The 72,089-nt window shown below is 37.3% G+C and overlaps 1 protein-coding gene across 1 annotated transcript; it reads right to left on the minus strand.

The window, feature by feature from the left end:
* Positions 1–22,786: 22,786 nt before the first annotated feature.
* LOC145682394 (uncharacterized) lies at positions 22,787–54,713 on the minus strand. Its single transcript, XM_081753998.1, has 2 exons — positions 54,145–54,713; positions 22,787–30,930 (listed from the first exon to the last, which is right to left on the minus strand). Exons 1-2 carry the CDS (start codon positions 54,634–54,636, stop codon positions 23,782–23,784), a joined length of 7,641 nt encoding a protein of 2,546 aa, XP_081610124.1. The 5' UTR covers positions 54,637–54,713; the 3' UTR covers positions 22,787–23,781.
* Positions 54,714–72,089: the final 17,376 nt, after the last annotated feature.

Raw genomic sequence — 72,089 nt, forward strand, 5'->3', positions numbered from 1 at the left:
CCCACCTGGTACCTATCAGCAGCTGGTGGAAAGCCTTCCTCGGAGGATACATGCTATGAGCCAGGCCAAAAGAGGCCCTACTGATATTAGGTACGTCATGATTTGCTTCATTCCAAAGCTATGGGGTGACCGGTGACTTTTTGGTACATGGTGTATATTAATCAATATAGAGCAAAAACGGTAACAGATAACAAGAGGAGGTTTTCTACAATCGATTGAGCCTTCCTTCACTAAAGTTCATCTTCACCCTTAACTTATAACACTCCAAAATTCCAATTCTTACCAAAGCAGTAAAATGTACGCCTATTTTGGTGATGTTTTCATTTGTCTCCAGATCTGGTACTATTGCTAAGGATGACTTGTAATTTGGACTACTGGTGCCGCCTGGCGCGTCTATAGGAAAACGAAAACCACAAAATTTTGTGAATGTGTGAGTAAATTGGAGTGGCGAAAAAAGCCCAAGCCTTCTGGTGCATGTATTGTATATTATAGTAATAGAAGAAAATTGCCAGTTTTTGTGTTGATGAAAATAAAAAGATAAGTATATTTGGGTTACATTTCCTAAAAACATGAGGCATATATTTTTTAAAGCGCTACCCTTAAAAAATATGTATTTTCGTCACAATGAAGCGAGTGAGGTTCGAAGTTGGACCACCCGAATGTGATGTAATGTCACTTGGTATTATTATAGCGGTAAAGGTGGGGAAAAATGAGTCCTGCGGGGCTTCTAACCCCCTTCACTAGCTCAGCTATGTTTCGCAAGGTAAGTAAATCACTTTTTATGCATTATATATTAAGTATAAGGCCAAATGAGTATTATATTTGTCTTATTTTAATGATAAAAGGTTGTGAAAATTGAAAAAAAATAAAATAAAACTTTTCTTAGGTTGGGTTTGAACCCACGCTAAAAGTGATTTTCATTACGAGCCCGTTCGCTAACGTGCTCGGTCACGACGACCGACAGCAACAGACGTTTGATTTGTGCTAGTATATGTATGCTACATGAGTAGAAACGGTCAACTTCAACCAATCAGAACCGCGTATTTAGCTCCCATGGCTAGGTTGGAGAGTGATTAAAAAGTATGTACGCAGATAAAATGTAAAATTGTAAAATATCTCAAGTAAATAGAAAAAAAATGAAATGAAATCTTTGAATTTTACGCCCCACGGTTATGCCGGTTAGGCTAAAGGAGACTGATTATGAGAAATGAATGAAATGGTGGAATGAAGAAAGTAGGAGGAAACGGGAGAACCCCGAGAAAAGCCACGAGCACAGTGTTTGTCCACCACAAAGTCCACACGGTGCGAGCTGGGATCGAACCAGGGTCCCCAACTCAAGTAAATAGAGATGTAGTTATAGTTAAAGAGATGATATACTGAAAAATTGTCTGAAATAAAAATAATAAATTACCTCATTTGGTGAATGTTTTACCAGAAGCGTCTATCTTTGACAACATGGTACCTCATAAACAGTGTAGGAAATGTATTTAATGCGTTCTCTTTAACTGTTAATGGATCTTGTCGCTTGTTGGCTGCTTCAAATGTAACATTTTTGTGTACTGGGCACGGCAGAGTAGTTAACAGTAGTACATAGTGCTTTCTAGCATTTCGTAATCTAGTTTTAATGTAGTCAATCAAAAGAAAACTAAGAGAAGTAATGGAAAATACGTTGATAAGAATCTAGCACAAACGACAAACAGCCATTAACAACTATACAGATAGAGAAATGAACAAATTAAGATCAGCATCAACATAAAAATAATGTCGAAGTAAAGCCTCCCATTTGTACTACGAAGAACAGGGCACTGGCGACTCTTAAAGGAGGTTACATCCGCACTTTTTTTGCTTCCCGTTAAAGAATAAAGCTTGTTACAGCTTTAGAAAGTTGTTCACAAAAAATAGGAATGCTTTATTTCCTTTAATTATATTACCGATATGACCTCCTTCAAGAACTGCCACTGGATCAAAGGAAAAAAACAGTTTTCAGCAATAATATTGTTAAAACCTTGATATCTCTTATATACGATTTTTTTAAATTTTTAATTAAAACAAGATGAGAACAATTTTTACTTCTTTCCTTGAAAGAGATGATTCCTTCCATTTTTTTTTTTAAGATAAGGAAGAACAGAAGAACAAAGTCCAATAACTGATTAATGAAAGGACGATTACCTAGAAATTATATTTTCTCAAGCTATATTTTATGGTTTTAAAGGAAATTATTTATTGATTTATTTCTACTAACAGAACTCCCATGAATCAGGGAGGACGTTTCCAAAAGTAACTTGCAGCAATCATGGCAAAGGAACGACAAGTAGGCCCTACACTGCATTTCCGACTGGTTACGGTAGCCAGACTTAAGTGAAAGGGTTATTAAACTGTTTTTATTAGAAGGAATCAGTTTCAACTTATATATAATTTATTATAACAAATAATTCAACGAACAACATATATATATAACAAGCTAACAAACCGATTCCTTTGTGAAATTGCTCCATAATCACAGTTTAATGTCGGAAGGCGAAATTAACATTTAGATAACAACTAATCACTGATTCAATAATTCTGATCAAATTTGGAGGTTAAATTCTCTCATTAAATTACTTCGAAATATATTATAAAATCTAACACTACAAATTACATTCTCTTTAAATTTAATAGGAATCAGGGCCATTCCCAAGTAAGCGACCAATACTCACCGTAACGTTATCCAAAAATACCAAAAGAAAAGAAAGGGGGGTTTAAATTTAGAAATTAGTGAATATTAATCACTCACTCAAAATACTCCCGGTTCCTTATACAAACCACTTATTTACACTTGTTAACGTTTCATCTTCAGGACACAATTTCGAAACAATTTCACCATCAAACAATAATTGATGTTAACTAGGCAAATTACCTTGTCTTACTACAAGGTTCAATAGGTCAAATTATCACACGAAAGTTCGTAGGTGGCAGCACGATAAACTATAGCAGCAATGTTCATCAGTTTCCATCCCTGAACGGAATAACAATATCTTTCTTTTTTATTATTATTATTATGTTTCAAACTCCAAATCCACTGTTTAAGAAGCTCTATCACGGCGAAATTAAAATACCGCTAATTTTACAGTAATTACGTGATATCTTCAAATAGATAAAAGATAATTGAAAAGTGGAACAAGACCTCCCAAGACAATGTTATTTTGCATGAGTTACCATTATCACGAATCACCTAGTAGCTTTTCGTTTGTAGTTATTTAGAAACGCGAAAATAAATACCGATTTTCTAAATGGTTAGAAATCGAAAGCAGATAAGTGACTCGTGATAACGGTAGCTCACGTAAAATAATATTGTCTAGGAAGGTCTTGTTCCACTTTTCGATTATCTTTAATCTATTGGAAGATATCACACAATTGCTGTAAAATTAGCTGTATTTTAATTTCGCAGTGATAGGGCCTCTTAACACAAAGGGAACATTCCAGGTACTAGAATCTCTACTATCGCGAAGAGCGGTTCGCACTGGCCTAGAGGCTAGAGCAGTGGTTCTCAACCTTTTTTGACTGGCGGCACACTTTCTGGAATGTCCTGGACATCGCGACACATTTCTTTGATATTATTATTATTAGTAGTAGTATTATTATTAATATTAATATCTATTATGATAATGAAATCAATTATTTTTTTAATGACTGTATATAGCACTGAGCATTATTGCTACCGCTGGAGGTGTTGACTGGTACAGTCTGTCTCGATTTTAACTAATTATTATTATATTCTTCATGATTTTTACTTCCTAAATTTTCGCGACACACTTTAGGGGACTACGTGACACAGTGTGTCGCAACACATCGGTTGAGAATCACTAGGCTAGAGTATGCGTATTTGGTGTACCGTAGGTCAATTTACGGTAAAACTGTATGAAAACGTTTAAAGATGGTTCTACATATTTTACTTTAAACGTTGGGTCCACGTTTTATATAGCATTGGAGCTTCAAAGGGCACTCAACTTCCTTACAACTTGAAAGAGATATATATATATATGCTTTGAGAAGGTATTGACACTTCCCAGTAGATGGCATTGCTTGTTGAACGAGAAGAACATCTGAATAGTTGAAGTTAAGAAAAAAAATTAGAAATTTTTACCAAGTCAAACGTCTAATGTAAAATCAATTTGGATCATAGCTATTATTCTGTTATCTTGGCACAGACTATAGATTTTTATGTAATAGATAATAGTAATAAATTATTTACTGGTTTTAGAATATCTATTATTACTATTTTGTGCTTTTAAGCGCTTTTATTTTGTGTTTTTGAAAGTTTTAATTATTTTTTTTTGTTTGTTTTTAAGTGTTTTATTATTTTGTTTTTAAGTGCTTTTATTGTTGTGTGCTTTTAGATGATTTTATGATTTTGTGCTTTGAAGCGCTTTTATTAGTTTGTACTTTTAAATTCGTTTATTATTTTGTGCTTTTGAGCGCTTTTATTATTTTGTGCTTTTAAATGCTTTTATTATTATATTCTGCTTTTAAGCGCTTTTATTATTTTGTGCTTTCAAAAGCTTTTGTTATTTTGTGCTTTAAAACGCTTTTATTATTTTGTGCTTTTAAGAGCTTTTGTTATTTTGTGCTTCTGAACGCTTTTGTTGAAGCCGGTAAATATTATTTTAAAAGTTTTATTTTCCATTTTCTAGTGCTTTTTTTTAAGTTGTTTTTTTTTTTCGTTTTGTTTATACCATTCTCCTGTATAATAGAGCAAATTTTCCCCCTTTCTCCTTTAGAAGTGGAATTTTCAAAACATGCTGAAATCAGTGTTCCCTCATTTTTGGCTCAGAGTTTAAATACCGAATTTAGCATTTGCAACTGAAATGAATTCAAACATCCTACATTTTCTGAATTAAGATTCGAATCTTTCATAGTTTAGAAACTGCACCTTTTGTCCGTTTAGAAGGAATGTTTTCTAACGCCTTGAAGCACATATTTCCGCTTTTTTTAAGTTAAGAATTAAAATACTGAGCTTTGGTTTTGGTTCTTACTGTTAGAACTATTTCCGACAGGAGTTTAATTTTCCGTTTAAACCATAGAGGTCTATCTTCGCGTGTTCCTTGATCGAAACTTCTAGCAGAAGCCTCCATTCATCTATGACAAAAAAGAGCTTGTCAGAAACACTGTGTCTTAACAGATGAGGTTTCCCACCAAATGACAAGCTTCACCTTGGACTCATTACCACGGTGGATGGGAAACTCCTTCAAATCGGAAATTGAGGGATCAGCGTTGCATGCACGTTCGTACCGGGTAATAACAGGCTGTTAAATGCAATGAGATTGTTTAATTGTCTGTGGTTTGGTACTTTCCTACGTTAGCTTTCCTCTTGCCTGGTTTCACATAAAAATTTACATTAACTGAAACAAATATTTTTTAATGGTGAATTTATGCTTCAACAATATTTAAGTAAAAAGGAAGCAGTAAATGAAATCTTTCAGTTTTACGTCCCACGCTAATGCCATGTAAGCTAAAGAAGAGGGTAATCATGATAATGAATGAAATGATGAACACAGTGGAAGTATTGGGAGAACTCTGACAGAACCCGCACACACGGTGTTTGTCTGCCACCAAGTCGATTTTTTTCTACCATTGATCTTGATACTAAATACAACGCAGAAGGTAACTCAGTGGTCGAATACTTACCTCTTGTGTGTGGTGTCCCTGGTTCGAATCCCAGCTAAGTAAGTTTGTGGTGGACAACATCGTGTTCGTGGGGACCCTCGAGATACTACCGTTTCCTTCCACTAATTATTCCACCATCTTCACAAGCCTTAATCGTCGTCTCCCTTAGAGGGCATAGTCGCGGGGTGTTAAACCAAGAGATTTCATTTCAATACTAAATAGTACTGTTAAATTAAAATACCAAGGCATTAAGAGATCTATCTACACCGCTACTTAAGTTCTGCACTACTCAACTAATTGTGAAATCTACTATTCCATCTAATAGTCTAAAATAAGGAATAACTATAGCAGGGCGCAAAATTTCCGGTCGCCAGGTCGCCATTGGCAACTAGAAATTAAGAACTGGAGACCAGTATTCAGTAGGAATGGTTTCTGCCTCAAACGCAGAGGGCTACGCAGTTTCTGTTTCGCACGAGAATAATTGAGGTCCGTTAACTTGGAGTTCGTCAGAAACCGATTCAAACAAAACTTATACCAAAATTTTGTGCACATTTTGTACAGTTTTGTGCACCACATCTCGAGTTTTGTGCACCTTAAGAAACCTAAAATTTTTCATATTTAAATTGTTCAACGGTATGCCAGGCCTGAGTTCGTCCAACCGGAAAATCAGAAAAACATATATAAATTAATAGACCGAGTTTTGTGCAGTTTTGTGCACCACTTCCCGAGTTTTGTGCACGTCAAATAACAAAGATATAGCCCCTTGAAAATATTGAGTATGCCAGGAACTGGAGTTCGCCTAACACTGATTTCGGCAAAAGTTACATCAATCGTTAGCATTTATTTTGTGCAATTTTGTGCACCATCTCCCGAGTTTTGTGCACCTCAAATAACAGAGATATATCTCCTTAAAAATAGTGCGTATGCCAGGCCTGGAGCTCGTCTAACACCGATTCCGGCAAAACGTACATCAATCGTTAGCATTTATTTTGTGCAATTTTGTGCACCACGTCCCGAGTTTTGTGCACCTCACATAAGCGAGATATAGCCTCTTAAAAATAGTGCGTATGCCAGGTGTGGAGTTCGTCTAACACCGATTTCGGCAAAAGTTAAATCAATCGTTAGCACTTATTTTGTGCAATTTTGTGCACCACGTCCCGAGTTTTGTGCACCTCACATAACATAGATATAGTCTTAAAAATAGTGTGTATGCCAGGTGTGGAGTTCGTCTAACACCAATACCGGCAAAAGTTACATCATTCGTTAGCATTTATCTTGTGCAATTTTGTTCACCACTTCCCGAGTTTTGTGCATTTCAAATAACAGATATATCAACACTTGAAAACAGTGCGTATGCCAGGCACTGGAATTTGCATACCACCGACACTAGTCAAAGTCATATAATTCGTTACCATTTAGTACTTGCAATTTTTTGAAGGATCAACGGAGTTTAATACACATTAGGTAACTGGGATATAATCACTTGAAAATAGTGCGTATACCAATAGTCCCAGTCTGTACAGTGCCAACCAAACCTTTTACTATGTCAAATGTTAGTACTCCATTTGTAGAGTTTTGTGCACCATGTCCCGAGTTTTGTGCACCTCAGATACCCGAAATATAAGCACATGAAAATTGTGCGTATACCAATATCTCAAGTGCGTACAACGCCGACCAAATCTCTTAGTATGTCATATTTTAGTACTCCTTCTGTAGAGTTATGTGCACCATGTCCCGTGTTTTGTGCAACTGAGATACCCGAAGTATAACCATTTGAAAATAGTGCGTATATCAATATCTCAAGTGCGTACAGCGCCGACCAAATCTCTTAGTATGTCATATTTTAGTACTCCTTCTGTAGAGTTTTGTGCGCCATGAACCGAGTTTTGTGCAACTCAGATACCCGAAATATAACCACTTGAAAATAGTGCGTATACCAATATGTGAAGTGCGTATTTCCTGTGAAAATTTTACAGGATGAACACTACAATTTGATGTACCACTAGCTCTGGTCACCATTGTACGCACTTGGGCTATTGTTATACTCACTATTTTCAAGTGTTTATATTTCATGCATCCGAGTTGCACAAAATTCGGGATATAGTGCACAAAACTCACCGTAAGTAGTACTATCATTGGACATACTAAGAGATTTAGTTGGCGCTCTACGCACTTGTTCTATTTGTACACGCACTATTATCAGTCATATTTCAGATATCTCACATGCACAAAACTTGGGACATGGTGCACAAAACTCTACAGAAAAAGAACTAACATTTGACATATTAAAATATTTGGTCCGCGTTGTACGCACTTGGGATATTGGTATACGCACTATTTTCAAGAGATTATCTCTCGGGTATTTGATTCCACAAAATTCGGGAAATGGTGCACAAAACTCTACAGAACGAGTAATAAAACATAACATAGTAAGAGATTTGGTCAGCGTTATACGCATTTGGGATATTAGAATACGTACTATTTTCAAGTGGTTATATTCCGGGGATTAGAGGTGCACAAAACTCGGGACATGCTGCACAAAACTCTACAGAAGGAGTACTAACATTTGATATACTAAAAGATTTGGTCGGCGCTGTACGCACTTGTTCTATTTACATACGCACTATTTTCAAGTAGTTATATTTCCGGTATCTGAATTGCAAAAAACTCGGGAAATGATGCACAAAACTCTACAGAAGGAGTACTAACATTTGACTTACAAATAGATTTGGCCGGCGCTGTACGCACTTTCGTTATTGGTATACGCACTATTTTCAAGTGGTTATATTTCGGGTATCTGAGTTGCACAAAACTCGGGACATGGTGCACAAAACTCTACAGAAGGAGTACTAAAATATGACATACTAAGAGATTTGGTCGGCGCTCTACGCACATGAGATATTGGTATATGAACTATTTTCAAGTGTTTATACTTCTGGTATCTGAGTCGCACATATCACGGAACATGGTGCACAAAACTCTAGAGAAGGACTACTAACATTTGATTTAATAAGAGATTTGGTCGGTGCTGTACGCACTTCCGATATTGGTATACGCACTATTTTCCAGTGGTTATCTTTCCGGTATTTAAGGTGCACAAAACTCGAGACATGGTGCAGAAAACTCTACAGCAAAAGTACTAACATTTAACATACTAAGATATTTGGTCGGCGCTGTACGCACTGGAGATATTGGTATAAGCACTATTTTCAAGTGGAAACATTTCGGGTATCTGAGGTGCACAAAACTCGGGACATGGTGCACAAAACTCTACTCAAGTAATACTGACATTTGACACACAAAGAGATTTTGTTGGAGCTGTTTGCACCTGGGCTATTGGTATACGCACTATTTTCAAGTAGTTATATATCTCTTATCTCAGGTGCACAAAACTCGGGACATGGTGCATAAAATTGCACAAAATAAATGCTAACGATTAATGTAATTTTTTTCGGAATCAGTGTTATCCGAACTTCACACCTGGCATACGCACTATTTTTAAGGAGCTATATCTCTGTTATTTGAGGTGCACAAAACTCTGGAGATGCTGCACAAAATTGCACAAAATAAATGATAACGACTGATGTAACTTTCGTCGGAATCGGTGTTAGACGAGCTCCTCACCTGGTATACGCACTATTTTCAAGAGGCTATATCTATGTTATTTGAGGTGAACTAAACTCGGGAAGTGGTGCACAAAATTGCACAAAATAAATGCTAACGATTGACATAACTTTTTCCGGAATCGGTGTTATCCGAACTCCACCCCTGGCATACGCACTATTTTAGAGAGGCAATATCTATGTTATGTGAGGTGCACAAAACTCGGGAAGTGGTGCACAAAATTGCACAAAATAAATGCTAACGATTGACATAACTTTTGCCGGAATCGCTATTATCCGAACTCCATACCTGGCATACGCACTATTTTAGAGAGGCAATATCTATGTTATGAGAGATGCACAAAACTCGGGAAGTGGTGCACAAAATTGCACAAAATAAATGCTAACGATTAATGGAAGTTTTGCCGGAATCGGTGTTATCGGAACTCCAAAGCTGGCATACGCACTAATTTTATGGAGCTATATCTCTGTTATTTGAGGTGCACAAAACTCGGGAGATGGTGCACAAAATTGCACAAAATAAATGCTAACGATTGACGTAACTTTTGCCGGAATCAGTGTTAGACGAACTCCACACCTGGTATACGCACTATTTTCAACAAGCTATATCTCTGTTATTTGAGGTTCACGACACTCGGGAAGTGGTGCACAAAATTGCACAAAATAAATGCTAACGATTGACGTAACCTTTGCCGGAATCGGTGTTATCCGAACTCCACCTCTGGCATACGCACTATTTTTAAGGAGTTATATCTCTGTTGTTTGAGGTGCACAAAACTCGGGAAGTGGTGCACAAAATTGCACAAAATAAATGCTAACGATTGATGTAACTTTTACCGAAATCGGTGTTAGACGAACTCCATACCTGGCATACGCACTATTTTAAAGAGGATATATCTATGTTATGTCAGGTGCATAAAACTCGAGAAGTGGTGCACAAAATTGCACAAAATAAATGCTAACGATTGATGTAACTATTGCCGGAATCGGTGTTATCGGAACTTCACACCTGGTATACGCACTATTTTTGAGGAGCTATGTCTTGGTTATGTGAGGTGCACAAAACTCGGGAAGTGGTACATAAAATTTTACAAAATAAATGCTAACGATTTATGCAACTTTTGCCGGAATCGGTGTTAGATGAACTCCACACCTGGCATACGCACTATTTTCAAGAGGCTATATCTACGTTATGTGAGGTTCACAAAACTCGAGAAGTGGTGCACAAAATTGCACAAAATAAATGCTAACGATTGATGTAACTATTGCCGGAATCGGTGTTATCGGAACTTCACACCTGGTATACGCACTATTTTTGAGGAGCTATATCTCCTTTATGTGAGGTGCACAAAACTCGGGGAGTGGTGCACGAAATTGCACAAAGTAAATGCTAACGATTGATGTAAGATTTGCCGGAATCGGTACTAGACGAACTCCAGGCCTGGCATACGCACTGTTTTTAAGGAGCTATATCTCTGTTATTTGAGGTGCACAAAACTCGGGAGATGGTGCACAAAACGCACAAAATGAATGCTAACGATTGATGTAACTTTTGCCGGAGTCGGTGTTATCGGAACTCCACACCTGGCATACGCACTATTTTTAAGAGGCTATATCTCCTTTATGTGAGGTGCACAAAACTCGGGACGTGGTGCACAAAATTGCACAAAATAAGTGCTAACGATTGATTTAACTTTTGCCGAAATCGGTGTTAGACGAACTCCACACCTGGCATACGCACTATTTTTAAGAGGCTATATCTCGCTTATGTGAGGTGCACAAAACTCGGGGAGTGGTGCACAAAATTGCACAAAATAAATGCTAACGATTGATGTAACTTTTGCCGAAATTGGTGTTAGGCGAACTCCAGTTCCTGGCATACTCAATATTTTCAAGGGGCTATATCTTTGTTATTTGAGGTGCACAAAACTCGGGAAGTCGTGCACAAAACTGCACAAAACTCGGTCTATTAATTTATATATGTTTTTCTGATTTTCCGGTTGGACGAACTCAGGCCTGGCATACCGTTGAAAAATTTAAATATGAAAAATTTTAGGTATCTTAAGGTGCACAAAACTCGAGATGTGGTGCACAAAACTGCACAAAATGTGCACAAAATTTTGGTATAAGTTTTGTTTGAATCGGTTTCTGACGAACTCCAAGTTAACGGACCTGAATAATTGTCACTGAGTGAGAGAAAACACGGAATGTGAAGTCTTCACAACTTACATGGAAAATTAAGTCTTGACAACGTTGTAAGTCGCCCCTCCTGGTCCGGTTTTAAAATTTTGTGTCCTGATGAAATCTCTGTGTCAAACCAAAGGCTATGGGTGAGGTGGGGGGCTCTCATAATTTGTACGTGAGAGATACTATTTTTTATAGCGACCATCAATTTTGGATTGGCGAGTGCGTCTAAGTTCGAAATTTTGCGTCCTGACTATAGTTACCTAGAACACTACCAGCAAGACGTCCAATGGGTTGGTATCATTAAAACATCGTGTTCCTGAAAATTATTTTTCCAAAAGAAATTATTGCCATTAGAACAACAGGGGGTAATCTTCATTCAATCGTAAATACAGTTGATGTGAATCTGAATATAGTGGAAACCAGACCCTGCGAAGAAGCCAGGCACCCACCGCAATACTATCTCGAAATGGAAGAGGTAAGCTCCAACTCCGAAAGTGAGAATGACGAAAGACCACGAAAGAGCATTAATGCTCATTAACAGCGGTATGACACACACACTACTCACACAAAATCTAACAATTTAAGATACTCTAAAACATTTTAAATTTAGTGAAAAAAATATATATATGACTAAATTTTGTGGACGAACTGATGATATCCCAGCAAGCACATTTCTCGAAAAATTTGAAGAGTGTGATTTGATAGGTGTAAATAGGTCTAGTATTCTTAAAGTTTTACGTCACGTTTTGTTACTGTCTTACTCGGTATGGTTCAAAGCCAATAGAAATAACTTGCATCGTTATACCGATTTCAAAGATGCATTAATAGCCAATTTTGAGAATGAATTCGTGCTTGCCAATCGAGCTTCGAAATAAGCGTTATGATCCTAAAATAGATAAAGAATATCAGATTTTGTGATTTCGATCTTTAATGATTTCAAATTGTTAAATCCTTGCCAGCAAAAATTCCGGATTATTGCTTCAATACGTATGCTTTTACCTTTTCGACTCCAGCAGATCTTTATATCTACACAAGGTATAAATTTTAATCATCAATTAAATAGTTCAACATTTCGAGTCAAATGATACTACATAATAATGCAAACAGAAATCAACCTAATCACCTACCTGTGAGAAATATTAATATGAAGGAAGATAATAAGCGTAATCCCAGAGAGGTTTCCTTGTAACAATAATACTACGACTGAGTCTAACTTTAACAGAAATAATAGTGATACATTTTTTTTAGAAATAGGCCTAATAGGTTGAATTCCACGCGTAATTTTAAGTTCGGCAACAATTTCAGATGTGGCAGAAATAACAAGAATAACGTACACAGAAATAATGATTTGCACATTAGGCAAAGTTTTATGCAAGAATGTGCTGTCTTTGCTTCAATCACGAAGTAACAATACCAGTGACGACGCCAGCTTTAAGTTCTTAGGGGGGCAAAGGAGGGGCAGATACATTTTCGGGGGGCGGCTATTTGCAATACCAAATATGACATATTTACAACGTTTGACTTTATTTTACATTACATTGTGTATTTCGTTGCTGTTTTTATATTAGACCTATATGATTATAAATTAAAGTTATTTCAAGTAAAATTTGTTACTAACAAATAAGTAACGTCTGCACATGAAATATTTTTCAATAAAACTTCTGAAGCATAAACATAAATTGAATTCGCGTATGCTACAAGTAACATATTCGTCTATTAACTATATGCTACGTCTCTCTCTCTCTCTCTCTCTCTCTCTCTAGAGAGAGAGAGAGAGAGAGAGAGAGATTGAGACAGAGAGAGAGAATTTACGAGGAGCTGCTGAAAATGTCGTAGTCCAATCCAGAAGGAATGTAGGTACTAGCAAGAAAAATGAAACCGTAGTTTAGAAAAACATATCTCTTTATGTGCAAATAAAAATTTTATATTAATAATGAAATTCTTATTGTTTCTCAGGCCTCTGAAGTGATTATGTGTGCCCAAACAGATAATTTCACGAACATCCAGATCCCAACTGTTATAACATTTTTGTTCCACCAAGGAAAGTCACCGAAGTAAATAATTAGGAAATCAGTAAAACATCACGGGACTCTCCTCCGTTATATACAGTGGTGAAGAAGTGGCTTAGTATAAACGTGGCGATTTGTCAACAAATTATGCTTTACATCCAGGATGATTAAAAGCAATGGGTCTTCCCGAAGTCATGGATGAAATTTGTGACATTATTTTGGAAAATTACAGCATTTCAGCCAGTGGTGGATATAGCCCGGTTCTGGAGGGCCTAGGCCACCCCAGTTTTTGAGTGATAAAAATAATTTAAGCTATTATTTATATAGGTTTTAAAGTGTATAGTAAACTCACGATATACTTATTATAGTCTGAGGTCTGGCTGCAGCCCGCTTTCTCAGTTCAGTGCATTTCTTTGGAACTCGTCGGTAGCATAATTCAGAATGGCTTGGGTATGCGCAAAGTTTACGGCATAATAGGTTCCCAAATTATCTATCAGGAAAATAAAAGAGTAACGGCATTAAGAGAAGTCTTCTTCCAATTTGACCCTAATGCTGATCAATTTCGCTCACGAACAGTAACCATAGACGAAGTATGGTTGCGCCACCATGATCCTGAAACGAAACAACAGTCAATGGAGTAGTAGCACTCATTTCTCCACCGCCCCAAGAAGTTCAAGACACAGAAGTAGGTTGAGAAACTGTTTGCAACATTCTTCTGGGATAAGTATGGAGTCGTACTCATAGACTACCTCCGCAACGGTCAGATATTTAATCCAGATTGTCTACATTACTTACAAAACTGAAAGAAAAATTCAGAGTTCAACGCCGCGGAAAATTAGAAGAAAGGAATTATGCTCCTTCAGGAGAATACACCTGTCCATCAAGCCCCTGCGAACACAACTGGCATTGCATTATCTAGTTTCAATGTCTAGATCATAATTCTTATTCGGCAGATTTAGCTCCGTCTACCTATTACGTGTACTTATTCCCCAAACTTAAATAGCACTTGAAAGGACTCCATTTTAGATCTGATAGAGGTAGTGCTAGGGAAATCTTCAGATTTTTTAACTTTTCTGCAAAAACTGGAGCACTGTACAAGGTAGTATATTGACTCTCGGGGGAAGTTTAGAAGAAGTAAAACTTCACCATTCCACATGCATTCCTTCTGGGTGAAAGTACGAACTTTTCAGCAGTTCCTAGTCAATACTGTAGACGTCACGTCAGTACTTCGAAACAAAATAAGTAAGGGAGCACTAGTATACACCAATTACTAACGAAAGATCAGCACTCTGACAATACGTTTTATTGGGAATCAATTTAATTCCATAAATTTATTATTATCATTTGCAGAAAGGGAAAAGACAACTCTTTCTATCCCCTTCAATAAAATAAGCCCTGGTAGTTGCAAACTAAGCTGTTATAAGCACATCCTTTGAATATTGAAAGCCGAGAATAATGTTTCAGAAAAAAGAAGTTTTAAATAAAACAAAATATGAAACTGAAAACTTCAAACCTGGATAAATACAAACAAAAAATGAAATCTTTGAGTTTTACGTCTCACGGTTATACAGGTTAGGCTAAATGAGACGGTGATGATGAGTAATGAAAGAAATGGTGGGATGAAGAAAGTGGGAGGAAACGGGAGAACCCCAAGGAAACCCAAGGTGTTTGTCCACCACAAAGTTTACTTGGCGGGGGTTGGGATCCAACCCGAGACCCCAAGCACCAAATAAAAACAAGTTACGTAACTGGTTTTACCTTTCTTTTGTTTCCAATCGAAGTTGATCCAATGAGAAGAAAACAAGTCGACCAAATCTACTATTGTTCGCTAGGCACAATAATTAAAAATCATAAGAAAGAAGTATAACTAAAATTTACCGGAAAAGGCGCTAAATTAGAAAACAGAAATATGCGTGCATACCCAGACGCTCAAAGAAGAGAGACTGAGGACTAATCTGCCACATAGTAAATGCATGGACAGTAGACTACAATTTGACAATGAGATTGGTTATGATACTCATATAAAATACTATATGTAGAATGTTTAAAGATTGTAGGAGTCTGGGGGGGCAGTCTAGGTGGCAGCCAGGGGGGCAGAAGAAGCTACTAGGGGGGTGCTCACCCCCTTGCCCCCTCTGGCGTCGTCACTGACCAATACATAAAACTAGATGTGGCTGACGTGGAGAGGGTTAAAACTGTGTCAGCAACCTTTCTTCATTGCTATAAGAATAATTTGTATTTACTCTTGTAATAATACTTTAAATTCTTTAGTTGATTTTTCTGGAAATGAAACTATTAAGGTTTTAGATTGTGTAGATACATATCAATACTTTCTGATTCGTAATTGTTATTAGATGTTTTGGAGTATGTTTAATACAAGGGGTCCAGAAGCACGTAAAAAAACACAAAATTTACAGGAGAAATGAATGATGCAAATACTTAGACGTAACATAACGTAACCAAATCTAACCTAACATAAACTAATCTAACCTAACCTGAACTAACCTAAACTAACCTTATATTGGTAGAAATAAGCGAAATACTATCATTTTTTGGAAAATTATGCGGGGCCCCTACACTAATATAACATAAACTAAACTAACCTAACCTAACCTAAACTAACCTGGCCTACCCTAAACTAACCGAATGTGAACAGAAATTACCAAAATTCATTTTTTTTTTTTTTTTGAGAAAATAGCTGGACCCCTTCTGCTAAACATAGGCCATTCTTTTGCCTGATGACATTTTAATTATGGGTAAAACGCCTGAAGATTATCTGAAGAATCACAATACTGTTTTAATTATACAACATTAAAACTGGAAAACTTCTGCGTTCACGCAATATTGATGACTTGAAGAAATAGTGTCTTGCTCAACATACCAAATCAAAATGTTTACGAATTGTTAAAAAATATTTTTTAGTATCTCAGAATGTCTTATCTAAGCTTAATCTTGATAATATTACTTTTAGTACATCTAGTTAATTTTGATTAAAAGAATTTTCTACCAAACGATTTTTCAATAGTGAGGAACGATTAGGCATCTTCCACATCTTGACGCATGTGCGTGCGGCAAAACGCAAACTGATTTATTTTACTGTTACTAATTACTAATTGCAATGTTAATTTTAATGACAATATTTTAATTTTTACATTAATTTATGTTCATGATTAGTTTTCATTTGTTTGCAAAAAAAATCTCTTATATATCTTTAGCGTCCAAACAGGAATCCGAACCAATATAAATGTTATATTTTTTGAATCGCATATTAATTTGAACTGGCTCATACATAGAATCGTTGTAATTCTTGGTATACTTAGCAATGTGATAATAGACCAATACTTTATTATAATTTATAATTGTTATACAATGATATGCCTTCATTTTAATGAATTCTTGAAAAATATTTTTTAAATATGAGTATAAGAAGTACAGTAGAGCGTCGATTATCCGAACGTCGGTCAACAGAACGACCGCTTAACCGAACTGTGTACTCGCTCGCACCTGTTACTCTCCCACCCTACCGTCCATCATCCCCCTCACTCCCAAACCAAGTTTCCCACAGTAGTCGCAGCACTGAGCCACCGCTGGCGGAACATTGCTTTGTAATACTTAAAGAGATGCCTGTTTTTATGAATAAATTTACTGTACAGTACTTCTTTTTGGCAAATAAATATGTACAGTTCGATTATCCGAACAAACCAGTTTTCCGAACACCCATGTCCCCCAATTACTTCGAATAATCGACGCTCTACTGTATATAAAATAAAAAATGATTTTAATATAAAATTGATAAAACGAAATTTGAATGTATTTGTAATTATTTGATTGCTATTCATCAAGTGAGCAAATGTATACGATATAATAAGTTTATCATGTTACGGTCTAGACTTATTTTGTTAATTTGTATATGACAACAAGTTCCGTCTTTCAGGAGCCATTTTATGCTACGATAACATTTATGTATCATTGTGTGTTGTAATCTTTAGGACAAAAAGTGCTTCTAAATGTTGCACTAACAATGTATTAATTAATATTGATTTGTTTGTTGATTATTTCAAGTTTTTAAGTTGATTTCTGTAATTTACTTGTCGTTATGGCAATGAATCGATGTTGACTTCAGTTGCTAGGTAATAGTGTGGTATATATGTTTTTAATTATTAATATAATGAAGATATAACAGATTAGAATATCTGCATATATAACAGATTATGCAAGTTTGGTGTTATGTATACCTACGTCAGATAGCTATAATATGTTGGATATTAAGCCTAACACATTTAAGGAGTCCTTATTTATGTTATGAATAGTGTATAGTAGTACGAATAATAAGTATTCCAGGATAAAAGTACATAAACTGTGGCAATATATGTAACTTTGTTAGACAATATGCTTTAATGATCGACGGAGCCTGAAACTGAGGGTTTACTTCGATCACTGTTCCCCTTCGCCGATGTAGTTTTGTTGGCTATCACCTTGGATACTGTCCCACACGACACACACAACATACCTACTCTTTTCGTCACATTCGCAGCACATAACCGAGCATCAACATTTTACCCTTTGGAAATCAGAAAAGCCATCCATTTTACACTATCGCCATCTGTTCAGTTCATTGAGAACTGTCGTTCCATTGCTTCTGAGATAATATGGAGTTTGCTATAGCACACCACTACCAAACAACCCAGCACTCCGGTCGCCGCATGTCCGTTGCGGAGCAGAACATTCATGTGTTTCCAATTTCATACTTTTATAATATTTATATAATTGAGGTCGTGGTGGCTCAGTGGTAGACCTTTCACCTCTGGTGGATGGGGTCCTTCGTTCAATTTCAGCTCGATCCAAGTGAGCTTTATGGTGGACAAACATCGTGCGCGTGCGTTTTCTCGGCGTTCTCTCGTTTCCTCCCAAATTCTTCATTCCACCATTTCATTCATTTCTCATCATCACCTTTTCCTTTAGCCTAGTCGGCATAGCTGTGGGACGTAAAACTGAAATATTTCGTTTCATTTTGATGTGTTTCCAATTTCATATGTCTATATTTTCAAGATACAACGTATTATTCTTTATTACAGAAATGTTTTTATCACAACAAGCAATTTAAAATTCCTGTCTCTCAGAATTTAAGGAGCAATAATTTCAAATTGGATTCTCTGTGACGTCACAGTTTTGTGCTCGTATTCGCAATAAACGTTACAGAGAGAACAAACTAGCGTTTTTAGCAGTTAGTGGTTTCAAGTAAACAACGGTAGCAAACCGTGTAGATAATTCTGCAAATACATTACTCGTTGACTCATAACTAATCGTACACTGGCAACACTTGCTTTATTCCATTCGATTCGTTCTCTACCCTTTCTTTGCTCAAACTTTTCTCTTTGTCCTGGCTCTGATCGTAAAAGCGGATATGTAACGGCTTCTTCGCCATACATGGGCCATTGAGACTACGATTAAGAATTATACTTCTGAGCTTCCGACATTTATGGCTATTTTAGTCCGTTACATATGAAGGGTGATGTCCCTCGGCGAACACACTATCTGGTGAAGTGGAGAAGGAAATATGGAAAGTGGAAGAAAAGAAGTGGCGTGGGACCTTCATGTTAGCATAAAAGGACTTCCAGCAGCCTGTTAGCTTAAAGGACTAGGACCGTACAGATATTTTCGGATAGAATTTACAATCTTCGTAGAACTTAACATTTATCTAACTTGTTAGCAGCCATGCTATATAAACAAGGACTAATGTGTAAAATAAGGTCTGAACCACTGATTCTTTCTCATTGGGAGTGAAACTCAGGTCCTCGTATACTAAACGTATACGTAGGGGAGAGGGCTTTATTATTATTTTCATTTTTTTTCTTTAGAAAATGAGTATACGATTGATTGGTTAATTGATTAGAGTTTAATACCCTTTTCAAAATTAGGCCGCGGTGACTCAGTGGTAGAGCGTTCACCTCTGGTGCATGGGATTTCGGGTTCAAACCCTGCTCTCACCAAGTGAACTTTGTGGTGGACAAACACCGTGTGCATGGGTTTCCTCGGGGTTCTCCCACTTTCTTGATTTCACTCATTACTCATCATCACCGTCTCCTTTAGCCTAACCGGCATAACCGTGGGACGTAAAACTCAAAGATTTCATTTCATTTCTTTTCAAAATTACAACGATATGATGACTGTTATTTTAAAAGCCCGTTACGTCCACTATAACAAATTTTACGAGGGATGATCGAAAAAAAATTACAAGGCATAAAACTTTCATGTCATCCACTGTAACGTAACGAAACTGTATTTGCAAATTAATAATATGTCTGCCTTGGTGCAGGTTTGAAGACCTCGGATTCTGGTCATGTATACCTGGGTTCGATTCCCGGCGGGAGCTCATGTGGTTCGGATTCCACTTTAATTAGTAGGTCCACGTCTCATATAGCCTCGCTGCTGAAAGGGACGCTAAACTAAAATCAACTCAACTCTGATCATGCATACCCGAGAACCGGAAATTAAAAATGATGTCATCTGGAAAATTGGTTAAGAGTTAGAAGTGAGGTCAGTGGTGTAGTTCCGATGGGCCAACAATACTACACCTGCTAACATTCATAGGCAAACTGTACAAGTTGTTGCGGAGAGCTAAATTTCAAAGCAACATGTAGGGAAGTGGTATCGTGCTTTCAAACAAAGACGGATCAATGTTATTAATGGCAACCCTGGACATATCAGTAGACCCGGTACTTCAACCATTGACCTTACGCTTGGAATGACTAGGGCACCACTTCTAGAATCCTGACCTAGCCCCAGCGACTTTCACCTTTTGTCCTAATCTAAAGCAAAAAGTGGCTGTCCACCATTATCTGGCATGTGATTATGTTAAAACCGATGCCTCATGGTGGCTACGAGAACTTGACGCGGATTACTGTGGAAATGGTATAGAAAACATTATCTACCCTTGTGATAAGCGGTCGAATAAAACCTGTGATTACATCACAGACTAGCGTTGAGTGCCCTCTATCATTAGATATGTTTATCTTTCAGTTATGTCTCATATGTAAACCATAATAGGCTTTGTAGCCTTTCTTTAGCATTCCTCGTACAGAACAAAAAAAAAAAAAAAAAATCAAAACTGCTCAGAGACAAAATAATATTTTTACACAATGATAGGCCTAATACGGATAAATCAGTTGTAGGAAGACGTATTAAACGCCATTTTGCATGCTGTTGGTAGTTAAGTAGGCCTAAACATTGACCTAATATGTTGGAATTAGCGGGTTTTAACATAACAATAACTGAAAACTAATTTTAAAATCCGTAAAAAAAAAAAAAAAAAAAAAACTTCTCTCATCTTGTTTTCTTTGTTTCCGTTGTAGTTCTTAAAATTAAATTTGGTTGGTTTATAAACATTTTGAGTTCTATTATCAGAATATACAGAATATCAATGTATTTTCTATAAGGTATTCATTATCAAAATGTTGATACTACAGAGGTACTTAGTCTAGAAGCAGATTCATTAAAAATGACTGCCTTGTATAATTGGTCGGAAGTCCATGTATAAAGATAACCAAGAAACTTCTGTCTCTTTTTGTGGAGGTCTCTGTTCCATTGGCCCTCACACTGTGAGTTGAATGCGAATGGAGATAAGACGAAGATCAGTTGATGTTATGGGTATATCCAACATACTACCTGGTTGTGGCAGTTCAGTTACACAGTGAATTTGCGTACGGACAGAGTGAACATGAGACCTCCACAGAGCGTCATAGGGCGTGTTGCTGTACGAGTTCAAACTGGGGTCAAATGCTGCTGCAGCTGAGTGGAAGATATACAAAGTTTTTGGTGAGGGTGTCGTGACTACGCGGACAGTACAGCGGTGGTTTAACAAGTTTAAGGACGTTGACGAAACACTTGAAGATGTACCCTGTGCCGAAAGTCCAATACATGTACAAAATGAAGATCTTCAGTCAGCAATTGAGGCGAGCAGTGGACAGACATGTGAGGAACTGGGAGTACAATTCAGTGTGAGTAGAGAAACCATTCGGCAGCACCTCCATCAACTTGGGAACCACTAAAAGTTAGATCGATGGCTCCCACATGATTTGACTCCGGGCCACCAGAAGGCAACACGAGCAGACACCTGTGTTTCTTTGCTGTCTTGTCTGAGGAAGGAGAAATTTCTGGACAGGGTGTCGACATGTGATGAGAAGTTGATCCTGTACGAAGCTCCACGGCGCCGTCATCATTGGTTAGCATTCCATGAACCGGTACCAAAACACCTGAAAGCAGCACTGCACCAGATGAAGGTCTCCTGTGTGTTTGGTGGACTTCTCGCGGCATCGTGCATCAGGAACTGCTACCAGCTGCTCAGAGCATCAAAGCAACTGTATACTTTCAGTAGTTAAGCCGTGTTCAAGAAAAACTTAAAACTATGGAGCCAGCACTTCTGAATCTCAAAAGGGTTCTCTTGTTACAGGACAATGCTAAGCCCCAAGTAACTATTATGACCTGGGACACCATTGTACACCTTGGATGGGAAACACTATTGCATCTGCCATATTTCCCGGACATTGCACCGTCCGATTATCACCTGTTCCATTCCTTGGATATCACTTTAGAGAACGTCAGTTCAAATCCCTAGTAAAGGTGCAAAATGCGCTTGATACCTTCTTCGCTTCACGGCTCACCACGTTCTACCACGATGGAATCCATGGCCTTCCAGAACGTTGGCAGAAGGTCGTTGATGCTGACGGGGACTATTTTTTAATCTTCCAGGTGACATATCGATGTTCGAATGTGGTTCTTCTTTACTTTTATGGGTCCAAAATGCTTGATAAGAAGAGAATCAACTACGAAACTTGAGCATAGCAAGCCAAATTTAAATCACTTTTTACCTTAATTTAATGGGTTTTGGCAATAGATAGCAGGAGCTTCAAAGTTCGTTTTAACGACAAAAAAAAAATCGAACCAAAGTGGAATTAACGGGGTTTTACGTAACACTCTTCATATAAAATGAATTGTACTATTTAAAGTTAATCTGAACCAATTGTTCGGTTTATAATCAAGGCGAATAATCTCACCCAGAATCAACATTGGAACTAGGAACACAGGGACACGTGCGTTAGCCGACTGACCACGAAAGTGTACAAAATACATTGTTAACAAAGTAGTTTCGTGGTAATTTCTTACTTATTGTAGAAACACGTATGTATCTTTCCACGTGTATAACAAGTTGTCAAGTTATATCCAATACATTATTAATTATAATAAGGAACAAACAAATGTAACAAGTAAGTTTATTAAAACATTATAATGCTTACAAGAAACAAAAATACAATTTATGATATTTTTATCTTATTCATACAGGGATTCCATATGAATCCTTGCTTCAACATCGTCATCTTGAGAACAAACAAAACGTTATACAAAAATATAGCTTTATTTATATATGAAATAAGAATAATAATAATAAAAACCAAAAAAAAATACATTCTGAGATTCATGCTCTGATACATAAATATCATTTACGATAAATAACATAATAGTTGATAAATTTTTTTAAAAAAATAAAAAATACTGTGAATTTTTTTACATTAAGAGCCTGACTTACTAAAAATAATACAAAATTTATCATTTTCCTTTTGCTTATTTCTCATAAGTGAAAGGAGATAATGAAATGTAACTTACCAGAATCATAGATAATGTTATTCTACAACAGAAAATATGAACCTGGAGAATTTTCACTGGTGCCATCCATAGAAATTACAGTGTTGCTAGAATAGCATTTCCCACAAAATCTAAGTTAAGGTAGCGACTAGAGGAACGAACACAACTGCATTTGATTACGTATCATGTTGTTTTGGTATCCTGTGAACTACCTTTTAAATAATAGTTGTATTTAGTTTGTAATAAACAATATAGTTTGAACATATATTTATTAAAACTAAATAATAATGTTGTTTAAAAAGTAGTTCACAGGATGGAAAAGAGCATGATAAGTAATCAAAAGTGCAATTGAGTTCGTTCTTCTAGTCACTGCTCTTAACTTAGATTTTTGGGAAGTTGGTATTCTGGCAACACTGTAATTTCAATGGATGGCAACACTGAAAATGCTTCAGGTTCACATTTTCTGTTGTAAAATATCATTATCTATGATTGTGGTAAGTTGCATTTCATTATCTCCTTTCACTTATCAATAAACAAGGAAAAGAAAAATGGTAAATTTTATATTATTTTTAGTAAGTAGCCGGGTCTTAATAAATAATTTCCTACAAAAACAGAGCTGAAAATATGTAGGAAATAACAATGCATTCTTAATATACATGTTTAAAATTACGTAATATTAATTAAAAGAATAAATGTTTGAATCTTGGATGAATTGCTCTTTCTATTCTGTATTTTTCTTCATTTTCGTTATTTGCTTTACCAATGTCACTTCTCTGTTCTCTATTACCATCCCTATTTCCATTCCCATGGTTGTTATTACCATTGTTATTTCCATTTCCATGATTGTTATTACCATTACCATTGCTATTTCCGTTCCCATGGTTGTTATTACCGTTGTTATTTCCATTCCCATGATTGTGATTACCATTACTATTTCCATTACCATGGTTATGATTACCATTATTATTTCCATTACCATGGTTGTGATTACCATTATTATTTCCATTTCCATGATTATTATTGCTATTGTCATTTGCCTCCGAGGATGAATCTGGTGTAGTTGATAGCTGCAGACATATTGGTGGAATTCTTGTTGTACTCTCTGTGGGCACCAATGAAATGTCAGTTGTTGATGGTGGAATAATTGAACCTTCATTACTGTCCTCATTATTCTGATTGGTCCCTTCATTACTTTCACGGCTAGCTTGACTGATCTCGTTGCTACCTTGGCTGTTCTCGTTATTCCCTTGACTGTTCTCATTGCTGCCTTGATCATTCTGGTTACTTCCTTGGCTATTCTCATTGCTTCCCTGGTTGTTTTCGTTGCTTCCCTGTCCATTTTCATTATTTCCTTGGCTGTTCTCGTTGCTACCTTGGCTGTTCTCGCTATTCCCTTGACTGTTCTCATTGCTGCCTTGGTCATTCTGGTTACTTTCTTTGCTATTCTCATTGCTTCCCTGATTATTTTCATTATTTCCTTGACTGTTTTCGTTGCTCTGTTGGTTATTCTCGTTATTTCCTTGGCTGTTCTCGTTGCTACCTTGGCTATTTTCGTTATTTCCTTGGCTGTTCTCGTTGCTACCTTGGTTATTTTCGTTATTTCCTTGGTTGCTCTCAGTACTTCCTTCACTATTCTCATTGCTTCCTTGGTTGTTTTCGTTACTTCCCTGTCCATTTTCATTATTTCCTTGGCTGTTCTCGTTGCTACCTTGGCTATTTTCGTAATTTCCTTGGCTGCTCTCAGTACTTCCTTCACTATTCTCATTGCTTCCCTGGTTATTTTCGTTGCTTCCTTGTCCATTTTCATTATTTCCTTGGCTGTTCTCGTTGCTACCTTGGCTATTTTCGTTATTTCCTTGGCTGTTCTCGTTGCTACCTTGGCTATTCTCATTATTTCCTTGGCTGCTCTCAGTATTTCCTTCACTATCCTCATTGCTTCCCTGATTGTTTTCGTTGCTTCCTTGTCCATTTTCATTATTTCCTTGGCTGTTCTCGTTGCTACCTTGGCTATTCTCATTATTTCCTTGGCTGCTCTCAGTACTTGCTTCACTATTCTCATTGCTTCCCTGTTCATTTTCATTATTTTCTTGGCTGTTTTCGTTGCTTCCTTGGTTATTTTCGTTATTTCCTTGGCTGTTCTCGTTGCTACCTTGGCCATTCTCATTATTTCCTTCGCTGCTCTCAGTACTTGTTTCACTATTCTCATTGCTTCCCTGTTCATTTTCATTATTTTCTTGGCTGTTTTCGTTGCTTCCTTGGTTATTTTCGTTATTTCCTTGGCTGTTCTCGTTGCTACCTTGGCTATTCTCATTATTTCCTTGGCTGCTCTCAGTACTTCCTTCACTATTCTCATTGCTTCCCTGTTCATTTTCATTATTTTCTTGGCTGTTTTCGTTGCTTCCTTGGTTATTTTCGTTATTTCCTTGGCTGTTCTCGTTGCTACCTTGGCCATTCTCATTATTTCCTTCGCTGCTCTCAGTACTTGTTTCACTATTCTCATTGCTTCCCTGTTCATTTTCATTATTTTCTTGGCTGTTTTCGTTGCTTCCTTGGTTATTTTCGTTATTTCCTTGGCTGTTCTCGTTGCTACCTTGGCTATTCTCATTATTTCCTTGGCTGCTCTCAGTACTTCCTTCACTATTCTCATTGCTTCCCTGTTCATTTTCATTATTTTCTTGGCTGTTTTCGTTGCTTCCTTGGTTATTTTCGTTATTTCCTTGGCTGTTCTCGTTGCTTCCTTGGTTATTTTCGTTATTTCCTTGGCTGTTCTCGTTGCTACCTTGGCCATTCTCATTATTTCCTTGGCTGCTCTCAGTACTTGCTTCACTATTCTCATTGCTTCCCTGTTCATTTTCATTATTTTCTTGGCTGTTTTCGATGCTTCCTTGGCTATTTTCGTTATTTCCTTGGTTGCTCTCAGTACTTCCTTCACTATTCTCATTGCTTCCTTGGTTGTTTTCGTTACTTCCCTGTCCATTTTCATTATTTCCTTGGCTGTTCTCGTTGCTACCTTGGCTATTTTCGTTATTTCCTTGGCTGCTCTCAGTACTTGCTTCACTATTCTCATTGCTTCCCTGTTCATTTTCATTATTTTCTTGGCTGTTTTCGTTGCTTCCTTGGTTATTTTCGTTATTTCCTTGGCTGTTCTCGTTGCTTCCTTGGTTATTTTCGTTATTTTCTTGGCTGTTCTCGTTGCTACCTTGGCCATTCTCATTATTTCCTTGGCTGCTCTCAGTACTTGCTTCACTATTCTCATTGTTTCCCTGTTCATTTTCATTATTTTCTAGGCTGTTTTCGTTGCTTTCTTGGCTATTTTCGTTATTTCCTTGGTTGCTCTCAGTACTTCCTTCACTATTCTCATTGCTTCCTTGGTTGTTTTCGTTACTTCCCTGTCCATTTTCATTATTTCCTTGGCTGTTCTCGTTGCTACCTTGGCTATTTTCGTTATTTCCTTGGCTGCTCTCAGTACTTCCTTCACTATTCTCATTGCTTCCCTGGTTACTTTCGTTGCTTCCTTGTCCATTTTCATTATTTCCTTGGCTGTTCTCGTTGCTACCTTGGCTATTTTCGTTATTTCCTTGGCTGTTCTCGTTGCTACCTTGGCTATTCTCATTATTTCCTTGGCTGCTCTCAGTATTTCCTTCACTATCCTCATTGCTTCCCTGATTGTTTTCGTTGCTTCCTTGTCCATTTTCATTATTTCCTTGGCTGTTCTCGTTGCTACCTTGGCTATTCTCATTATTTCCTTGGCTGCTCTCAGTACTTGCTTCACTATTCTCATTGCTTCCCTGTTCATTTTCATTATTTTCTTGGCTGTTTTCGTTGCTTCCTTGGTTATTTTCGTTATTTCCTTGGCTGTTCTCGTTGCTACCTTGGCCATTCTCATTATTTCCTTGGCTGCTCTCAGTACTTGCTTCACTATTCTCATTGCTTCCCTGTTCATTTTCATTATTTTCTTGGCTGTTTTCGTTGCTTCCTTGGTTATTTTCGTTATTTCCTTGGCTGTTCTCGTTGCTACCTTGGCCATTCTCATTATTTCCTTCGCTGCTCTCAGTACTTGTTTCACTATTCTCATTGCTTCCCTGTTCATTTTCATTATTTTCTTGGCTGTTCTCGTTGCTACCTTGGCTATTTTCGTTATTTCCTTGGCTGTTCTCGTTGCTACCTTGGCTATTTTCGTTATTTCCTTGGCTGCTCTCAGTACTTCCTTCACTATTCTCATTGCTTCCCTGGTTACTTTCGTTGCTTCCTTGTCCATTTTCATTATTTCCTTGGCTGTTCTCGTTGCTACCTTGGCTATTTTCGTTATTTCCTTGGCTGTTCTCGTTGCTACCTTGGCTATTCTCATTATTTCCTTGGCTGCTCTCAGTATTTCCTTCACTATCCTCATTGCTTCCCTGATTGTTTTCGTTGCTTCCTTGTCCATTTTCGTTATTTCCTTGGCTGTTCTCGTTGCTACCTTGGCCATTCTCATTATTTCCTTCGCTGCTCTCAGTACTTGCTTCACTATTCTCATTGCTTCCCTGTTCATTTTCATTATTTTCTTGGCTGTTTTCGTTGCTTCCTTGGTTATTTTCGTTATTTCCTTGGCTGTTCTCGTTGCTACCTTGGCCATTCTCATTATTTCCTTCGCTGCTCTCAGTACTTGTTTCACTATTCTCATTGCTTCCCTGTTCATTTTCATTATTTCCTTGGCTGTTCTCGTTGCTACCTGGGCTATTCTCATTATTTCCTTGGCTGCTCTCAGTATTTCCTTCACTATCCTCATTGCTTCCCTGATTGTTTTCGTTGCTTCCTTGTCCATTTTCATTATTTCCTTGGCTGTTCTCGTTGCTACCTTGGCTATTCTCATTATTTCCTTGGCTGCTCTCAGTACTTGCTTCACTATTCTCATTGCTTCCCTGTTCATTTTCATTATTTTCTTGGCTGTTTTCGTTGCTTCCTTGGTTATTTTCGTTATTTCCTTGGCTGTTCTCAGTACTTGCTTCACTATTCTCATTGCTTCCCTGTTCATTTTCATGATTTTCTTGGCTGTTTTCGTTGCTTCCTTGGTTATTTTCGTTATTTCCTTGGCTGTTCTCGTTGCTACCTTGGCTATTCTCATTATTTCCTTGGCTGCTCTCAGTATTTCCTTCACTATCCTCATTGCTTCCCTGATTGTTTTCGTTGCTTCCTTCTCCATTTTCATTATTTTCTTGGCTGTTTTCGTTGCTTCCTTGGTTATTTTCGTTATTTCCTTGGCTGTTCTCGTTGCTTCCTTGGTTATTTTCGTTATTTCCTTGGCTGTTCTCGTTGCTACCTTGGCCATTCTCATTATTTCCTTGGCTGCTCTCAGTACTTGCTTCACTATTCTCATTGTTTCCCTGTTCATTTTCATTATTTTCTAGGCTGTTTTCGTTGCTTCCTTGGCTATTTTCGTTATTTCCTTGGTTGCTCTCAGTACTTCCTTCACTATTCTCATTGCTTCCTTGGTTGTTTTCGTTACTTCCCTGTCCATTTTCATTATTTCCTTGGCTGTTCTCGTTGCTACCTTGGCTATTTTCGTTATTTCCTTGGCTGCTCTCAGTACTTGCTTCACTATTCTCATTGCTTCCCTGTTCATTTTCATGATTTTCTTGGCTGTTTTCGTTGCTTCCTTGGTTATTTTCGTTATTTCCTTGGCTGTTCTCGTTGCTACCTTGCCCATTCTCATTATTTCCTTGGCTGCTCTCAGTACTTGCTTCACTATTCTCATTGCTTCCCTGTTCATTTTCATTATTTTCTTGGCTGTTTTCGTTGCTTCCTTGGTTATTTTCGTTATTTCCTTGGCTGTTCTCGTTGCTACCTTGGCCATTCTCATTATTTCCTTGGCTGCTCTCAGTACTTGCTTCACTATTCTCATTGCTTCCCTGTTCATTTTCATTATTTTCTTGGCTGTTTTCGTTGCTTCCTTGGTTATTTTCGTTATTTCCTTGGCTGTTCTCGTTGCTACCTTGGCTATTCTCATTATTTCCTTGGCTGCTCTCAGTATTTCCTTCACTATCCTCATTGCTTCCCTGATTGTTTTCGTTGCTTCCTTGTCCATTTTCATTATTTTCTTGGCTGTTTTCGTTGCTTCCTTGGTTATTTTCGTTATTTCCTTGGCTGTTCTCGTTGCTTCCTTGGTTATTTTCGTTATTTCCTTGGCTGTTCTCGTTGCTACCTTGGCCATTCTCATTATTTCCTTGGCTGCTCTCAGTACTTGCTTCACTATTCTCATTGTTTCCCTGTTCATTTTCATTATTTTCTAGGCTGTTTTCGTTGCTTCCTTGGCTATTTTCGTTATTTCCTTGGTTGCTCTCAGTACTTCCTTCACTATTCTCATTGCTTCCTTGGTTGTTTTCGTTACTTCCCTGTCCATTTTCATTATTTCCTTGGCTGTTCTCGTTGCTACCTTGGCTATTTTCGTTATTTCCTTGGCTGCTCTCAGTACTTGCTTCACTATTCTCATTGCTTCCCTGTTCATTTTCATTATTTTCTTGGCTGTTTTCGTTGCTTCCTTGGTTATTTTCGTTATTTCCTTGGCTGTTCTCGTTGCTACCCTGCCCATTCTCATTATTTCCTTGGCTGCTCTCAGTGCTTGCTTCACTATTCTCATTGCTTCCCTGTTCATTTTCATTATTTTCTTGGCTGTTTTCGTTGCTTCCTTGGCTATTTTCGTTATTTGCTTGATTATTTTCATTTCCTCCCTGAGAACTTTCATTGTTGCCTTGACTGTTCTCGTTACTGCCTTGGTTATTCTCATTACTTCCTTGATTATTCTCGTTACTATCTTCGTTGTTCTCGTTGCCTCCTTGACTATTCTCGTTGCTAGCTTGGTTATTTTCATTGCTGCCTTGATTATTTTCATTACTTCCTTGACTGTTCTCGTTGGTTTCTTGGTTGTTGTCATTGTCTCCCTTATTATTTTCGTTGCTTGTTTGGCTGTTCTCGCTACTACCTTCGTTATTTTCATTACTTCCCTGAGATATATTTTCCGTCAAAGTGCTCGCAGTTGTCTCTGGCAGATCTGTTGATTTTGATGCACGTGGTGTTTCTGTCGATGTCTGTTCTTCTGATGAACCTTCAGTATTGGAAGTAGAGTTATTTTCTGTAATCGCGCTCTCGGTTGTTGTAGATGTTTCGGTAGATTCTGTGGATACGGGAGATGTAACAACCAAATTAGTAGATCCTTTACCGGTAGTTTGGCGAGGTGTTGAAGATGTTGAAAGTTCTTCAGTGGTTGATGAAACGGAAATATTTGACCCTTCTGTTGACAGCTGTGTTGTACTTGTGGCTTCCTGTGTTGTTACAACATTAGTGGTAGAAGATTCAGATTCTTCCGTGGAAGGTAATGCTGTGGAAGAACTTTCAGAAGTTTGCAATGAACTTGAAGATTCTGTTGGTAAGTTTTCTTCCACTTTCGTTGTGGACTCTGTGTTGGCAGAATTGGGCGTAGATTGAGTTGTGGTAGAAGTTTCAGCTATACTAGGAGTTTCCGTCACAATTCGAGAGGTGGTAGGAGGTTGAACGGTTGATATTTCCGTTGAACCTAAAGAAGACAGCGTTATTAAAGTGGTCAAAATGGAAGATGTTACTGCTGGTGTACTTGTAATTATATCTGGTAACTCAGAAGTATTGTTTGGTGACGCGCTTAGGTCAGGAAGTTCTGATGGTGTGGCTCCCTGTAAGCTAGTTGAAGCTGAAGGTGGCTGGTTTGTATTCTGACAGATTGGTACAGTTTTTTGATCTTCAACTCCTACTATCATTAAGTTGTCAATAGCCACAACATCTATACGTGTTGAATTCCCTTGGTTCCCATAGATAGAAAGCTGAAAGAAAATTACAACTGTTTTAGTACTTTTGGAAATAAAGGAAGCAACTTAACAGAAGATTAATAATTATTTAAAAATTACCTTGATTTGATACTAGGTTAGAGTTAGTTGAATACGTATATCAGACTTACGGAAATACTTTAATACATTTTTAACGTTACAAATTAAGACTTGGGCCCACTGTGTCTCAGTGGAAGAGCGTTCACCTCTGGTGCATTGGGTCCTTAGTTCGCTTGTGCCATTGAACTTTGTGGTGAACAAACACCATGTGCGTGGATTTTCTCGGGGTTCTTGCGTTTCCTCCCACTTTCTCCATTCCACTATTTCATGCATATCTTAATCATCGTCTCCTTTAGCCTAACTGGCATAATCTTAGGACGTAAAACTTAAATATTTCATTTCATTTCATTTACAAATGAAGACATGGAAAGTTCATAACCTAGCAAGTGAGGAATAATTAAACTTAATTTCATAGATAAATCGCAATTAAATTTCTTATATTTGAGAGAATGGATGGTTAGTTTTACCAGTTACAATTATCAAAACATGATTTTACACAGTCCTTCATAAAGAAGTTCCTGCCGAAAAGGCCTTTTTTCTTAGAGTCCAAGGTTAGGAAATAACAGAAGAAGCATGAAGTATATATATTCGTTTATTAGTAATCTATATAAATAAAAAAAATGAAAGTGGCTTTATTTGTGACCTTATACCTGTTGAACCACCCGACTGATCTCGATTAAATTTTCAGCATTGAAGAGGTTCGGACCTGGGATGTTTTTTTATGATTTCATTTTGACGGTGCAACTTACGGGAGGGAAAGGGGGATATATATATATATATATATATATATATATATATATATATATATATATATATATAAATGATCGAAAATGACCGATATTAGTGTCGAATCCATAGTTTTCGGGGTCGCTGAGATGAACAGTGACACTTCCGATGCCTTTTAAATCCAAGTTCAGCCTGAAACTTGGGGGGAAAGATATATATAAAATGAACGACTTCAGTAATAGTAAAACGTGAGTGACTAGTGGAACATATTGCGTACTATTTTTTTATTTTATTTTAACCCAGCGAAACGAGCTAACAGGAGAACAACATGTTACAGGAGAAGGTAGATTGCTAGGAAGGTTAAATAAATCGCTAAGGATTTAAGTGGCTAAGCGGTTAACGTACGTGCTTTTAGCGTAGGAGATCCGGGTTCGATTCCTGGGAGGAGCTCATGTGGTTCGCATCTCACGTTGAGCTGTAGGGTCACTTTTCATATAGCCTCGCTGCTGAAAGGGACCTAAACTCAAATTTTCACATCAGACATATTACAAACTAGGCACGTTGCAACACGAAGGGTGAAGTTAACAATTCTGATATGATTCTTTGGTACTAAATAGAAATTGCTTGTAGACCTAGATAGATAGATAGATATAGATAAGCTACTACCCTTCTCTTTCTTTCCCTCTCTCTCTCTCTGTTTGTGACCTTTGGAGTCTCAAGAAGGACACAATAGATTGGTTTGTTGATTGATGAGACGTTAAAGTCCCTTTCAGCAAAGAGACTTGTATGAGAGCGCAGTGTTGCCAGATTGGGTTACAAGTAGCGGATGGTGCTACTTTTGAGGCTACATTTAATTACTTGCAGGCTATAACTCTTAAGAACGCGCTACTTTCTTATTTTTATTTTTATATAATACAGTAAAAGTTTTTGTTTGTTGAGTATTTACTCTGTTCACAATCTACAAAAGTTTTATTAAAACTAACATATTAGCTAACTTTAACACTAATGGCCTTATGCAGAGTTGTTTTGACGCGTGATTAGTGGCATACTAAAGAGTGCTACTAACATATGTTAAATACAGTAGTCATGCCTTTAGTATGACGCTAACCGTACGTCAAAATGACTTACCATAAGGCGGTAAGTTTTTAATCTCCAGATTTGACAATACTAGACTTTTGTTGACTTTGCACTGTTGCAGTGTCACTGACCGTGTTGCTGTCTCAGATAATCCCTAGGTCTAATATTTGTACGGAATTGTGCAAATGTAATTGTGTTACTGTATTATCCATATTAACATAATAGGTAACTGGAGATACGATAAAACTAGGGATGGCCATAAAGATCCGGTTCCGCGAGGAACCGGTTCTCGGAAATCCGGTTTTCAGAACCGGTTCCACACCTGGATCCGAAAACCCGGTTCCAGAACCGGATCTTAGGAACCGGTTCCAGACCTGGATCCGAAAACCCGGTTCCAGACCTGGATCCGAAAACCCGGTTCCAGAACCGAATCTTAGGAACCGGTTCCAGACCTGGATCTGAAAACTCGGTTCCAGAACCGAATCTTAGGAACCGTTTCCAGACCTGGATCCGAAAACCCGGTTCCAGAACCGAATCTTAGGAACCGGTTCCAGACCTGGATCCGAAAAACCTGTTCCGGAACCGGATCCGTTCAGACCCGAAAACCAGTTCCACCAGGAACCGGTTCTGGCCATCCCTAGATAAAACCTTCTTAAATCCATGGCTCCCAGATAAAGAATTTAGCGAATGAATTGAAGAAGTGGGCAATAAAAGTCAAAAAGCATATTGTAAACATTGTAAAGTGTATTTCAGAGCCCACCAGAGGCGGGTCCAGGGGGCCGATCGGGGCAATCGCCCCCACCCCCCAGAAGAGAAAACTCTTATTTTTTATATATAAATAAAACCCACCCCAGAGTTTGGAGCTCTTAAAAGTAGCTCTAAGTAGCAGTATTACAACGCACCGCCCCCCCCCCCCCCGCCAGAAGTCCGTCCTGGATCCGCCCCTGGAGCCCACAAAACTAATTTAAGCAAATATATCTCCTCGAAAACCAGAAAAAGTCGTCGATTTTATACTATCACCACTTGCCCAGTTCATTGCACACTCCAGCTCTACTGCTTCTGATGTAGTATGGAGTTTTGCCTAATATACAACCTCCAACAGTCCGAAACTGCGGTTGCAGCCTGACTATTGCCAACTCAGACATCTTATGTATTTCCAACTCAATTTGCTTTCATTATATTGAGAAGTTTAACCTGACTACCGTACTTTTTCATCTTCAGATCTGGCAACACTGATGACAGTTGCAGCTACAGTTTAACGTTAGATCCGAAGAACATGGACTCGCATGGGTATCGAACTCCGAAAAAAAAAATATCTTTTTTCGGGGGAGGAGGAGAAAAACGGAGTAACAATTTTATCTTAGTATGCAATAATTTCTTGTTCATTTTTTTCAAAAAGTTGATTTTGATTTCTTCCACATAGTTTAATTTTTTTAACCTCTTCGTAAATTTGAGTCTCTCCTGATCTTCCCCAAAAAGTTTGTTTCTCCAGTTAAAAGAGTTATTTATTATAGTTAAAATTTGTATAGTGTAAATAGAAAATTGAAAGAAAGAGTGCAATAGAACAAGAAGGGTGGTATTCAGAGAGAATTCGTTAATCGAAAGTTAGTCATTGACTAGTTAGTAAGCATACTAACTCTTTACTAAGGAAGGTGCACTTTTTGGTATTCAGAGTCTACTTTGAGTACAACTAAAAAAGGATTTGCGTATGATTAACTTATAGAACCCCAATGCATCCGTGAGTAAAATAAATGTGGCAACTATGGAAATGGAGATGAGCGCATGCGTAGTCTGTAAAAAGGAAAATAGATGAAATACGAAATGTTGTGTCGCACGCTAAACCGTGGGTAAAAGATTAGTCTCTGCTCTAGATTAATTAGTCACATGTGATTAACTTCGTCAAATACTACGTCCTAATAAGAAGCTATGAATACAATTTCGATAACCATCCTTTAGTCAACTCCGTAGTATGGCGTTAATCAGAACTCAAAACAACTCTGCTTAAGGCCCGAAATGTCTAGACCTAATTTATGACATTTTATCGTACTTCCGGTATCTCTAAATATGCTCCGATTACCCTAAACTTTTACTTTTGCCTTTTTAATATAAAAGAGCAACTTTACCGCAGCATTAGAATTTTTTTTAAAAAATAATCTAATTTTCTTCTTTCCATCCTAGTGCATATACACTGGGACAAATGAGCGAACAGATTCCGGGTTCGGTTCCCTGTGGGGAAACTCGGTCGAGAAAGTGTTAAAGGATTTTCAGGTAAGGTATCCTGAAAGAAGTTTTCCTGGGTTTTCCTCAGGCAAATCTCGGAATGGTACCTAAAGTACAGGTCCCAGGCCGCTTCCTTCCTTACTCAATCCTTTCGTCCTTTCCTTTCCCCGGATAGTATGATCCTCGAATTACGTCATCTCTCATACATGACAGACAAACATGGCTATATATGCCGAAAGCCCTGAAATCTAATTCCTAATCCTAATCCTAGTGACGGCCTAACATGGCCATAGATGCCGAAAGCCCTGAAATGTAATTCCTAAGCCTAATCCTAGTCAAGGGCTAACATGGCCACAGATGCCGAAAGCCCTGAAATGTAATTCCTAATCCTAATCCTAGTGACGGGCTAACATGGCCACAGATCCCGAAAGCCCTGAAAAGTAATTCCTAATCCTAGTCAAGGGCTAACATGGCCACAGATGCCGAAAGCCCTGAAATGTAATTCCTAATCCTAATCCTAGTGACGGGCTAACATGGCCACAGATGCCGGAAGCCCTGAAATGTAATTCCTAATCCTAATCCTAGTAAGGGCTAACATGGCCACAGATGCCGAAAGCCCTGAAATGTAATTCCTAATCCTAATCCTAGTGACGGGCTAACATGGCCACAGATCCCGAAAGCCCTGAAAAGTAATTCCTAATCCTAATCCTAGTCAAGGGCTAACATGGCCACAGATGCCGAAAGCCGTGAAATGTAATTCCTAATCCTAATCCTAGTGAAGGGCTAACATGGCCACAGATGCCGAAAGCCCTGAAATGTAATTCCTAATCCTAATCCTAGTGACGGCCTAACATGGCCACAGATGCCGAAAGCCCTGAAATCTAAATCCTATTCCTAATCCTAGTGAAGGGCTAACATGGCCACAGATGCCGAAAGCCCAGAAATCTAATTCCTAATCCTAATCCTAGTGACGGGGTAACATGGCCACAGATGCCGAAAGCCCAGAAATCTAATTTCTAATCCTAATCCTAGTCAAGGGCTAACATGGCCACAGATGCCGAAAGCCCAGAAATCTAATTTCTAATCCTAATCCTAGTGACGGGCTAACATGGCCACAGATGCCGAAAGCCCTGAAATCTAATTCCTATTCCTAATCCTAGTGATGGGCCTAACATGGCCACAGATGCCGAAAGCCCAGAAATCTAATTTCTAATCCTAATCCTAGTCAAGGGCTAACATGGCCACAGATGCCGAAAGCCCAGAAATCTAATTCCTAATCCTAATCCTAGTGACGGGCTAACATGGCCGCAGATGCCGAAAGCCCAGAAATCTAATTCCTAATCCTAATCCTAGTGACGGAGTAACACGGCCATAGATGCCGAAAGCCCAGAAATCTAATTCCTAATCCTAATCCTAGTGACGGGCTAACATGGCCACAGATGCCGAAAGCCCAGAAATCTAGTTCCTAATCCTAATCCTAGTGACGGAGTAACACGGCCATAGATGACGAAAGCCCAGAAATCCAATTCCTAATCCTAATTCTAGCGACGGCCTATCATGGTCATAGATGCCGAAAGCCCAGAAATCTAATCCCCAATCTAATCCTAGTGATGGAGTAACACGGCCATAGATGCCGAAAGCCCAGAAATCCAATTCCTAATCCTAATTCTAGCGACGGCCTAACATGGCCACAGATGCCGAAAGCCCAGAAATCTAATTCCTAATCCTAATCCTAGTGACGGCCTAACATAGCCACAGATGCCGAAAGCGGTGGCTCAGTGGTAGAGCGTTGACCTCCGGTGCTTGGGGTCCGTGGTTTGATCCCAGCTCGCGCCGTGTCCACCTTGTGGTGGACAAACACCGTGCACGTGGGTTTTCTCGGAGTTCTCCCGTTTCCTCCCACTTTCTTCATTTCACTCATTTGCCATTATCACCGTCTCCTTTAGCATAACCGGCATAACCGTGGGACTTAAAAGTTAAAGATTTCATTTCATTTTTTTTTTCAAATATACATACAAAGTAATTTTGTAATTTTGTACGTTAAAAATATTCGATTTTAGTAAACAATTTACTAAAATCGAATATTTTCTTTAAGTTTTCCCCAGTCATTTCCGTTGGTTGTGTTTGAAATCGGTCAAGAGTAAGCATTCAAAAGCAAAGCTCTGGCCACTTTGAAGTTTTATTATTTAAATTATATAAGAAACTAATTTTCCTCGATTACTTTTACTTTTTCGATTTTGATGTGATTTGGCTTATATATGTTTTTTTTTTTTTTTTTTTTTTTAGGCTTCCCAATTGTTCATACTGCAAGAAAGAAGAAATGGATGATTCACCTCTTCCCCATTTTTTTTAAATCACTATACAGGGATTTTATCTTTCTGTATGCGAGGTGTGATCGAAGAGTAGTTGTGAATGCAGTTGTTCAGCGACACCTATCGACGAGTTATTCATTTCAACTAGTAAACCTCCCTCCTCCTCCGGTAGCGTGAAATTTTGTGACAGTCAAAGTGGAGTATGAACAAGTTGGCTTCCAGGGGCAGCGAGAACGTGTTAAGAGTGCCTGTCGTGCATCATGGATCAAGGATCAAGTTTTCTTTTAAGCCGTAACAAAGTGTTAAAGCTCAGAAAATGTTTAGATTAATGTATCTCGATGAAGCAGTGACGTTGAACACTGTTTATAGGTGGTACGAGCGATTCAAAAACGGCAATGTGCCGGTTGAAGTCGAGCAACGATCGGGACGTCCTTAAACGTCAAAAAACAGATGAAAATCTCCAAAAAGTGTCAAATGATTCGTTCAAACAGATAAATGACTATTCAAAACCATCAGAAATTAGTAAACATCTCATACGAGATGGTGCAAAGCATTTTAACCACCGATTTGCAAATCAGAACAGTCAGTGTGAAATTCGTTGCCCGACTTATGATTCACGACCGTGAGTGTTTGACCTGTTTGGCCACATCTGCCGTATTTCCGTATATAACACCATGCCTCTTTTGGTTCTTCCGAAAAATCAAAACAGTAGTGGTAAAAATAAAATAAAAATTAACACCATTCTCGGCATTCAGAGGTGATTACAGCGCAGTTGAAGACCATAAAGAAAGACTCCCAGAGGTGCTTCCAATCGTGAAATCAACCTTGGAATATGTGTATCCTAAGCCGAAGGGAGTAATTTGAAGGAGATCGATTCACATTTGATATAAGCTTACTTGTTTCGTAATAAAATGATTCACTGTACTCTTTGATTATATCTCGCAGAATCCGAACAATTTAACGTAGAAACCGAACCACATAAGGTCCCACTGTTAATTAAACCCTGCCTTCCGTGCCAAGAATGCATGCACTAACCATATAGTCAAGAGAGAACTCTAGCTCCGATAATGTGAAGTAAAGCATGTATATAATCTAGAACGTTACCATTAATGTAAAGTGAAGTATGTGTGTAGTCAAATACGTTGTCGATTATTAGTTTTTAAGACTTGTTAGTTCCATTAGCATAAAGTGAAGTATGCTTAAAGTCAGGCACTAATAGTTATAACACTCATTAGTATAAAGTGAAGTATGTATGTAATCAAGCACCTTTACCAATGGTTAGTTGTTAAGTTTGTTAGTTCTATTAATGTAAAGTGAATTATGGATGTAGTCGAACACGTTAAAAATTATTAGACCCCTAGTTGTTAGACTTGTTAGTTCCATTAGCTCAACGTGAATTATGCATATAGTCAGATACTTACATTATCAATAGTTGTTACACTCATTAGTGTTAAGAGGAGTATATTTTTAATCAGGCACGTTACCAGTTGTTAGTTGTTAGATATAGTATCATTAGTAAAAAGTGAAAGTGGAATTGGTAAATAGTCAGACACTTTTGTTAGACTTGTTAGTTCCATTAGCGTAAAGTGAAGTATACAAATAGAAACTTACATTGTCAATTGTTGCTACACTCATTAGTGTTAAGTGGAGTATATGTATAATCAGGCACGTTACCAGTTGTTAGTTGTTATACGTATTAGTATCATTAGTTAGTATGAAGTGAAAGTGGAACTAGTAAATAGCAGGGACGTGTAGTGCATATTACCGCTGTTACCGGCGGTAATGGTAAAAATATTAGTTTTTCGTTGTTTTCATATATTTTCAAATTTCATTATCGACATGGGAAGATGTTTACATTTTCCTTTTTCTTTTCTTTCTTTCTTTTTTGTTTTCTTTTTTTTTTAAAAAAAAAGTTTGGATGGCCTGTGCTTCATTTACATTGTGAACGAATGCAACATGCCAACACCAAATAGGAGCATACTGTTGTTGATACCGCAGATTTCAGAGGTAACGCGAACTCCGATAGCGTTCGTTCACTCCAGAAGCACCTTTTAGCGTGCCAGCCAGAAGCATCCTGCGAGCTCGTATTTGGACTTTCGGAATAGCCCTTATGTTACCGTTCGGCTGAGTGGAACAGGAAAAAATAGGAACGTTCCTTGTCAAAACAAGGAGAATCTAGAATATCATCATGTATATTCTACTCACCGCCTGCTTAGGAGTCTATTCGCTCTCCTCTGGCTGTAGAGGCGTTGTGTAGAGAGAGGATCGAGCGGGCGGTAACTCTACTATACTGTTTCGTTTGCTTCCCTATTCTAAGGATAGAAACTTGGCTGTAATTTCAGTATTCATAAGGTTATTTCACTGTCTTAACAGCATACAATTTCGAAGAAATATAAGTAGCAGGTTTTTCATACTAATAACATTTAACACGTGCTACTCTGAGACTGATGTTCTAGTGCATTATTTATATGTTAATCTATCATTTTTACACGACTTTTGTATGTTAATACGTTATCTTTAAATTTGAATAATACAGCAACAGTGAACAAGAAGAATATATTCCATAGGATATTCTAACAAAAATTTAATATAGGTTTACTTTGGTTCAAAATAAAGTTTCTCATTGAATGTTAATTTGAGCTTACGGGCATTATTTGTTTAAAAAATTGAGATTTTATTTCTGTTTAAACAGTATATATAAATTTAGATGGTTATCTCATGCCTGAAGGAGCAAAGATATTGCCAGTCCCTGAAGTGTCATTAAATATATGGAAACGCGTATCGATAAAACACATTGTGCTATATGGGAACTGTTTCAAGAGCAAGGGGGAATAGTAATAATTAGAGCAAAGCAGAGATATTGCCCGCGCTCCTTGCAATTCGAGTAATTATTATTATTTAGGATTTATGCTAATTAAGTTGAAAATATTTGTTTTTGATTTAGTATAGAAAACTTTCGATGCAACAAATTTCCAACTCTAGCCGCTAGCCTACTAGTTGAATTTGCACTTTGATGCAGTTTGGTGTGTTGAAAAAGAACTGCAATCGTCTTCGTCGTGCCGCAGTTTGACTGTCTGACTAATTTTCAATATGGAAAACTTGTTGCTCAAACATATGATGAAACTCCAGTTATGGTTGGTGAGGTAGGGAACTGCAGCCTCTTGTTAATTATATTTTCATTCTTATGCCCATAGACTTAATTTAGTTTTAGAAAAGTCCGTTGATTATACAAAAGGACACAGGCGTAAATAGCACCCCCGCAACCTTCGTAGCGGAGGGGGGGGGCACACGAGCTCCAGGGTCGCAAAATATATCGAAACTAGGGGTGCATAACTAGGTTGCGGGGACACTGAAGCTTCAAGTTACGCTACTGAAAAAGGGTATAAGTTTTTTTTTTTTTTTTTTAATTGTGTTGGGACTTGCTTCTTCTTCCTCGAAGTCTTCAAAAAGAACAAATGCTCTGGATTATTTAGTCAACAAAAGTATCCCAACAGTCTCAAATAGAAGTAGGGTAAATGATGTGCTGTATGTCTTTAAAGATGAATTGTTAGGAGTCTTTAAATCCATGATGGATAAAACGGACGAACAGGATTCTCAAACCAGAGTTTGTGTAGCAAAATTCTATCAAACATTTCAAAGTTTTGAGTTCAATTTTTTACTTGAACTGTTTTCTGTTATAGCATCAAGATAAGAAATCTTGTTCAATATCTTACAAAAGAAAGTTCATGATGTAGGTTACTGCAGAAAGAAAACAGTTGAGTTTGAAGAAATGTCTAAGATCATTGAGAGACAGTTTCAATAATATTTAGTAAAAAAAATGAAAGAACCTGAAGAGTCACATTGTTCAAAAAGGTCAAGAGTAAATGAAGTGGGATTTGACCCCTTTGCCAATGCCTATAGTTTGAAATGGTGGATACTCTGAAAGAAAAAGTGAGTACTAGATTTTCTGTTATTGAGAAACAAGAGTTACTTGTAGTATCAGCAACCGGTAACAATCGTCAAAGTGTCACGCCACGTCACTGGTAAATAGTCAGACACTTTTGTTGGACTTGTTAGTTCCATTAGTGTAAAGTAAAGTATAAATATAATTGGATAATTCCATAAACTTGTTAGTTCCATCAGTGTAAAGTGAAGTATTCAAGTAGAAACATACATTGTCAATTGTTGCTACACTCATTAGTGTTAAGTGGAGTATATGTATAATCATACACGTTACCAGTTGTTAGTTGTTATACGTATTAGTATCATTAGTTAGTATGAAGTGAAAGTGGAACTAGTAAATAGTCAGACACTTTTGTTGGACTTGTTAGTTCCATTAGTGTAAAGTGAAGTATAAATATAATTGGATAATTCCATAAACTTGTTAGTTCCATCAGTGTAAAGTGAAGTATTCAAGTAGAAACATACATTGTCAATTGTTGCTACACTCATTAGTGTTAAGTGGAGTATATGTATAATCAGACACGTTACCAGTTGTTAGTTGTTATACGTATTAGTATCATTAGTTAGTATACAGTGAAAGTGGAACTGGTAAATAGTCAGACACTTTTGTTAGACTTGTTAGTTCCATTAGTGTAAAGTGAAGTATAAATATAATTGGATAATTCCATAGACTTGTTAGTTCCATCAGTGTAAAGTGAAGTATTCAAGTAGAAACATACATTGTCAATTGTTGCTACACTCATTAGTGTTAAGTGGAGTATATGTATAATCAGACACGTTACCAGTTGTTAGTTGTTATACGTATTAGTATCATTAGTTAGTATAAAGTGAAAGTGGAACTGGTAAATAGTCAGACACTTTTGTTAGACTTGTTAGTTCCATTAGTGTAAAGTGAAGTATAAATATAATTGGATAATTCCATAGACTTGTTAGTTCCATCAGTGTAAAGTGAAGTATAAGTGGAGCCAAACACTACATTATCTATTATTTCTTGTTGAATTGGTTAGTTCCATATACTTATTAGTTCCATTATTGTAATGTGAAGTATATTTACAGTGAGACGTATACTTACCAATAATTATTAGACTTATTTGTGTAAAGTGAAATCGGTATATAGACAGTTTTGTTAGACTTGTAGTTCTATTAGTGTAAAGTGAAGTATAAATGCAGCCAAACACTACATTATCTATTATTTGTTGTTGAATTGGTGAGTTCCTTATACTTGTTAGTTCCATTAGTATAAAGTGAAGTATGTTTCCAATGAGACACATACTTGGCAACAGTTGTTAGACATATTTGTGTAAAGTAGAATTGGTAAATAGTCAGACACTTTTGTTAGACTTGTTAGTTCTATTAGTGTAAAGTAAAGTATGCAAGTAGAAACTTACATTACCAATTGTTGCTACACTCATTAGTGTTAAGTGGAGTATATGTATAATCAGGCACGTTACCAGTTGTTAGTTGTTATACGTATTAGTATCATTAGTTAGTATGAAGTGAAAGTGGAACTAGTAAATAGTCAGACACTTTTGTTGGACTTGTTAGTTCCATTAGTGTAAAGTGAAGTATAAATATAATTGGATAATTCCATAGACTTGTTAGTTCCATCAGTGTAAAGTGAAGTATTCAAGTAGAAACTTACATTGTCAATTGTTGCTACATTCATTAGTGTTAAGTGGAGTATATGTATAATCAGGCACGTTACCAGTTCTTAGTTGTTATACGTATTAGTATCATTAGGTAGTATAAAGTGAAAGTGGAATTGGTAAATAGTCAGACACTTTTGTTAGACTTGTTAGTTCCATCAGTGTAAAGTGAAGTATAAATGCAGCCCAACACCCACATTATCAACTATTTGTTGTTGAATTGGTTAGTTACATATACTTGTTAGTTCCATTGGTGTAATGTGAAGTATATTTGCAGTGAGACACATACTTACCAATAATTGTTAGACTTATTTATGTAAAGTGAAATCGGTATATAGTCACAGTTTTGTTAGACTTGTTAGTTCTAATATTGTAAAGTGAAGTATAAATGCAGCCATACACCTACATCATTTATTTTTTTTATCTAATTGGTTAGTTTCATAAACTTGTTAGTTCCATTAGTGTAAAGTGAAGTGTGTTTATAATGAGACACATACTTGTCAACAGTTGTTAGACATATTTGTGTAAAGTGAAATTGGTATATAGTCAGACACTTTTGTTAGACTTGTTAGCTCCATTAGTATAAAGTGAAGTACAAAATAACTTAATAATTTCATAGACTTGTTAATTCCATTAGTATAAAGTGAAGTATTAAACTTATTTTTGTAAAGTAAGATTAGTATATAGTCAGACACTTTTATTGAACTTACTAGTTCCATTATTGTAAAGTGTAGTAAGAATGCAGTCATACATAAGTAAACGTATTAGTATCATTAGTTAGTATAAAGTGAAAGTGGAATTGGTAAATAGTCAGACACTTTTGTTAGACTTGTTACTTCCATCAGTGTAAAGTGAAGTATAAATGCAGCCCAACACCCTCATTATCAACTATTTGTTGTTGAATTGGTTAGTTACATATACTTGTTAATTCCATTAGTGTAAAGTGAAGTATGTTTATAGTGAGGCACATACATAATAAATGTTAGACTTATTTGTGTAAAGTGAAATTAGTATATAGTTAGACGTTTTGTTAGACTTAATAGCTCCATCAGTGTAAAATAAAGTGTATATATATAATTTGATAATTTCATATATTTGTTAGTTCCATTAGTGTAAAGTGAAGTATGTTTATAGTGAGACACACACTTACCAATAATTGTTAGACTTATTTGTGTAAAGTGAAATTAGTATATAATTTAACATTTTATTAGACTTAATAGCTCCATTAGTGTAAAATGAAGTGTATATATATAATTGGATAATTCCATAGATTTGTTAGTTCCATTAGTGTAAAGTGAAGTATGTTTATAGTGAGACACATACTTACCAATAATTGTTAGACTTATTTGTGTAAAGTGAAATTAGTATATAGTTAAACATTTTGTTAGACTTAATAGCTCCATTAGTGTAAAATGAAAAGTGTGTTGGCCCTATATTTATACACACTTCCATAGATTTGTTAGTTCCATAAGTGTAAAGTGAAGTATGTTTATAGTGAGATACATACTTACCAATAATTGTTAGACTTATTTGTGTAAAGTAAAATTAGTATATAGTTAGACATTTTGTTAGTCTTGTTAGCTTCGTTAGTATAAAGTGAAGTGTATATACATATATAATTGAATAATTCCATAGATTTGTTAGTTCCATTAGTGTAAAGTAAAGTATAAATGCAGCCAAACACCTACATTGTCTATTATTAATTGCCCAATTTCTTAGTAGCGACAGCAGCTATCAGGATCCTTAAAGGTCTAATATACGTATGGATCCCTTCCAAGAAATTTTACAATTAAGGATTTTACCAAAAACCATGAACAATTTAAAATATTTACTTGAACAAGTAATCATAAATATAATTAATATCCTAATTCTAAATGATTGCATGTAAATTCTGTGCTCAGCAAATTATGTATTTTAGGTTAACTACCATTGATATAGTAAATAAAAATGGTGCTCTCAGAAAACAAAATAGTATAAATATATTTTTTTCATTTATTTTATCGTAACCATGAATACATATTAACAGAAGGTAATTAATGTGTCATGGAGTAATACACTTTATCACGCATGTAATCATAAACTTGTTCGTAATTTGTTCGTTACGATTTTTGACAATTAGTGTAGCTAAACGCATAGGATGCAATCAAGACAAAACTAATTTTAATTTGGAATGCATTTCGGGTAAGTATTTGAAATATTTATCCATGCTAGATCAGGCACGCTGATACTTAAATTTTGGGTTAATTGGTCTGTCAAGCTTGAAAGAGACTTCTCGGCTTCCACGGCTATCTTCGCGGCTTCCTCGACTGTTTTCCTGACTTCCCTCATCATCATCATCTTCGTTACTTCCCTGATTATCATCTTCACCACTGCTTCCGCCACTGCTACTATTGCCATCGTCAATTCCGCTGCTGCTGTTGCTGCTACCATCACTATCATCGTCATCATCATCATCATCATCATTGCTGCTGTTGCTGCTACCATCACCATCATCACTACCGCTGTTACCACTATCTCCATCTTCATCGCTATTTCCGTCTCCATTGCTGTCATCATCTGCGCCGTTACTATTGTTATTATCTTCATCATCACCACCACTAACATTGTTTTCATCATCATCGTCGTCATCGTCGTTACCACCACTAGCATTGTTATCATCATCAACGTCATCATCGTCGTTACCACCACCAGCATTGTTATCATCATCATCGTCATCATCATTGTCGTTACCACCACTAGCATTGTTATCATCATCGTCGTTACCACCACTAGCATTGTTATCATCATCGTCATCATCGTCGTTACCACCACTAGCATTGTTATCATCATCATCATCATCATCATCGTCGTCGTCGTCGTCGTTACCATCGTTGTTATTATCATCATCTTCATCGTTACCATCGTTATCGTTATCACCACCATCGTTATCGTTCTCACCACCATCGTTATCGCCTTCAGTGGATGTCTGACTAGATGTTGTTCCTGCTGTGCTAGATCCTTCTGTGGATGCCTCTGAAGTACTAGATCCCTCAGTAGAGGCTTCTGTGGTACCAGGATCCGCAGATGATGATTCGGAATCATTCGTGGTGGGATCAGTTGAAGCTTCAGAGGAGTTTGATGTTTCACTAGAGTCTTCTGTTGTGCTAGGTTCTGCTTCGGTTGTGCTTGGTTGGGGTTCTGTTGTTGCTTGGGCAGTAGAACTTTCTGTAGATGGAGAAGCCGTTGATGGTTCAGGTGTTGAAGATTCAGAGGAATTTTGTGCAGGAGTTGTTGGTTGAGGACAAAGATCTCCAGTTGTAGCTTCATTGCTGTCAGAGGTAGTAGCATCAGAACTTGAGACTCCATCGCTTGTCCCTTCGCCTTCGTCTTCAGTATTCGCAGATTCAGTAGTTGTTTCGGGAGCCGCTGAAGAGTCCTCAGTTGGTTCTGGTGAACTTGATGGCTCATCACTTGGCTCTGGAGAAGTTGATGGTTCTTCGCTTGGTTCTGGAGAACTTGATGGTTCTTCTTCTGTTGCGCCAGAAGCTGTAGATGGCTCATCGGTTGGCTCTGGGGAAGTTGATGGTTCTTCGCTTGGTTCTGGAGAACTTGATGGTTCTTCTTCTGTTGCGTCAGAAGCTGTAGATGGCTCATCGCTTGGTTCTGGAGAAGTTGATGGTTCTTCGCTTGGTTCTGGAGAACTTGATGGTTCTTCTTCTGTTGCGTCAGAAGCTGTAGATGGCTCATCGCTTGGTTCTGGGGTAGTTGATGGTTCTTCGCTTGGTTCTGGAGAACTTGATGGTTCTTCTTCTGTTGCGTCAGAAGCTGTAGATGGCTCATCGGTTGGCTCTGGAGAAGTTGATGGTTCTTCGCTTGGTTCTGGAGAACTTGATGGTTCTTCTTCTGTTGCGTCAGAAGCTGTAGATGGATCATCGCTTGGTTCTGGAGAAGTTGATGGTTCTTCGCTTGGTTCTGGAGAACTTGATGGTTCTTCTTCTGTTCCGTCAGAAGCTGTAGATGGCTCATCGCTTGGTTCTGGGGTAGTTGATGGTTCTTCGCTTGGTTCTGGAGAACTTGATGGTTCTTCTTCTGTTGCGTCAGAAGCTGTAGATGGCTCATCGGTTGGCTCTGGAGAAGTTGATGGTTCTTCGCTTGGTTCTGGAGAACTTGATGGTTCTTCTTCTGTTGCGTCAGAAGCTGTAGATGGTTCATCGCTTGGTTCTGGGGAGGTTGATGGTTCTTCACTAGGTTCTGGAGAGCTTGAGGGTCCTTCAGTAGGCTCAGGAGAGCTTGAAGGTTCTTCAGTTGGTTCAGCAGTAGTTGAAGGTTCTTGTGTCGTGGGTTCTGTTGTAGGCGCTGGTGACGTAGTTGCTTCTGTTGTAGAAGGCTCCGTCGCAGGAGCTTCTGTTGTAGTAGACTGAGTTGTTGGAGCTGCCGTTGATTCTTCAGTACTCTCACATCCTCCATCACCTGACTCATCTTCTACTCCCTCAATACTTAAATTATCAATGGCGACAGCGTCTACTCTAGTTCCATTACCTTGATTGCCATATATCCATAGCTGAAGAAGAAAGATAATTAACTTATGTTCACTTACAAAGATGAACAGATTGAAGAAGAAATATGGCAAGGCAATACGTTTTCAGCAAATAACGTAGCAAATATTCTAAAATAATTTTATAAGTAAACCAGTTAAAAGTAATACCTAGGATGATAACACTGAGCAGAAATATTTAATTTTTTTCAATTAAGAAATAGTCTCTGACACCTTATGGTATATGAATCTATATCAGACAAGATATTGACTGTCTTGGAAGAACTGGCAATAAACAAAACAATAGTTATTAAAGAGCTTTCCAAGACCAAAGTGATACTAAAGTTTTGAGTTTGAGTCCCACTTCGATATTCAATATTAATACATATTGAATATATATATACATATATGAGAAATAAGGCTTACATACAAGAATATGTGTCGTTACATACCAAAACAACCTAGGAACTGAGATGGACCGAGTGAAGATAAAAGATCTCAAAAATTTCCCGAGCTACAAGCTGATTGTAGGACTTCGATCATTGAGTGTACAGAACAAAAGATTTGAAAATATCCCTGACAAGTATTTAAAAGGTAAAAAGACCACAATCTAGAGCAGTGGTCGCCAAACTCATGAATCTTGTGAGCTACCATACCGTTTTTAAATCCTACTGTGAGAGCTACCAACCAAAAGAATTATCAACTTTTAAAAAAAGAAAATCTTACATTTGTTAATTGCCTATAAACTTACATTTCTAGTAAATATAAAATCAAACTATCCAGGTTAGCAAATGTCTAATATACACACGAAAAACATAACGTTTAGCAAATGTCTAATATACACACGAAAAACATAACGTTTTGCAAATGTCTACTATACACACGAAAAACATAACGTTTAGCAAATGTCTAATATACACACGAAAAACATAACGTTTAGCAAATGTCTAATATACACACGAAAAACAACGTGTAGAACCCGACGCGTATACAATCAACTGCATGGGGATAGTAGTTGCACGGGGAAACAAGCAGTTGTCATCAGCGCCCCCTGTCGTTAGCATCAGCTCAGAGGAGAAATCAAGGTTAGCCAACCGGAGCGTTAACGCAATCTACGGAAAATTTCACCCTGAACTACTAGTTAGCTCGCGATCGACGATTTAGCGATCACTGATCTAGAGCATCCGCCTCTAGTATAGGGATATTCGCCGACATATCTTTGTTCCTGCACTACTACTGTAGAAGGAGCCAGTGCTTGGGAACGACAATTAGAAAAATTTCACGGAAAAAAATTGCACTTGAGCAAACCATGGGCATTTTGGAGCTTTTTGCAAAAGTCAGAAAACTATTGAGACGTTTAAAATGAATTTTAGAATATACTAGTGTTGATTACCCACTTTGCTAGGTTGAATGAAAATTTTAAATGCAAAACTCCTTTATATATATATCTCCCCCTACCCCAAGCTACGAGGCTGAATTTGGATTTAAGCAGCGTCGGAAGTGTCACTGTTTATCTCAGCTATCCCCAAAACTATGGATTCGACACTAATATCGATTATTTTCGATCATTTTTATATTTCTCCCCCTTACCCCTCCCTTAAGTTGCATCGTCAAAGTTAAATGATAAAATGCATCTCAGGTTCAGACCTTATCTGCAAGGGCGCCGATCCTGGGGGGGCCGAAGGGGCTCGGGCACCCCCAAAGTTCATTTGGGCCCTCGTTGTATTTATGAATATACAATATTTGGCATAATTTCAATGCAATTTGTCTTAAAATTCTCATATTTATTGCCTTCTGCGTCTGAATGCCCCCCTCTCCCAAATTTACAGAGAAATCGGCGCCCTTGCTCATCTAGGGTAGTTCACGAGTTATTAAGTCACAAACATAGTCACTTCCATTATAGAGATTGGGGCCAAGTTATATTTTCATCATTTCATTTTGATCCGAATATACATTCTAACAGAGAGGAAGAGAATTCAACTGTACCATTCAATCATTTTTGCATTAACCTATTCTTCCCGTGCAAAGAACGGACATTTTAACTACGAGGAATAGTTTCTATAAGGTTATTCAATTTAATCTACCTAAAAGAAAACTCAATTTTATATATTACGCGGTAAGAGAGTTTTAAAGTCATTATTAGAAAGATATTTATAATACCCAACTCTTCGATTCAAGAGTTGATGAGAAAATCAGTGTTGTTCCTAAGAATTCTTCACTTATGCTGACTAATGTTTCATCACAATTTAGTTGACATTGAAGTAGATGAATACCATCAACAACTTGAAACTGTCAGGCTTTGTCTAGACACTCAAACCAATTTGAATAGGGAACAACCGTCTAAACTTTTTCTTTATCACAAAAACAGTGATTTTTCTGTGCTTGAGATAAGGAGTGTAGCAACCTCACTTAACACCGTGTAAACACATTGTTTTCTTTCTTTTTTTTAATTATACATGTTGATAATTACAGAACATAGATAACAACTGTGATTTATTCATATTATGGAAATATTTATCGGTAAAGAATTACCCAGAAGTATTTTCTATATACACTGACCAGTCAAAACATTATGACCGCCTATCTAATATCTGGTATGTCTACCTTTTGGCTCGAAAGATAACAGCAATGCAGTTTGGTATGGAAGCAATCAGAACCATAGCGCACCGCATACACAAGGCTCTTAATTCCTGTAAATTTTGCTGAGGGACAATAAGCTCCATTCTAACATTCAATGATATCCCAAATATGTTCAATTAGGTTACTATTGGTTGCAATTGGAGCCTATTGCAGCAATTAAAATTCACGACTCTGCTCTTCGAACCACATCAACACATCATTGGTCATGTGAGGAGGAGCGCTGTTCTGAAACTTTTGACTAGCTGGAAATGTGGCCAAATGAATGGGTGTACATGTTCAGGAATGTCCTGTCGATAGCTAGGAGGCATCGCGGTGACCTCCATACGCACCAACGGGTCCATGGATGACCAAATCGTACTGAAGCCATCGGCATAGTCCTGCTGTGTACGTCTCGAGCAGGTGTTCTGCTGGAATACGACAGATTCTGACCTGGCCATCGATGTGATGAAGGCCATATCATGATCCATCTTACCATCCAACGTTGTGCCATTGTTTGGCGGTCCAATGACGATGAGCACATGCCCATTTCAATTGTTATAATTTTTAATGAGGTGTGAACGTTCCACTTCTTGTAGTTTGGTAGTGGTTTCACCGTCCTTTTCCGACATTTTTAAGACATTAATTGCGGGAATTCGTGAACACCTACAAGTCGCGCTGTTTCTGAGATCGTCGTTCTGAGATCGCGCTGTTTCTGATATCGTTGATCTTGCTGTGATATTTGACAACGGGATAAATATACCTGAATATCCTCATCCAAAGTTATAACCAAATAACCTAATGTTTGAGTTGTGAATTTTGGGTTCAGAAGTAGTGATAAAATACCGTTAGATGGATCTCACAATTTTTGGTTCGTGTAAAGAAACCGACTTCATTCATACTGGAAACCAACTTATTTTAACATTTCTCCAAACGACCTAAGACATGTTTCTGGTCGTCTCTAGTAATTTATCTAGTGGAGCTAATCAAAAGTGATTAGAAATAACTCGATTAAATATTCAATCTGTTCCTAGAACTGATGTTAAAATGGACGAAAAACCAGTAATTATTAAGTTACGTCTGAAGTCATTGAGGACGAAAGTAATTCAATAATTCAATCCCGCAACAAATTCAAAAATACAAATCCCTCAATCCAAGCATACACTTAATTCTAACGTATTTAAAACACAAAACTTGTGAATTGAGAGTAGCCTACAGCAGAGCCCTGCAAACCCAGGCCCGAAGACGGCCCGGATGAATCTCTATTCTGTGCCCGGCTCGACCCGACCCGGCCCAAATCTCGAGCCGGGCGGAGAACGGGCCGGGCTCTAACCGGGCCGGGCCCTAAACTGGCCGGGCCCAAACGAGTCGGGCTCTAAACGGGCTGGGCACAAACGAGCCGGGCATAACCGGCCTGAGAACAACCAAGTCTGATATGTCAAGTCAATCCTTCAATATGCAATGGAAAATGATAAATGTGTCGTCATAATATTGCAATGTATATTTGTCCATTTCGAATGGGAAAATCGTGTGAAAGGTTATCCAAGGTTTGCTTTCTATATTCCTATTGTGTATGTCTATTTGTTACCTGTACTTGCTCTGTCCAGCCATGTTTATTATACAATAATACAGCTCATGGACGGAAAAGTCTTGTACTACACTCATTAGTGCGTTACGAGTAACAGAGTATGTAAAACTGCTACACCGTATGTAATACTAATACTACAACTACTGCTAATACTACTATTACTATTACGAATTCTAGTACTAATTCCACTATTGCTGCCACTATTGCTGCTACTACTATTACTACTACCACTACTACTACTACTCATTACTATACTAATACGACAGCGAATACTACCTATTACTAGTAATACGGAAACAAAACAATGAAAATGAAATCTTTTAGTTTTACGTCCCACAGTTATGCCGGCCAGGCTAAAGGAGACGGTGATGATGAGAAATAAATGAAATGATGGAATAAATAAAGTGGGAGAAAACGGAAGAACGCCGAGAAAACCCCACACACACGGTGTTTGTCCACCACAAAGTTCACTTGGCGCGAGCTGGGATCGAACCAGGGACCCCGTGCACCAAAGGTGAACGCTCAACCACTGAGCCACCGTTCCATGAACATCTAATCGACCGGAGATTTATTTGATCATTATATTTTGTTATATTTGTAGTATCATACTATAAACAATACAGGAACATGTAACACCATTTGACATTTGCGTTGCTAATTTAACATTACTACAAATTGCACTGATCTTATGAACACACCAGTTAACGGTTTCGGCATCCGTGGTCTAATGGTAGCGTACCAAATTTACTTAGTAGGTCAAGTACTTGACTTTATCATACGTTCTTTAGGTAACTACGGCTCAGGCCGTATGGATGAATGGGATGAATTGGTGGAGTAAAAACAGTGGGAGGAAACGGGACCACCCCGAAAACTCCCACGCACACGGTGTTTGTCCATCACAAAGCTCACATAGCATGAGCAGGAATTGATCCGATGACCTCTAGCACCAGATGTGAGTGCTTTACCTACTGAGCCACCGTTGTCACTCGTAGGTCAAGCATTGGTTCACATTCTACGCAGACCGGCCACAATAATTAGCATTTCTCCGTTTATTCTGTACTTAAAAGGTAAATTTGGTACCAGCAGACATGTCAATAACGACGCGAAGTCGTAGCAGTTGTAGTAGTAGTAGCAGTGGTCCTAGTAGTAATAGTAGAAGTCGTAGTAGTAGAAGTAGTAATAGTAGTAGTATTACAATACTTTGCAGTCTTGAATAAAGAGTCAGTTTCCCAAATACAACGATTAACATAGACTGTCAACATTAGTTTCCGATCCGTCTTTTAGAGTGTCCGGGCCGAGTCGGGCCGGCTTGGCCCGGAAATAAATGTGCCCGGTTCGGCCCTATAGCATTTGTGTCCGACCCGGAATGTGCCCGGCCCGGTTAGGGCCCAGTCCAGTTTGATATTACTTGAAACGGGCACGGCCGGGCCAACGGGCAAGCCCAGTCCGTGCTGGGCTCTGGCCTACAGTACACTTCCGAGTATCAGGCTAGCGACTATCGCAACATTGTTAGGGCATTGGAGCGGGCGTAGCAGCAACACCATCCGGCGGAGTTGCAAAGCTTTTTTTTGTGCACTGTGCAACTACATTCACCTATTTTTTTTAATCATACTTTGTATTAAAAACTGGAATTGTGGATAAGTTCGTAAAAGCAAATTTCAAACTTCTGTGGCTTGAATATGAATAAAATGAAATATCTGGCGCTGGAAAGTTAATATTCCAGGTAGGTATTAAACTCAGGAAAATATTTTCCGCTAAATTCTAGATTTTTGCAAATGGGTAGTCAACTACGAATGTACTCTAAGTCTATCCCGCTAGTAGTAGTGGATCGACCCCGCATGGTGAACCTGTTCCCCGTGGGAGAACAATAAAAAGTTCGAACGCATTGTTGGGTTTCGAATTCTACCTTACACAGTAGGTTCATGCCTTATATAGCTGAGTGCTGAAAACAGAGCCTAAAATTTAAACAAACAAACAAACAATAAAAAAAACTCTTGTCAATTAGAATGAAAGTAACCTGCAAGTGGTTCTAGGTTTGATTCACGGTGGGTGCACGAACATTTTGGCATTCACCCAGCATCGTGCACCAGTTGGGGAGTTATTTGAATTATGGTGCAGTGAAACTCGGCCTAGAAACCCAGAAATAACGAAAATTGCTTAACTAAAATCCGTTTTTGGATGTCCATAGTCCTTCGTCATATGCTAAGTTTACTTAGTCATTAAGCAATCAATTCCCAAATCTTAATAATATAACATAATTCAACCCCTTAGCCACTACAACACAAGCACACATCGAAAATTTGAGTACTTCTTTATGTGCTTGTTTCCATAAGCTTATTTGAAAGTTACACCTTCTGAAATTTCTCGAAGAAAATTTTCCATTCCCCTTTGTCTTAAACTAACCGCTTCGCAGCTTATACTATCTTCATTAGGTCATTACTTTGCTTCATGTTAAATGATCACTCAGAAGATTTTGCTTCTTACTCTTGAATATTAAATGCACTACGTTACCTGAATCGGCTGGTTAAGTCCAGCGGGAATAACTCCTGCCGCCCTCCGAAATTGGTTATTTGCGGGACCAGACTTGTCGTAGAGCTCCAAAATCTTGATCTGCCAGGGATTTCCCTCTTCCAAAACGAAGACCTGGATTCCGTTGGCATTGGGCAGGTAAGCTCTTGTCCAGTAGTCAAGGATCACACTTCCTCCATTGGGAACTCGAATCAGTGGAGTGGTCATTGCAGCACCTCCAGACACTTGACCCAAGAGGTCAACAATGGCGAGCCCAGTCCCTCCATCAATCGGCCGAGGTATCGGATTATCCAAGATCGCTGGTAAGTCCGCATACCGAGTTTGTCGGAAGAACACAGTGTTCCATTGATTCTGCTCCAAATCACCCAAATCACTCTCAAAGTCATAAGTGATTGTAGCACCTAGACTTGAGCTGATTAGGGAACCGAAAAGAACTGTTAAGACACCACAAAAAACTACGACTCTGTTGGCCATCGTTGAATGTTTCGGACGCTCTCACACTGGTTGTAGTACTTTAGGTTGAATCGCAGTGTGCAGTGTGACTTTGTCAACCACAGGAATCCTTTTATATATATATCCAAAGATACACAAAAGAAGTATTCTAATCAGCTCGGCAGTATTATGTCATCATAAGTACCTTTTCTACGTAGCTATCAGTTAAAAGAAGAAAAGAAAGATAGCGCTAAGTTATGGCTTAAGGTGAGATCATACGATTTCTAACAAACAGAGAACAAGAAACTTAGTTTGTTCATGACTTGAAGTTAATCCCTGGGTAATCCTTACAGATTTTGTTCAGGAAGAACGTTCTTTTTTTTTTCTATTCTTGTTTCATGAATACAGATGCTGACTAAGGAATTTCCGTTTGTCTCCAAAAACCAAAAAAAGTTATCAGTCGTCAAAAACTTTCTTCAAGATATTATCATGTAATTTTGATGGGAATTATTATGTCGATTTTAGTGTAAATTTATGGTTCTCTGTTTGATCAACATTGTACGTATGAAATACAGGTGTCAATTTACGAAGATACTTCATGTTCTATGTCAAGGTAATCAGCGATTTAATCAGAATTAAAATTAGTTAAAAACAATATCGAATTCCTCTCTGTTTTACCTATATGTACTCTTTATATACGTCATGAAATAATCTTGCAAAACTCCATTGGACATCCAACTGGTTTATTTAAAGATGAGGTTTGTAGAAGTTGACCCGACTGTCCGACTGAGCAACAGGGCAAATGCCCAGAGCACCCTCCTTTTCATAACGTCACCACACACACACAAACTATTTAATAACGAAAGTAAAATGGAAAAATTACGCTGAAATATTTGTAATATTTTTTTCTGGAAAGATACACAAAATATGGAATAATTCACCGAGAATGGTGACTCAATGGTAGAGCACTGACTTCTATTGCGAGAAGTCCCTAATTCGATCTCAGTCCAGCCACATTTATAATGGACACCATCTTGTTCGTGGGTTTTCTTAGGGTTAATTAGCTATCCTTCTTTAGTCTAAAGGCATAACCGTGGAACATAAAACTAGAAATTCCTTATATTACATTACCACTGTCGAATTAACCGCTCTGTATTTTAGTTGTCTCACGTAACACAAATTAGTATCTCTGTTATCACTATCACTGGTAGTTATTTTTTTATCCAAATAGTACAAATGAGAAGGGAAAGCGAATGTTAAAAACAATGTAAGGGAAAAGAAACCTAACCTTTATACACCGGATAGGGATTTGAAGGAAACCGTAGACTCTCACGTTGGGGGTTCTGGTGACCCCCCTAATCATCATAGGGTAATGATTAATACCGTACCTCATTGGAAAGCGTATGGAACACTGATTCCAGCGAGATAAAACTTCTACAATGTCCGCCCTATTCGTAGAAAGAAAAAGAAGAAGAAACCAAAAATCCTTCAAAATATTTTTTAAAAATGGGAAGCCGTGGCAACCCTTACAGCCACTCTACACTGACAAAATGTAGCTAATGTGTAAGCAATACACTTTTGACAATAATATTTAAAAAATGGTAGCCATTGCATAATGATTTTGTTATATGTTGGAAATATATATATATATATAAAACAATGTGGGTAGAAGACAAATTCATTGAGTTTGATATTCTCCCCCTCCCGCATTACTATCACGGTATATGTACACTGTTTTTTTTTTTTTTTCATTATTGTCTGTAGAAAATACAGAAGTAAGAATTATGCTTCTAGACCAATTCAGTGAAAAGATATCATGTTTTATATGGAACCGTCCAGAAAATAAATGTAATTTACGTGCAAAAAACTGAGATTCAAAAAATTTGGCCAACTTTCCCCTCCTCTACTCCCCCATACAAGCAACAAGTACTTTTGAAGGATATTACCGTGTAGTGGACTACTTCCTTGCTTCACATATCAATTTTTATTACTGTAACCCCAAAAGCAAGTGCACCGATCCTGAGGGGGCCGAGTCCCCCCCAAAGCTGATGTTGGCCCCCCTTATTGTATTTAAGAATATATAATACTAGGCATTATTTGAATGCAATTTGTCCTCACATATGCCTTCTGCAACTGATTGCCCCCCCCCCACATTTACAGAGAAATCGGCGCCCTTGCCCAAGGGGAGGATGGCCCTCAAGAAACCGGATGCAAAAAAAAAAAAAAAAAAAAAAAAGCACGAACTTTAGCCTTCTTCCTCTCCTCCGTGATACCCCCACACGCATAAAATACATATAGGCAGCAAGCTTGATCCTTTAAGAACACATTGATACCAAAATCATCTTTCTACCTTAATTAAGGGATGAGCTATTAAGGTTTAAAGCCTTGACGCAACAGTTGCGTCCTTCGGCGTTTAAAGGCTAATAATGTAGGACGCCAAAGTCTTACGTTTAGCCTTGTACATGGGTGCATTGGATTAGGGGCCGCGCTGAAGACAATCGCATTCACCCAGGATCGAAAAGGTACAGAACCATTTGCTTTTAATCCAGTGATTCGCCTTAAATAATTTCAGGTTTATATTAGGCTTTTCGGTTATTATTGCTTACTGCTGGTGAAGTCTAGTGAAATCACTCTTCGATCAGGGTTAATATTATCATACATTGTAATTCAATATGCAGCTTTTGTTGTATTTGTATTTTTCTGGATTTCGTATGCAGTTGTTCACCTGTTTCATTCCCCTTTTATTTCAATTGCTTCTTAAATTATTATTATTTTTATTTGTTTAATAGTCTTTCCTGTATTTGGCAGTAAGGATAGAAACCAAGTGATAGCTAATAAGTCTTTGAAAACATTTTTAACTACTAGTAGGGATGCGCACGAGACGAGTCGAGTCAGGATTTTCCTGACAAAATTCGAGTCGAGACATTGCTCTTCCAATAGTGAAATATACATTTTTCGAGTCGAGACATCACTTTTACAGCACATTTTCGAGACGAGACAGCCACATATCTTGTCTCGTGTGCATCCCTAACTACTAGATTCTAATTACATTATCTTTACCGCTTCCTTTCGCGACCCTCCCAGGAGTTTCGACCCCCCAGGTTGAGAAACCCTCACTAACGGCTAATGATCGTTGGAAATTAGGTTAATGCCAATGGTAAGTTGTTTCCATTATTATTGTATTAATCCCTTTCAATCATTATTGAGTATTTTTTAGCTTAGTTCTGATGATGATACATTGAATCGCTTGTTAAGACTGTAAAAATGAAATGAAATATCCCAGTTTAACATCCCATGATTATCCCAGTTTAACGTCCCATGAAATGAAATATCCCAGTTTAACATCCCATGATTATCCAAGTTTAACGTTCCATGAAATGAAATATCCCAGTTTAACATCCCATGATTATCCCAGTTTAACATCCCATGAAATGAAATATCAAAGTATTAACATCCCATGATTATCCCAGTTTAACATCCCATGAAATGAAATATCCCAGTTTAACATCCCATGATTATCCCAGTTTAACGTCCCATGATTATGTCCTTTAGGCTAAGGGAGACAGAAGATTAAGGTACGTGAATGATAATGGATACATTTGTGGAATGAGACCACGGATACTATGGTCCACCACAAACTTACTTGTCCGGGAATCTAACCGGGGACCCTACACAACAAAGGTAAGCAATGTATCACTGAGCCACCGTGACTCCCTGTTAACATTGAAAACAAAGACTAAGAGTATAAAGATTGACGAGAATTGGATTAGTGTCAATTGTGACCTGTTTCTATTTTGATTGTGTCAATCCCCTTCATTTACCATTACAACTTTTAGTCTAATGCTAATGATTATACACTGTATATGAAAGTTAAAATGTCTTTTCCGTCATTGCTAAATATTCAATGGCGTACTCTAAAAAATCTGATGAGAACATCTAAGGGTATGCCTTTCCCAGGTTGAGAATAATTGGAATAAACGATCAATTCAGCCGTGTCATGGATATCTTGCCAACCTTCCCACCAAAAATGTCGAAATTACATTAACTATAATTAGAAGTGAAAGAAAAATGCTTTTCTGAGAGGGATTTTTTTTCATAACAAACCGGATTTGAGGAGGCAAATTTTCGTTTTTTTATTATTATTTCTGTTATTTTCTCACTCAACTGCAGTTTTTTGTTTTCATGTACTGGATTATATAATTTAAAAGATATGTTTACAACATGCAATACTGGGGAGTCTTGATGTTTAGTCCAGGGCTTGCTATATGCATAGGGTTCTTATATTTGCATTGTATTGTTGCCACTAAGATTAAGGTATGCAATCCCCATAATACATGCGTTGTGTTGGTTGCCTAATATCTGTATGTTATATAACTTCTCATACGTGTGTTACTGGCTAACTAAATTCAAACTGGAAGGAAAGAAAAAAAGAACCATAAAAACAGAAACTGAGGGTATATATATATATATAATATACAGGGTAGACAATTTATCTAAAACATCCGTGATAACGGAAAAACCAAGAGGGGGAGAAAAGCGAAACTTTCAGGAAGCGATTATAAGGAGGGGGCATCGTTTTACGTATAAAACACTACCATCCAGTCAACAGTGTTGCCATCCCAGTAAAAAGTTATATTTTTCCAAACGGCACTACGTCAGATTATTGCATATTTCAAATCAACATGTTAAACGAAAACTTAAAATACCACATTTAGTATTCAGTGTTGCAAACTAAGGATGTTTAGTATCACAAACCCCCAAAATTTGGAAGCCTCTATCACACATACAGCACAACGGAGATAGACAAGGCAATGCACATCGGAAGTATCTTAGCGGTGAATACTATGGTCATGGTGTGACTTTTTTGAATGAATAGCAACGAAGTTATAAGAGTTTGAAAATTTGAATTTTTTTTAAATGCTTTATTTCGTAAACATGCTTAGATAAGTATAATATCTAAAACGATGTCCCCCTTCATATAGTTGCTTGGTGCAAAGTTTCGCTTTTCCCCTTTTCTGGTTTCTTCTTTATTACGGATGTTCCAGATAAATTGTCCACCCTGTATATATAATTTTGCTTACATCTTGTTCTTACTTCAAGAAACACTTTATTGTGGGCTACAGATGTTCTGCAAGAACCTAACAGATGTTCTGCAGATGTTCAATCTACAAAACAAAGGATATGAATGTGTATTTTGTGTATGATATTAGCTTAACGTGGTAGAAAATTACTACCTTCAATACTGTTATTTAGTGTCAAAATGTTTGAAATAAGGAAGTTTTTGGTAGCAAATTAAACTTTCTCACCTTCGAATTTGAACATCCTCACTAAATGTAAATGTTAATGTAGATAGTGTACATAATTTTGGAGCGGGAAGACCTGAGTTCGATTCCCGGCTTGAGCTGGTGTGTTTCGAATCCCACGATAAGCTTATAGGTCTCCTTCTCACACAGCCAATATCGTGTCTGTGGGTTTTCTCGGGGTTTCCTCCCACTTTCTCATTCCACCAAATTCTTCCATCGTCATTCACTTGCTTTAATTACTGTCTCCCTTAGTCTAAAACGCATAATGGTGGGACGTTAAACTCACTCAAAGATTTAATTTAATTTAATTAATTTTTTTTCTCATACAGCCTCGTTACTGAAAAATCCGTTAAGCTCTAATCAAATAAATGTTAATGAGCTTTTAGTATTCGTAATTTTTTAATGATAATTTTGTTTCATGATTTTTTTTTGGAAAAAACAAAATGAAATGAAATTTAAATATTTCAGTTTAACATCTCACGATTATTCCCGTTAGGCTAAGATACACGATGATTAAGGCAAGTGAATGCTAATGGAAGAATTGATGGAATGACCATGTTGGAGGAAAGGCAGAAGGATGATTAAGGGCAATGAATGATTGATTAATGGAATAATTGGTGGAATGAGAATATAAGAGAACAGGCGAGAACACCTCATGAAAACCCATGGACACGGTGTTGTCCACCACAAGCTTACTTGGTTGGAGATCGAACAAGGGACCTCACAACCAGGGGTAATCCCTCCACCACTGACCCACCGTCACTCATCCCCCATTAGTTAAGAACAATATCTTCTAACATTCTTAATAGAGTTTGATGTCCTAAGATTAGGGCCTATATACCAAAGCTAAAGAATTTTTCAATAGTTTTTCTTTAGAATACAGTAATTAAATGTCTTTTTCGGGTTAAAATAGAAAAACAAAGTAGGCACTGTTATTCCTTCATGAAAACTGAAATATTTTTCCAAAAAATCACAGGCAAAAAAGCCATGAGAAAAACCCGTTTGTTTGTTTTTTCAAGCTCTTGCGTTTCAAATTATAACATAATGCAATAAACTTTCGAATGTTGTTTCAGAAACCCTTGAATCTAAATCATAATCCTAATTTTCTTTTTTTTACAGCTTTTGTCTGTTTAAGAAAGGTCATAAGGAAAGAGATTGTATTTATGTAAATAGCTTAGTTAAGTCAAGGCTCATCATATGAACAAAACTGATAACTCTTGCAACGAAAGATTAAGTAAATCCAGAGATGCAAAAATTTTCCGTCACAGTAAAATGACATGATGCGCAATGAAAGTCGTCATTTCAACCTTACACGGAGATAAACAGAGCAGTGTTAGACAAATATCAACATTTTTGAGTCAAATGATTAATTTATGCAATGTCCTTGCATTACCCACTTGAAACAAATCTTAGGGCTTGAATTTGATGTAATGAGAAAAAACAAAGGAAATTGCTTTTAGAAATACCATATCTCAGGAAACGTACAGTGAAAATTAATAGGCTGAGAAATAGGTAATTCAAGAGCGCTTTTCCTTAATATACCTAGGCATACATGCACTCTTACAGCCTATATATATGTATACAGGCACGGATCCAAGGGGGTGGCTATAGGGGCTATAGCCCCCTCCCTTGACGCTCAGGTATACACTGGATAAAATGGGCTTCAATCCTACTTTACACTGGATAAAGCGGTAAACTATGGTTTAGTCCCTCCCTTGATTATATCCTGGATCCGACACTATATATATATATATATATATATATATATATATATATATATAAACACCGCGTGCGTGGGTTTCCTCGAGGTTATTCCGTTTCCTCCCACTTTCTTCATTTCACCATTTCATTTATTTCTCATAATCACCATCTCCTTTAACCTAACCGGCATAATCGTGGGACGTAAAACTCAAAAATCTCATTTATATATATATTAAGAGAGAGAGAGAGAATTGCACGAATTGCACGTAGAAATAAATCGCATTGGCAAAGTGTATCTTACTGAAAAGAGAATTGTTTGCTCTACAAGACAGTGTGTTTTGATTTTTTTTAAATAATTTTATTGAATTTTTTGTGTCTATTCATATTATTAGAATAATGCATTTGGCGAAATACCACACAGTATTTTCCCCCAATCGTTCCTTGTTCCAGCGTCCTCTTTGGAAAATAGAACGCCCCCTGATGCGACATTGACGCCCACGTTGAGAACTACTGATTTAAATGGTATCTTGATTTTGACAATGTCAAAAATTAGCTTTTTACTCTCAGCCTCAAATAACATGAATTGGAAAGTCATTTCTTACTTTTATTTCTTTCTTTTATCTTTAACTCAGTATAGCAACTTTTAAATCTGTTAAATCATACAGTCTATTGACTGGGGATTTAGAAATGCAGAAATAATACAAACATAACATCTACAAATGGAATTAAGCTCAAATAATGCAAAACATAACAATTGTTTGGCTGATTGTAGTGTTGTCAACGGCTGGAGCGACTCAACTCACGGCTCAGTCACCATCGAGCCAAACCAACAGCTCACCTAACTGAGCCTGTTAGAGCTCTCAACTGAGTTGGGACGAACCGAGCCGAGCGGATGACTCACCCCAACCGAATCGCATCGAGCCGATGGTTTACCTGAGCTGAGTCGAACCGAGCCGATGGCTTACCTGAGCCGACCCGGAAGCTCATCTCACCCGAGGCGGCTCGAGCTAATGGCTCACCTGAGCTGAGCCGAACCGAACCAATGGGTAATTCCAATCGAGCCGGCTAGGACAGTTGACACAGTTGAACTAAGCCGAGCCGGTTGACATCACGAGTTGATTGGAGGCAGTATATCGTTTCTTTTCAGCATCAACTCTATACGAAACATGTATCTACAGTTGAAGATGGACTCCGAACCATCATAATCCCTGCAAGTTTGATAGTTCGGAGTTCATCGAACCGGAACTCCATCAAAATTGTTGCAGCTGTGTTGAATGCGAAACAGCTTATTGTGTTTCTCTCTAGTAGGCCATGGGTCTCGACCTTTCTCATTACTGTACCACTCTAGAATTAATACAACCATAAGTCGCACATACCATTCAGCAACGGCTCGCGTACCACCAATGATACGTGTACTACAGATTGAGAAACCATGTATTAGATCCCGAAGTAACGTATTCATAGTACTTTGGTAACGTTCATGAATCCGCGTGTATTGTATAGTTCTCTGAAAGGTTGATACATCCCTGCTAAAGTGCTATGAGGAAGAAAGTTCCATCACATGTGGACGGTATGAATGAGGTCCTGTAGTTTGTCTGAAGACTGTGGGCGACTAAAAATGTAAATATCGACATATCCCACATCTCTTCAATCCAGTTCATGTTGATATAGAGGAATCAGTTGGTGGGAGGAATCAGAGCAAATGTAGGTTAGTTATATAAGAAACACCATAGCTGTCATTTTGGGTATATTTAGCAATTGATTCGGACATTTTGATTGGCTAATCGTCTGTTTCAGCGTTCTTTATTGGTCATTTCATTGATGATTGGAGAATGGATTGGCACTAATCGTACAACTTCCATTGCTCTGTAACGAATATTAGCGACGCGTAGGAAGTTCTGGTGGCTCAGTTGGTAGAGTGCTTACCTGTGATGCGTGGGGTCCCTGGTTCGATCCTCTGCAAAGTAAGTTTGTGGTGGACAACATCGTGTCCGTGGGTTTTCTCGGGGTTTCCTCCCACTTTCTCGTTCCACCAGTTTTTTCATCATCATTCACTTTCGGAAATCATCGTCTTCCTTAACCTAACAGGCACAATCGTGGCACTTTAAACTTAGAAAGAAAGAAAAAATGTAGGAAGTTCTTTCGTCATTCTGGTCGCGAAATGCTTAGCCGTAGGGCTGAAAGACGTCCTCTAAATGCTTTTGTGCAGTAAATCCCATCGTAGAGCTGTTACGCAGATAGCCATTTTGGAATTGAGGCTGACATGGGCACGCGTGTACTCAGGCTCACCATTTTCAAGCTGGTTGTGTAAACCAAGCGTCACTATCCTCAATGGCGCTCAAACGAACTGAGGCTTACTATCCTGAACGGAACTCAAAAGCTCTTAGGTTCATTATCCTTAATGGGGCCCGTACCAGATCATTTCATAGTTGGTGGGCACTAGCCGTGGATTGCGTACGTAGCTGCATCGGGTCACACTGGGTAACCTGTGTAGTCACTGGGTCATTGTGACTATACATGGCTTGCCGTTGTGTTGCCACCGTGGTATGTGAAACAACACTGGGTCGCCTATGTGTCACTGTGGCATACAGACCATGCTGTAGTGTTGCCACCGTGGTATGTGAAACAACACTGGGTCGCCTATGTGTCACTGTGGCTATACAGACCATGCTGTAGTGTTGGCACCCTGGTATGTAAAATAAGAGTAGGTAGCCCATATGTCATTGTAGCTGTACAGGCCTTACGTAGTGTTGCCACCCTAGTATATGAAATAACACCGGGTACCTATGTGTCATTGTGACTATACAGATCTTTCCGTAGTGTTTCCACCCTGGTATGTGAAATAACACTGGGTACCTATATGTCATTGTGACTATACAGATCTTTCCGTAGTGTTTCCACCCTGGTATGTAAAATAACACTGGGTACCTATTTGTCATTGTGACTATACAGGTCTTTCAGTAGTGTTTCCATTCTAATATGTGAAATAACACCGGGTAACCTGTGTCTTTTAAAATGAAATGAAATTTTTAGTTTAACATGGTGGATAACATCTGCCTGTCTCATCCATCACCTTTGACCTACAGAACGAGAATTTATTTCTTTTTTTCATTTTTGTGAGTAACGTATATACCTAAATACACAGCTGGTTATAAAAATTACCGGAAAGCTTGTTATTTGCAACATTTAAGATGTAATAAGGTGTTTACACTTGGGAAGTATGCGCAGTGCCTGGTCCTTATTAGTGATGCATTAGGCTAGATAGCATGGAGGCGTGTGTTGAAGCGGACAGGCAGTGGTGATGCAAAACGAAAGACCTATCTGAAATCCAAAGAGATCAACGTGTATGCGCACGATTGGTTGCTGTAGGTATTTCCAAGGTTATTAGTTCAGGACAAAGTTGCATCGAAGGTGCGTAACAATAAAAGAAATAGATACCTCAGCAACAAAGACTAAGTTTGAAGATAATTGGCATCAACGGCCATTGATCGAATGTAACAGAAGTGGCAGTGGAACACAATTTGCACTTAAACCAGCCTCATGCGATAATCACAGAGCGATGCGAGCCGCATAACATGAATATCAGCTGTCTCTTTCAATCTCCTAACAGTTGTTTACCGCTAACAACGCTTTATAGCGAAGGAAATTGTGTCGGGAACATGTAAAGTAGGCCTAAAGCGTAATATGATCCAAAGAGTCCTTTTTCATATTATTTCCACAGCAAAATGTTTTTATCTGTATCGGATACCCAAAGAAGATGAAGCTTCTTCTCTTTACCATGAAACATGGAGGTGACTCTATGATGCTATGGTTGATTTCCTGTGCTGCGTGTGCGCTCACAGGACACAGTACTATGAGTGATTATGTGGGCATTTCAGGGGACACTTTCATTTTATGATCAATATGTTCCCAGCCAATGACGTAATTTTCCAAGATGGCAATGCGGCAATCAACAGTGCTTAAGCTGTTGAGGCGTGGTTTTATGATCATCAGAGTGTGAACCACAGCACTTCCCTTAGCCCATCCAATCTCCAGACCTCAACATTATTGAACACCAGTGGTCTGTTCTGGAGCTCTGAATACAGTTAAAATATCCTCCTCCATCCTCCTGACAATTGACTGATGCACTGCGTGAGAAATGTACATTATCCATCTGGAAAGAATTCATGATTTAAATGCGTCCATTCCACACCGAATCAGAGTTTTTCTGCAGGCTAGAGCTGGTCTCATGCTACATTCATCACATATATAGGGTAGAAGGGGGTAATTGGGCGCTGGGGGTAATTAGGCGGAAAACTTTTTAAAATTTTATTTTGTGCATTTCAGTATATTTTTATAAAATTTAATTACATCAGAATTTTGGATCGGTAGATGTTGATCAGAAAGAAAAAGCTTAGATGAACTTTGAGAGGATATAATAATGACAAAAAAAAAAAAAAAATGATTTGGTTGAGAAATTATATATTTGAAACCGAGTTTTAAGTTTGTGTGTGTTTAGGTTTGTGCCACAATAAATCGCGCATCTATTAATGTTTTGAGCCAGATTTTTTACTGCTGCATAAACGCTTGCAGAGACATAGGTTTAGAAATAAACGCAGAGAAGACTAAATACATGGTGATATTTGATAAAGTGGATACTTTCAAATATGTAAGATCAATATTAACAGACGAAAACCATTTACGAAGAAATTAAATGTAGACTAAAAGCAGGGAATTCAGTTCAAAAGCTCTTGTCGTTGTGAATTCTGTCGAGGAATTTCACGCTTAAAATATAAAACGATCATCATGCCTGGTATTCTGTATGGTTGCGAAACATGGTCGCTTACTCTTAGGGAAGAACATAGACTGAAAGTATTTGAGAACAAGATCCTGAGACGAATATTCGGACCCAAGAGGAATGGAAATGGGGAATGGCGGAAACCTCATAACGAGGAACTACATAATTTATACGGTTTACCAAACATTGTTAGGATCATCAAGTCTAGGAGGCTTAGGTGGGCAGGTCATGTAGCCAGAATGGAAGAAAGTAGAAACGCTTTGAAAGTTTTGACTGGAAGATCAATCGGAAAATGACCATTAGGAAGACCTAGGCGCAGATGGGAGGACAATATAAAGGTGGATCTCGCAGAGATAGGAATACAAAGTAAAAACTAGATCCAGTTAGCTAAGGGTAAAAGTCAGTGGAGAGCTTTTGTGAACGTGGTATTGAACCTCCGGGATCCATAGGCCATAGAGTTAGTTAGTTAGTTAGTTTAGTTTAGTTTAGTTTATTTCTCTTAGACATAGTACAAAATCGTTCGCTCATTTCCGTAAGATACAACAACTGCAACCTTAACAGAGCTAATGAGAATATGAACCAACCTACTTTTACACATCTATTCCCTCATCACCTCACACACACACGAGGAGGTAAATCCCCTATATATGCTACCAGTGGGTCACCCTCAATATTCCCTGCCATCTTTTCAAGTTTAATATACTTTTTTGTTAAAAATCTCACACCTCTACAGTTCAAGATGATAACGGATTTTTTTTTAAAAAAAGAAAAGAATCCAATTGAAATAGTACTTAACCCCTAAAATAATTAATAGACATAACATTTTTTCATATTACTAATACTTTAAACAAGAAATGGAATTTAATATTTCATTGTAATTATAACAAATATATTCCGTATGAAATCTTCCTGTGTAACGTTCCACGTTTATGCTTTTTAGACTAAGGGAGACGATGATGTTCATTCATCATCATTCGCAAGTGTTTGATCCCTGAAAAAAAAAAAAAAAAAACAATATGTTTTAATCAAAAATTATTCTTTTACGCGTTATATCTGGACAACTACATATAGTGTAGCGAAACCCATACTATCACTTAACTTAGTATGATGTGATTATTCCATTAAGAAAAATACAAAACCATAAATTAGGGGCCGTTCAAAAATTGTGTGGCCCTTGATGAAAAAACTAATTATTGGCCAAGATCCCAATCTTCTGATGCTTTTTTTGGGGGGGGATCACTTGTAAAATTCTTGTACCTCTAGTTAATTAAGTAGCAACTCTTTTATTAGTATGATTAGACACACACACACAAACGTATATATATATATATATATATATATATATATATATATATATATATATATATATAGTGGCGGATCCAAAGGAGAGCTATAGCCCCCCGCTTGACGCTCAGATATACACTGGATAAAATGGGCTTCAATCCTGCTTTACACTGGATAAAACGGTAAAATATGGTTTAGCCCCTCCCTTGATCATATCCTGGTTCCGCCCCTGTATATATATATATATAATTTGACGACACATGGCTCCTTATCATTAGAAATTAAATTATATCTTTCAATTTAACTTCTCGCAATTCGATGATTACGGCAAATTAATGATGATATAAGAATTTGTGGAATGAGAAAGTGGGAGGAAACGGGAGTACCATGAGCAAACCCACGGACATGATGTCAACCAGAAACTTACTTGATCGAGGATCGAACTAGGAACCCGATAAGCGCTCTATCACTGAGCCACCGTGACCCATCTTTATCATTAAAGAATGGAACTGTCAATTTTGGAGTATGCATATATTTAAATCTTAATGTGAAAATTGATGCCAATCCTCTTCAAGGGATAGTACAGTAGTGGACAACATCGAATCCGTAGGTTTGCATACGGAAAGAACACTTACAGTGAGATGTCCATGGTTCGATCCCGAGACATGGTTCGTAGTGGATAACATCGAGTCCGTGGATATGGAGCCGGAAGGGTCACCCACGGTGAAATGTCCCTGGTTCGATCCCAGGATATATAGTTTGCAGCAGATAACATCGTGTTCAAAGGGTTTTTTTTTTTTTCAGAATCTCTACCGTTTCTTCGCGCATTGTCACTGCACGCAATCTTTCATAATCATTCCATGCCATTAATCATTCGTAAATTCCGTTGTTGTTAACCTGAATGTCGCAGAAAAACGTAAAACAAAGTCGTCGAATCAAAGTAAAAATTAAATATTAAAAATAAAATGTTATATCAAAAATTAAAAGTATCGTAAAGTATTTACGACACAAAATTGCAAAGAGGAAAGTTAGTATCATTTATCCTTTGTAGTACTGTAAAAGGTTTTCCTTTCTTTAGAGTGCATTGTTTTCCTTCCAAAGAAAATACAATAAAACATTGAACAAACAATAACTAACAGATTGTGAAATAATTTGCTGGTAACGTTTCTTCCACGCTTCCTTCTTCATTTCTAAAGTAATGGCATTGACCGTGAAAGCTTTTTTATTTCCTGAAACAATAGTTATCACGAAATGTTTTAACTGATAACTATACATTTAAAATAACCAATGAAGACTATTACAGCATTATAAGAGTATCTTTCCGGAAGAAGGAACTTCCTTTTCACATAGCGTTGTGACTAACCTCCCCCTTCTTTTCTCCTATCGAGATTTGTTTCGTCGCTAAGGTAACTATAATCTAGCTACCTAAGGATAATTAGAAATTTAGAAACCAAAATATTAAAGAAAAACTGACCGTGCTGCCTCAAGAAGAATTGAAGAGGGGAGTTAGTACCACAAAATGAAATTTTAAAAAAAAGTAATTTTGAATTTTGAAATAAAAAAAGGGAAATATAAGTTTTCAATGTGTTGTAAATATTGACGAAGTCGAGAAATTTCTGAGACCTTCCTTCCTCGTGTTCGTGGTTAAGTAATTGATTTTGAATTCCAGTGGGTACCTAAATAAAACAGTTACCAACACATGTAGATATCAACAAAGTGAACGATTTTTTTTTTCGGAGCACATTGTCATTAACTAACGATAGAACAAGATTATTAGAAACATCAGTTAAATCTAGAACCTTTGAACCACATCAGAGGTAAAGGCAGTATCTAGTATTTTTATAAGTCAAATAAAATGGATTAAAATACAAGATATATATATAATTTTATTACATAAAACTAAAAAATAGGAAAAAGTAAACATAAATACGTTTATACATATCGATAATTATAATGATATATCATTATATATATATATATATATATATATATATATATATATATATATATATTATTGTTCGTAACTCGAACATTAACTAGAATATTAAAGTTTATATAGCTTTAAGTACGAAATTTAAATGTTTATATACGTTCTCGGAATACGTTTTGAAATTCTTCACATATTTTTCTTCATCTCCTCAATATATATATATTTAAAATCACTTTGTCCCAATTCTCAATTTTCTACTTTATATTATGTTTTCGCTGTTTAGTACTCAAAATAATTAAATTGTTTACAAACTTTAATACAACGAAAAAGAAAAGAAAAAAAAATATAACATACAGTAACGTGGATCAGAATAAAGTTTGTTTTATAATTAAAATAGGTAGTTTTAATTAGTCCACATCGTGTAATTTTATTTTGTTTGTCCAGTATGATATTTAGGATGTAGAATCATATTGAATCATAGAATCTCCTGACAATAACGGTAATACGTCGCAATATTTTTTTTTCATTCGCCGTTGAAACGTAAGACTTGAAAATATTTTGTTACTACTAGAAACACCTTCCACTATCAATTTATTCTCACTTCAGGGGCACAAAAGCGATGAAAGTGGTCAACTATATCCTCACCGAAACGGAAAGACTTTAAAACGAATGACTGTACGTCTGAAGCCGAGTTAACATATCGTCACATCACTGAAGAAGATATCACTGTATATCGAAAATTAAATACTTTAGGATTTGAAATAGCTTGAAACTTATTATGTTATAAATAACTTAGTCAAACTTTCCACTTCTCGTACTTTAAGTACATATGCACTGAGGTAAGGCAAAAGAGAGTAAAAGTTGAAAATATCCAAAGATACCTAAGTAGTTCCGCAGTTCACCTTACTTATCTTCCATGAACAAGAACTGAAATATTATGACATTGCCTTGCCGTGATTAACTTTAAAACCAAAATAGTCATTTCTTCTCTCTGGTTTAATAGTGATATTTTACGAATAATTTTATCCTTCGTATGAAATACATGTGAACCTTCCCATTTCGATTTCATTCCACAACTTTCCTTTAGTTACAGACAGAATGACTTGGGCTTATGGTATGAAAGCATTGCGTTTCGTTACCAGTTACAAAACAGTTCGTTAATTCAAAGCTGATAAAGTTTAATAATTGCAGTATCAGAGAAGGGACCTAGCTTTACAAAGTTGTAAAGTTTCATTTAATTTACATATATATATTATCTACAGAGGGATGGCTATAGTCGAGAGAACAAAACAACGTGGTAGGAAATTCGAGAAACTCACCAGATCACGATCTATCTTTACAATATTCTAAGTATAACGAAGATAATATAAAAAAAATACTTATAAAGACCCCATCACGGAGGCATAATTATTTTACAATTATTTCTTCGTATTCATAAATGTATGAAATACTACTTAGCATTTATGTTTTATCATCCGTGACTATAAACATTTGGAGTTTCTAAAGAACCTGCCATTTATGAAGCGCTCTCGAAATCTAATTTCCATCTTCATACAAATGCAACATTTAATAAATTATCATAAACACAAGATCTCAGGCCGACCCTATCTGACACCGATTACATACAGCTTTCTACTGAAATAAACATCATACTCCATTGAACATATAGTTTCACAAACCACAAAGTCAACCTGACATGTAACCATATTTGTAAGCATAATAAAACACTCTTTCCAATCATAAAATAAAAAAAATCGATTTCTCTGGCCAGACTATTACCTGAATATTTCTTAATTCTTAAATGAGTGGCTGAATATTCAGAATTTAAGTTATTTAATTTTAAATCCTTCCTTTTAATAATTTTTATGTTCGCGTACTAATATAATTTAGTTCCAAATTAATGGGAAGAAAGTTATTAATTTATTAAGACGAAACAAAATTAGGGCAGGGACAAAACAAAACGGGGATTAAAAGAGAATAAGTTTTAAGGAATTATACCCTGCTAGGCAGGCCGGGATCTCGAAGTTCTTTAAGCAAAATTGCTGGTAAAAAAAAAAATCTTCTCTAATATTTTAACTCACGTTTCGGCCGTCATCAGGACATCTTCCTTATGGATACTCTTACTTTTATTAATATCTAATAAATCATATAGCTTTAAGAACAATTCTAAAACAGAGAAATTTCCAAATCGTGGTTCAGTCTCCATGAGCTATTTTCAGTATAACTCCTCTAGCGGCAGCAATACATTTGAATTCACATAAAAGAAAAAGAGGAGGGGGATACGACGACAAGACATTCTTAGTATCGGCTTATCTTAAAAGATCAGTCGCCGACCGCAAATAGCAAAGCTAACATGTTTATAAAACGTCTAACTAAAATAAGAAATTAAGAAAAACAAAATACAAGAAAATGTGAATAACTCCTCAAATAAAGAAAACCATTCGTCAGACTAGTACTAATATACTAGGAATGCTCAAGTAGCTTGGAATAAAAAAAAAAC

The sequence above is a fragment of the Thermobia domestica genome, chromosome 3, assembly GCF_964235325.1.
Source record: "Thermobia domestica chromosome 3, izTheDome1.hap1.1, whole genome shotgun sequence".
NCBI classification, from domain to species: domain Eukaryota; kingdom Metazoa; phylum Arthropoda; class Insecta; order Zygentoma; family Lepismatidae; genus Thermobia; species Thermobia domestica.

Bases quoted from the DNA above. Each gene is read 5' to 3' on its own strand.
- LOC145682394 (XM_081753998.1), bottom strand. From the start codon at position 54,636: ATGGCCAACAGAGTCGTAGTTTTTTGTGGTGTCTTAACAGTTCTTTTC. The intron at 30,931-54,144 runs GTAACGTAGTGC...ATTTTCTTTCAG, and splicing joins GACTTAACCAGCCGATTCAG to CTTTCTATCTATGGGAACCA.